This window comes from Myxine glutinosa, chromosome 6 (assembly GCF_964187855.1).
Source record: "Myxine glutinosa chromosome 6, kmMyxGlut1.1, whole genome shotgun sequence".
NCBI lineage: Eukaryota > Metazoa > Chordata > Myxini > Myxiniformes > Myxinidae > Myxine > Myxine glutinosa.
In genome coordinates this window covers 132,472,222-132,544,310 of record NC_136266.1, presented here as the reverse complement: position 1 = coordinate 132,544,310, position 72,089 = coordinate 132,472,222, and the positions used below count along the sequence as shown (strand labels likewise).

Sequence of the window (72,089 nt, the reverse complement as noted above, 5' to 3'; positions counted from 1 at the left end):
CTAAAATCGTCACTTTTTATCCGATTGACTTGGACTTTTCAAAGGATTTGCATATTTGGATATTGAACTCAACCATCAATTATTTTAAAGGTCAAATTAGGTTTATAGTGTAGCAGCATAGCAAACCTGTTGTGCATTTTGTGATACAAGCACCAAATTTGGCACAAATGTACATTAATATGTTGCGAACATTTTCAGATATTGGGCCACTTGAAATTCCGTAATTTTTTTTTTCAAATTTTTTCAAATTTCGTAATTTCAAATTTTTCGGGTGACACCGTCACAATTTCGGTCTTCGAGGCCGGCCGATATAGTGGGGCGGCTTAGCCCAAATATTCAAAAGAATTGTGCATTTTGTGATACAAGCACCAAATTTGGCACAAATGTACATTAATATGTTGCGAACATTGTGTGGTCAGCAATGAAGACGAGAGTCTGAATTACATGTATGCAAAAGACCTTGTGAACCAGTGAAGCAAATACATGGGTAAGCATGAATTAAATCTAGGGCATGATATAATTTCCATGATGTTTACCTCTACACTCAATGGTGGAAGGAGGTAATGTTTTGATCCCAGCTTGTCTGTATGTCTGTTTGTCTGTTAGTCCACAAAATTCCAGACAAAGCTTGTAGTAGTGGTAGTTGTAGTGGTAGCGGTGATAACAGAAATTGTTATATAGAACTGAACTTATATTATTATTATATGCAGAAAATAACTTCATTTCTATATGCCCTGCAGTGGACAGGTTAATTGGTTTATGCACTGAAGGGGTCACCCTGGTGTGCACTGCTGTGTTCTGCCTCACTGAGTTGTTCAGGTATGATGTACTCAGCACAAGCTTCCGGTCGGCCCGGAGGTGGGGGTGCGGGGCCTGTCACGGAACGTCAAAACAAACGGCCTGCCGGGGCCGCCCAAAAGTCGGGCGTGAGGGGCGCGTCCACTAATGGAACGCCTCTCGCTTCCCAGATCGAGGGCCACGTGGTCAGGAGAACCTCGTCCCTTCCGGTCACACTTTGCCTATCGGCCGGCCTCGAAGACCGAAATTGTGACGGTGTCACCCGAAAAATTTGAAATTACGAAATTTGAAAAAATTTGAAAAAAAAAATTACGGAATTTCAAGTGGCCCAATATCTGAAAATGTTCGCAACATATTAATGTACATTTGTGCCAAATTTGGTGCTTGTATCACAAAATGCACAATTCTTTTGAATATTTGGGCTAAGCCGCCCCACTATTATGGATGTCGCAAGTATCGTGCTCTGTACGACATGTTTATTTTTCTTTTTTTTTCTTGTGCATTATTTCAAGGTAGTTGCTCACCTTGGTGAAACTTGACATTGCCACCACCTCTTTTGTGAATGTTTTTTGGGATTTGGGTCTTGGGTATTGGATGTTTCGTTCTTTTTTCCTCTATTTACTACTTCCGCCATAGAAGGTTGGCAGACGTTATGTTTTCACCCCTGTCTGTCTGTTTGTTTGTGTTGTCTGTTTGTTACTTGCGAAATCGAAGATTTGCAAGTGCAGTGTATACAGTATATTGGTGCGGTTTGTTATTCTGTCAGTCTTGCCTGCTTGTTACTTGCAAAAATTTCAAATATATTGGTTGGTCTTGTTACTTGCGAAAATATTTTTCAAGTACATTTGTTGGTCATGTACGTTATTCTGTCTGTTTTTTCTGTTTGTCTGTCTGTCTGTTTGGCTGTATGTCAATCACCTACAGGTCACAATTTTTAAAACAATCTTCATGAAACTTCACCAAATGGTAGAGTTGGTCATAAAGAAGAAGCCTATTGATTTTACGTTCAAAAGGTCAACATAGGCGAAAGGCCATCAACTTCATCAAATTTCTAAAATCCTCAATTTTCATTGATTGACCTGGAATTTGAAGAGGATTTTCGGATCAGGTCAATGAATTCAACAACCAAATCGTTTTGAGGTTCACATAAGTCATAAGCCAAAAGGTTAACAAAGACCACATTTCTAAAACTGTCAATTTTTACCCGATTTGCTTGAAATTTGAAGAGGATTTTCATATATTTGATCACTGAATTCAACTACTAATTATTTTTGAGGTCAAAATAGGCCAAAAGGTCAAAGTAGGCCAAATGTCAACAACTTAGGTAGAATTTATAAAACCCTCAATTTTCATCAGATTGACTTAAAATTTGAAGAGGATTTGCATACTTGGTCAATTAATTCAACCACCAATTATTTTTGAAGTCAACTTTGGCCAAAAGGTAAACATTGGCCAAAGCTCAACAACTTAGGTGCAATTTCTAAAGTCTTCAATTTCATCCAATTAACTTGAAACTTGAAGAGGGTTTGCATATTTGGTCTTTGAATTCAACCGCCATTTATTTTAAAGTCATATTTGTTTCAGGGATTTTGCAAGTATCATGCAAGCACGATGTCTTTCTTGTTTGCCTGTTTGTTTGTTTATATATCAATCATCTACAGGTGACGTTTTCACTCTGATTTTCACGAAACTTCACCACCTGGTAGAGGTAGTGACAAGCTGGAAGCCTATTGTTTTTGAGGTCAATAGGTAAAAAGGTCAAAGGTCAAGGTCAATTTTCAACCAATTCACTTGATGTCTATGTATATACTGTATAAAGAACTGGAAAACACAGTTAGATGGTGAACCCTCATCCAGATGAAGTCTTGGTTGACCCCTGTGAGCATTTTTATTAATTATGTAACGTTTTAACGTGAGTTGGACCGTGTGTACGTCTATTAAGTACTTATAATTGGATCTTGACTTCGTCTATAAATTAGCTATATTATTTACGCACTATTGGAACACACCTTTTAGACATGTAGACTTTTAGAGCCCTTACACCTTTTGGACCATTTAGACCTTTTAGACCCCTTAACTCTTAAGATCCCAAAGATCCATAAGACCAAAGATCCCTTAGATATCCCTTTGACCCCTTAGACCATAAAGACCCTTTAGTGTTTGGACCCTTTATAACTCCAAGATCCTTAAGACTTCTCTGACCCTTAATACATGTTGGACCCTTAAGACCAGTAGGACCCTTTAGACCCTTCATAACCCTAACACCCCTTATTATATTGTAGACCCTATAGACAACATCTCTCCATATTATAAAAGAAAGTTTTTGTTTGTTTGTCTGCGCAAGCTAATCTCCTGAACGGTGAAAGATAGGAGGAAACCTCTAATACAAAAAATGTCGGGACGGGCCCCGGGAAGGTTTTAGGTTAGGTGGCGAGGCCGGTTGAGGCCGCTTCGGCCGGGCCCATTTCGCAATTAAAAGCTGAGCTGAATTATAGTTGTCAATCTTCTATGGCCGCGAGTAAAAGCTGAATTATGGTAGTAAATTCATTCAAAAAGAACCAAAAATGTCGGGACAGGCCCCGGGAAGGTAATAGGCTAGGTGGCGAGGCCGGTGGAGGCCCACCTCGGCCGAGCTGGGCTCATTTCACAATTAAAAGCTGAGCTGAATTATATTAGTCAATCGTCTACGGCCACGAGTTAAAGCTGAATTATAGTAGTAAATTCATTCAAAAATAACCCAGGCAACGCCGGGTGCTTTCAGCTAGTATATAATAATCAAAAGGCTACTCACATTGGTAAATCACAACAGTACCAAGCTTAAAATATGAATTTTTTTTACTTAATGTGGTCTTTCTTTTTTAAGGTTCTGCTCATCTTGGATAGTGGCATAGGGAAAAGTCCCACATGGCATAGAAAAGTCCCTTAATGGCATATAAAATCCCATGTGGCAAAATGAGAGGTCACCCATAACAAAAATAAAACGGTGTCCATGACAACAATTTCACCCAATTAAAATCAAATGGGATATTTTTTTGTGATTTTATCATTGCCAAATATCAGGAATCTTTCAAGATATCACATCGACTCTTACTCAGCTTATCTGTACGCATGTGTAGTCAGGTCAGGTCGGGTATGGGAGCATGCGCCAGAGCAGCGCGTCACCGCATCCACTTTCCGAAGGTACTCCAGGGGCCTCCGTCTGGCCAACCCCCAGGCTGATGCTTGGCCCATCCCTATCTCCTTGAGATGCCGATCAACCTGTTGCAACCACAAGGCACGCGGTGGCCCGTTGGCCTCCTCCAGTCACGATGCTCCCTTGCTGAGAGTATTTGGTGAGCTGGATCAGCAGCTCACCAAATGAGCTGGATCAAATGTTTATTAAGCTGGAGTGTGAGCTGGATCAAATGTTTATTTTAAAAAAATGTATGTGTAGTATATGTGTATAAAATCTGTTCAGAATTGGTCAAAGGTCAAGGTCAATGCCATCCAAATGAGCTGGATCAAATGTTTATTAAGCTGGAAAGTGAGCTGGATCAAATGTTTATTTTTTAAAAATGTATGTGTAGTATATGTGTATAAAATCTGTTCAGAATTGGTTAAAGGTCAAGGTCAATGCCATCCAAAACATGTAAAGCACCGATTAGTTGGCAATTAGAAAATGTGTTACGTATTACCTCCCGAAACCCGGTTGGGGTGCACCTCAGAGTCTCGAGAGGGAACGCGGCAGAAAGATTTGTTATTTTGAGTGTTCTAATAAACCATGCTAAAACCACACCAATGCAATTGCAGAACAAAACAAGTAATTGTATTAATAACTCTCACATACACAATAATAACACTATTAAAGAAAGTACCATGAAAATATCACTTGCATCAATGAACAATACATATCGTTATGGTTGAGAAATAAAAGAAACCCCCTCTGGTTAATTACATGACATGTAGCCTGCATTAGTCAGTTATTTCTTATTAAATGTAAAGATTAGCTTCCTTTCCATTGTGTAGTAATTAAAGGTGCATACAGTCATGTGAAAAAGGAAGTACACCCCATGTAAAGTTTTGACTTTTTCAACATATTTCAACATACAGCTATTTTATCTTCATTTCAACAATATTGATCGATAAAGGTGATATAATATAACAAATATCATAAAACATTTACATTTTGTAGTCCATTGTATAATTTAAATAAACATAAATGCAAAGTTCGCAAGTGGAAAAAGTAAGTACATCCCATGAAATGTTTAAAAAAAATCTTTTTAACATATGTGGACATATAATTAATAAATAATAATTCATTTATTTTGTATAGCGCTTTTCCAGAAGCCCAAAGGCGCTTTGACAGAGTGGAAAACATAATGCATAACAATACATGAAAACAACAATTGCAAAAAGACAAGAATCAATAGGGAAATATTTAAAGCAAAAGGAGGGAGAATGAGAAGAGATAGTCAGGGGTTAAATGCTGTGGGTTGAATGTTGAATGCAGTGTTGAACAGGTGGGTCTTTAGTGATGTTTTGAATGTGGTGAGTGAGGAGGAGTCTCTGATGGTGTGAGGTAGTGAGTTCCAGAGGGTGGGAGCAGCGATGGAGAAGGCCCTGTCCCCCCAGGATCTGAATTTGGTACGGATGGAGGGGGTCAGGAGGTTGGTACCAGCAGAGCGGAGGTTGCGGGTGGGAGTGTGTCTGGAGAGGAGGTCAGCCAGGTAGGATGGGGCCAGGTTATGGAGGGCTTTGTATGTCAAGAGGAGGATTTTGTACTGAATTCTCTGGGGGATGGGGAGCCAGTGAAGCTTGTAAAGGACGGGGGTGATGTGGTCACGGGTCCGGGAATGGGTGAGTAGACGGGCAGCGGAGTTCTGAATGTATTGGAGTTTATTGGTGATTTTTGAGGGTGAACCATAGAGGAGGCTATTGCAGTAGTCCAGACGGGAGGTGATGAAGGCGTGGATGAGGGTTTCTGCAGCCGTGGAGGAGAGGGATGAGCGGAGATGGGCAATGTTTTTCAGGTGAAAGAAGGCTGACTTTGTGATCTGTTTAGTGTATTTGTCGAAGGAAAGGGTTTGGTCAAAGATGACGCCAAGATTCCGGATGTGAGGGGAGGTGGATACTGGGATACCGTCGATGGATACCGTCGTATCAATATTTGATCTTCATTTAAAGAGTAGCTATAGATAAAGGTGATCTAATTGAACAAAAAACAATGAAAAATTGACTTTGCAATAATTTATTCAACAAAAAATTAACAGAGATGCCATTTCCTTCTGTGGAAAAAGTAAGTACACCCTTGGCTCTAATAGGTGGTATTGCCCCCTTTGGCAGAAACAACCTCAAGTAGGCGTTTCTTATAACTGTCTACCAGTCTCTGACATCGACTGGGATAAATTTTTGCCCACTCGTTCATGCAGAATTCTTTCAGCTGTGCGATGTTTGAGGGGTTTCTTGCATGCACAGCTCGTTTCAAATCCCCCCACAACATCTCGATGGGATTTAGATCCAGGCTTTGACTTGGCCATTCCAGAACCCTCCATTTCTTTCTTTTCAGCCATTCCTTGGTGGATTTACTGGTATGTTTAGGGTCATTGTGATGTTGCAAGGTCCACCTTGGGTTGAGCTTCAACTTCCGACAGATGGCCTCACATTATCCTCAAGCACCCTCTGGTACAATGAAGAATTCATAGTGGATTCTATGATGGTGAGCTGCCCAGGCCCTGATGCAGCAAAGCTGCCCCAAACCATAATATTTCCACCACCATGCTTTGCAGTTGGTATCAGGTTCTTGTGGTCAAATGCTGTCTTTGGTTTTCACAAAACATGTCTTCTGGTACTGTGGCCAAATAGCTTTACCTTTGCCTCATCTGTCCAGAGCACATTGTTCCAGAAGTGCTGGTCTTTGCCGAGGTGTTCAATGGCAAACTTTAGTCTTGCCCTGATGTTCTTACTGGATAGCAAAGGTTTCCTCTTGGCACACTTCCCATGCAGATCAAATTTGTGCAGCCTCTTTCTAATGGCAGACTCGTGCACTTTGACATCAACAGTGGCAAGAGCTACTTGTAGGTCCCGTGATGACATTCTGGGGTTCTTAGAGACTTCTTTCAGCATCTTGCGGTCTGCTCTCGGACTGAACTTGCTGGGGCGGCCTGGCCTGAACAAGTTGGCAGTTGTTTGGAATCTTCTCCACTTGTAGATGATCTTCCGCACAGTTGAATGACTGATTTCAAATTGTTTGGAGATCTTTTTAAATCCCTTCCCAGACTCGTAGGCATCTATAACCTTCTTTCTGAAGGTCTCAGAGAGCTCTTTTGATCTAGGCATGGTGACGCCGCACACTTCAACAACAAAGAGCAAACCAAACGAAATGTCTGACATGTAAATAAGACAGGTTCCTCCAAGATCCTCTCTAATGATGTTCTAATCATATGCACCTGAGCTGGTGCACCTGATTCTAATTTTAGGTATTTGAAGTAGTGATAAATGTAGGGGTGTACTTACTTTTTCCACATGCGAAATTTGCATTTATGTTTATTTAAATTATACAATGGACTACAAAATGTAAATGTTTCATATTTGTTATATTATATCACCTTTATCTATCAATATTGTTGAAATGAAGATCAAATAGCTGTATGTTGAAATATGTTGAAAAAATTCAAAACTTTACATGGGGTGTACTTACTTTTTCACGTGACTGTACATACATTTGTCATGGGTTTTATAAGCACCTGGTCGAACTTGGACAGTGTACAAGAGATTTATTAATAGAGAAGGATAACATGCATGGGAGATATGGGTGCTTAAGCAAGTAGCACAATTTCGGTTCTCACACAGCCAGCACAAACATAATCTCAAAGAATCACAACTTGTAATCCGCTTCATATATGTACTTTCTTCAAAGGACAAGTAACTCAAAACATTTCCCCAATTTCACAGATTGTAGCAAGGAGAAAGACTCGGCAGGCAGGGAGCTCATAAGGAGAGAATGTCAACGCAAGGTCGAACAAGGATTTTGTCAACAGCTTCGCAAAACCATACAGTCAGACGCGAGTGAGCCAAATGGGTCATACCTCTAGTCCTCTCTAGTCATAGTCAACGTGTGGCCCTGAATGGGTTTCTCTCATCTCCTCTTCCTGTTCAGGCTGGAGTTCCCCAAGGCAGTGTTCTGGGCCCTGTGCTTTTTCTGGTCTTCATCAATGATCTCTCTATGTACTGTGTTGGAGGGCGTGAATGGTGTTGGTGTCCTGTTTTCTGAGGAGTTTGTAGACAGTGTGGTGAGTGTGACGAGAGTGAGTGATAGGTTGATGATGGTGAAAATGATGATTGGAAAGCACTTGGTGAACGTCATCTCGGGATATGCTCCGCAGGTTGGTCGGAGCGATGAAGAGAAGGACAAGTTCTGGTGTGCGATGGAGAAGCTGATGGAAAACGTGAAAGATGAGCAAGTTGTTGTGGTAGGAGGAGACCTAAATGGACATGTGGGAAGGAGTATGGATGGTTTTGACGGAGTTCATGGGGGTTACGGATATGGTGTGAGAAATGGAGAAGGTGAAAGGATTTTGGAGTTTGCTGATGGAGCTGATTTGTTGATTTGTAATACTCAGTTCCAGAAAGAGGATAATAAGCTTGTTACATACACGTCAGGTGGGTCGACGACAACCGTTGACAACCTGATGGTGCGGAGGCGAGATAGGGGGCACCTCCGGGACACAAAGGTGATCCCGGGGGAGGAGGCTGTTTCACAGTACCACTTGGTTGTCTGCGACGTGGGTGAAAGGTGCGAGGAGAGCTCGGCGGATGAAGTACCAACCGAGAATGAAGGTGTGGAGGTTGAAAGAGGTGACAGTAAGGGAGGCATTAAAAGAGAGGCTGAGTAGGGTCGAGGATGATGTGGTTGAGCTTGAAAGTGGTTGGATGTCAATGAAAGCTAGTCTGTTGGGAGCCGTTGGTGAGGTATGTGGATGGCCAAAAGGAACACCGAGGCACTCGGAAACATGGTGGTGGGATGATGAAGTTGGAAAGAGGATTGACAAGAAGAGGAAGAAGTTCAAGGAGTGGCAGAAGGCGAAGGGTACGGGAGCAGAAACAGCAGAGCATGAAAGTTATAAGGCAGCCAGAAAGGCTGCAAAGAAAGAGGTAGCAAAGGCGCAGGAGGCATGTAAGAAAATGTTCGGAGAACGCTTGGATTCGGAAGAGGGTCAGAAAGCAGTATTCAGGATTGCAAAGCAGGTAGCGAAAGAGAGGTGTGATGTGATGGGGGTGAGTTGCTTGAATGATGAAGTGGGACAAATCGTTGTCGACCCAGATGGAATTAAAGGAAGATGGAAAAGATATATGGAAATGCTGTTGAATACAGAGAATGAATGGGGTGGCAACATAGAGAGTAACCCAGTTTTAGGACCGGCAGAGAAGATAACTGAGAAGGAAGTTGAGGAAGCGATAAAAGCAATGAAGGGTAGAAAAGCGGGAGGGCCGACGGGAGTTGTGGGAGATATGTTGAAGGCAGCAGGAAGTTGGGGTGTGAAGAGAATGACAGAGATCTGTAATCTGGTGGTGAAAGAAGGCCGCATTCCAGTGGATTGGGAACTGAGTACCCTCGTCCCTCTATACAAGGGGAAAGGTGACCCTCTGGAGTGTGGCTCGTACCGAGCGATAAAGTTATTGGAGCATGGAATTAAGGTATTGGAAAGGGTGTTGGAGAGGCGGATAAGGAAGAAAGTGAAGATCGACGAAATGCAGTTTGGATTCATGCCAGGAAGAGGAACGACAGACGCGCTTTTCATTGTGAGGCAGTTGCAGGAGAAGTACATGGAGAAGAGGAAGAAGTTGTTTCTTGGGTTTGTTGATCTGGAGAAAGCATTCGATCGGGTTCCACGCAAAGTATTGACATGGGCATTGAGGAAGTTAGGAGTGGAGGAATGGTTGATCAGAGTAGTGATGGCAATGCACAAAAGAGCACGCACAGCTGTAAGGACGAAGGACGGGAACAGTGGTGAGTTTGAGGTAAAGGTGGGAGTGCATCAGGGGTCGGTACTAAGTCCACTACTATTTGTGGCTGTGATGGAGGTGCTGGCTCAGAACGTAAAGTAGGGTTTTCCCGTGGGAGTTGTTGTATGCAGATGTTCTGGTGTTGATTGCGGAAAGTATGGATGGACTGAAGGAAAAGATGAACACGTGGAAGGAATGTATGGAGACAAAAGGTCTGAAGGTGAATATCGGAAAGACGAAGGTGATGGCAAGTGGTAAAGCATGTGGTGAGGTGGAAAGAACTGGGAAGTGACCCTGTGCTGTGTGTAGGAAGGGTGTCGGAGTGAACTCCATTCAGTGTACAATGTGCGCTGAGTGGGTTCATCAAAAATGTAGTGGTCTGAGAGGGTCATTAACCAGTGTGGCAGCTACATTCAAATGTAAGGTGTGCACAGAGGGAGCTGCAGATGGAGGAAATGTTGAGTTGGATCTTGGAGACGGCGTGAAGCTGGAAGGTGTGAAAACATTTTGCTACCTCGGAGACATGCTGAATGGAGAAGGTGGATCAGTCTCGGCAACGGTTGCTCGAGTGAGATGTGCATGGAAGAAGTTTCGGGAATTGAGTGGCGTGCTGATGATGAGGGGAGTGTCGTTGAAGCTGAAGGGAAAGGTATATGCTGCATGTGTGAGAAGTGTTATGATTTATGGGAGCGAGACATGGGTAATGAACGTAGAGCAGCAACGAAGGTTGGAAAGGGTGGAAATGCGAATGGTTCGACGGATGTGCGGAGTATCGTTGAGAGAGAGGAAGACAAATGATTAATTGCGAAAGATGATGGGAATAGAGCCTGTGATTGATGCTGTGAAGAGGAACAGGTTGAGATGGTTTGGACATGTGTTGAGGAAGGATGAAAGTGACTGGTTGAGAAGAGTGATGGAAATGAATGTAGAAGGAAGTAGAAGACGGGGAATACCGAGAAAGACTTGGCTAAAGATGGTGGAAGAAGAAATGCGGGCAAGGGGGTTAACAAGGAGAGATGCAGAAAATAGGGCAAAATGGAGAAGATTGTCATGGGGACCGCAAGGCTAACCCCCGCTCTAGCAGGGAAAATGGCCTTTAAAATGCATGTTGTTGTTGTTGTATCAATGATCTCTCTGACTCTCTTGAAAATCCTCTCTATCTCTTTGCTGATGACTCTACTCTCTGTCGCTCCATTCTTCATCCCTCAGATCGGCAGTCTGCAGCCTCCTCACTCTCTGCAGACCTGGACAAAATCACAGACTGGGCAAACAAGTGGAACATGTCTTTCAACCCTGACAAATCTCACACTCTTACGATGTCTCTCCGAAAAGACCGACTAGACAACCCTCCCATCCACTTTCTGAATAATCCTCTCCAAGAAGTTCTGTCACTCAAGCTTTTGGGTCTCACTATCTGCCATGATCTTTCCTGGGAAAACCACATTTCAAATCTGGCCTCCAAAGCCAGTCGCCGACTGGGCATCCTCCGTCGTGCGAAGTCCTTCCTTGGCACACCTGAGCTGCTCACCACATACAAGGCTTTCATCCGCAGCTCAATGGAATACTGCTCTCCCCTCTGGGCTGGTGCTCCTGCCTCACACCTAGCTCGTCTTCACGCTGTTGAAACCAAAGCATTCAGAATCATTGGAATCTCCCGCGATGAAGCTAATTTCAAGGGCGTCTCACTCACTCACCGCAGGCAGGTTGGTGGTCTTTCCGTCTTCTACCGACTCCTCTCTGGCCTTGTCCCCCCAGCTCTCTCTGGGCTGTGTCCCGCAAATATTCCTACAGGTCGCACAAGATCTGCCTGCAACCCTCTTATGGTTAAACTGCCAAAATCAAGACTCTCTGCTCACCTTCACTCCTTCATTCCTCTTTTCTCCCGCCTCTGGAACAAACTCCCTCACTCTCTTCAATCCCACTCCACCCTCCAGGTCTTTAAAACAGCTGTTCACCACCATCTCTTATCTTCCCCCATCCAAAACCTTGATCTTTTCTACCCCCGCTAATTTCACCCCAATTACACTTTTTTGAAATACCAACTTCTGTCCTGGAAGTCCTTGGTGTCCTTGTGTTTTATACTTCTCCCACTCCCCCCCCTTCCCACGCCTCCTCCCCCCAAGCCCTCTCCCTCGCACACATCTCCCTGCTCTCAAATGTTGTGTGCTCTCAAGTGTTTGTGTGCTTCCCCTTCTCTCCCCATCTTGTCTTCCGCTCCCTCTTTTTATATTTTTTGTTTGTCTGGTTGATTTGTTTGTGAAGTAAATGTCAGCTATTTCACGAGCCTCGATTCAGTAAAAAAAAAAAAAAAAAAAAAAAAATATATATACTGCCCCCCCCCCCCCCATTAGCTTGAGATTCGAATGAAATCCCTTATACATACATACATACATACATACATACATACAGACGGACAAACTGTTCTAGACGGCTCTGCCCGATGGGCTACACCGTAAAAATTAAATAATTATCATATCCGAATCCAAATTCAGATTCTCACCAAAATCGAATCGAATCGTCCTTGCCAGACACCCAACCGGTCCACCAAGTTTCGTCCAAATCCGTCCACAACTTTTTGAGATATCCTGCCATGTATCGTTTTTGGGCCTATCTCCCAATGGTGAAGAATCACTTGAAAGCATTCTAGTGTCCGGATCCGAATCCGGATCTTCACCAAAATCTAATCGAATCGTCCTTGTTAGACACCCAACCGGTCCACCAAGTTTCGTCCAAATCCGTCCACAACTTTTTGAGATATCCTGCTATGTATAGTTTTTGGGCCTATCGCCCAATGGTGAAGAATCACTTAAAAACATTCGTGTCCGGATCCGAATCCGGATCTTTACCAAAATCTAATCATGTCGTCATTGTCACATACTAGGGCATGCCCGTACTATATATAAGCTAGGACGTGCCCGTACGTGGGTGCCCGTTCCTTGCCAAAAAAAAAAAAAAAAAAAAATTTGTGTAAGGGTGTGTGTGTGTAAACATCCTAGGGCGTGCCCGTACGTGGGTGCAAAAAAACATGCGTGCAAACAACAACAACAAAAAAAAACTTTGAAACCACGTGGCAGTAACGACCACAGAACCCCCCCCCCCTCTATTTACATGAATGGTTTGGTCCATTCGCAACGACCACAGAACCCCCCCCCCTCTATTTACATGCAATGGTTTGGTCCATTCGCAACGTTAAAGTGAACGGCGAACGGCTAAATCGCCATAGCTCGGTAAGTACTTGTCCGATTAATTTCAAACCTTGAAAAGGCACATCCTCGGGTCCCCAGCAATATACCTGGCAAGTTTAAAGTATATCGGACCCGTGGTTGTTGAGAAACAGCGGTCACAGACAAACATACAAACACACATACACACATACACACATACACACATACACACATACACACATACACACATACACACAGAGATTAATGGAATTATAGATAGATGCTACATGTCTGACAAATTTCGCCAGAATCAGTGCACAACTTTTTCAGATATCTTGTTCACAAAACGGACAAACAGACAGTGGTGAAAACATAACCTCCATCCACCTTTTCTGGCGGAGGTAAAATTGGTAAATACTCAATATGCAACTGTAATTGTTACTAAAAGCGACCCCCTGTCATGTGACCAGATCCTCAGCTCTGATTGGTGGACGTTTGTGGGAGCATACGGACAGACAAGCGCAGTTCTGGATGGCATTGCCTTACGGGCTACACCATTGAAAAAAAAAGGAAATTTTTGAAAAAACAAAATTAGATTTTTAAAATCGCGACATCGTGCCAAAATCCTAGGTAATATTAAATGATCCCCGACCCCATTCATTAGTAGGTATATGGAAGTGTTTTAGGTCTATATATATATATATATATATATATATATATATATATATATATATATATATACATATATATATATATATATATATATATATATATATATATATATATATATATATATATATATATATACGTATATATATATATATATATATATATATATATATATATATATATATATATATATATATATATATATATATGTATATATATATATGTATGTATGTATATATATATATATATATATGTATGTATATATATATATGTATGTATGTATGTATGTATGTATGTATGTGTATGTATGTGTATGTATGTGTATGTATGTATGTATGTATGTATGTATGTGTATGTCTGTGTGTGTATGTATATATATATAAAATTTTATTCATATATTAAATGATAAAAAATAAAATAATTATATATATATATATCAGTCACTCTGCGATTTCATACCATCAGTGGTGAACCGCCATTAAGGTATCCCATCCAGCTATGCTGTACCTTAATGGGAGCGATAAGTGCCATCTGCCACATGGCACATTACCTCTGGTATCCACTCATTATATGGAATCCCCTGGATGCAGCCAGGAGCAAACCAATCCAAATATATACAAATATAATTAAGGTACAGCATAGCTGGATGGGATACCTTAATGGCGGTTCACCACTGATGGTATGAAATCGCATAGTGACTGGTATATAACCGAAAGGTTTTCAGAGTCATAAGTGTATGCAGTACTCACTGCGTTGCACTGATGAGCCCCAAAAGGGCGAAACCAGGTCGGTAACTGTGAGTTTTACATACACTTATGACAGTATCTGAACTAAGATCAAAATTCTGCTCTGTCAGAGGGTTCTCTTGAGAGCTTGACAGGCAGAGCGTATGTACATGGCAGTGACGTCATTACTTGCGCTCATTGAAAGCTGGAGAACTGCACATATCTTTGGATATATATATATTTATAGCCTTTTTCGCCCTCTTCATTTATTTTTCAAAGTCGCAATTGCTGGAGCACTGTAAGACAAATTCTGGTTCACTCATCCTCTCCCTCACGAAGCCAATATTTTACTACTCTCAGCTATTTAATTTTGATGGATAATAATAGATTAAACTTCTTATTTATAATGCATTTTAAAGCACGTCATTTATTTATGAGGCGTAATTGAATATAGAGATGATAAAATGCTTCTGGCGGGAAGACGGAGGAAGGCAACAAAGAACGAGGACGGAAGACGACGACATATGTGAAACGCTGTGTTATTAACTAACGAGAAGAAAATTAACGGATTTCACTTTATTTTCTGTGCTGCTCTGTTTATTTCACGTTGGGTGGTTTAAATTGTAAGAGTTAAATAACATATTTTACCGTTGGTCGTTTATAGGCTATATAGATCATAGTAGATCTGAAGTGTTTATAAAAATGCTTCTATTAGGATTAATTAATAAGTCGTGCTTCATATTTTCGTGCATTTCTCCTGCATGACTTGATCCACTTTTTATTTCGGAGATTTATCCCGTTTTTTTTCATTTTGGCGTTTAATTTTGCCCATTGCTTTGTTACGCGTAGCGGCCCTGTCAGTGTAGTTAGCAAACGTATATATAATGCGTCTTTCCATTTCGAGGATATTTTGTTCATTTGAATTTTCTATTTCATACCTTTAAATTATACCAACTATCCAAAATGTAGGTAATATAAAAGCAAAAACATAGAAGTAAACGATCGTTAAGAGGAAAAGATGATTGTTATTCCTTTTTCTTTACACTTTACAGGCACTGTCTGCGGACAGGCGCCAATGGGGTCCTGTTGGAGTTCAGAGTTTTTCCCCCATTGTCGAGTTTAAATTTCAATACAAACAAGCCACGGGAGATTTAAACAAGGGTTGGAACGAGGAGAAAATTATTACCGTTGTTATTGCTCGCTATGGCTGAGGAAAGCTGTGAAATACCCGAGGATGAAATAGTTGTGAATACGAATGTCGCCGAGGATATTGTTGCGAATCAGAATATCGCCTACGATGACATTGTTGTGAAAGTGCCCAAGGCTCCCAGCATCAAAGAATTTTCAGTGTTGAAGCCTGTGAGTCGTGGGGCCTTTGGCAAGGTGTACCTTGCTCGAAGGAGTGGAGACAATCGCCTCTACGCTGTCAAGGTGTGCTTCGATTCTCCTTTACCTTTTACAGGTCAAGTTAATATTGTGTTTTGTGCTTTGATGGTCGTCTTTGTTGCCTTCCTCTGAATCCCAGGGCAAGTTGTTTCTGGTGAGTATTGCTCTGTGGTAAATCCCATTTGGAGTGATCTTACCTGTATTGGCAGGTAGGTGCTCCATTACCAATCGGCTTGTAGAGTGCTCGCCAGGTGGCTTAAGCATAAGCTTGTAGGGCGCTCGCCAGGTGGCTTAAGCACTCCAGCGAGACGGTTGATAAGGAACGGCTTGCTTTGCAAGCGCGAGCAAGCTGATTGGCAATGGAACACACCCCAGGTGTGTTCAAACAGCTCTTACTTTGCAATCACTCCACAGGTGTAACAAGTATTTCAGCATTAGTTGAGCCATGTAGTTTCTTGTTCACTCACCTTTGCCAAGTTAACATAAAGTTTCTGATGTACTGGCTTCAGGTGAAAGTGTCGATGTTGAGCCGCACCCTGTCCCATCCCTCAGGTTATGAAGAAGGTGGAAATGGTTAACAAGAACATGATCCATCAGGTCCAGGCTGAGCGTAATGCGTTAGCGCTCAGCAAAAGTCCCTTCATTGTGCACCTGTATTACTCCCTCCAGACAACCAATAATATCTACCTGGTGAGCAACTGTTGTTTGAAGCACTGGCTCCTGCTTGTGACAGTGATTATTTTATTTCATTCTTTTAACTTTGCCATGATTATTTACCTTCGTTGTTTGCTCACCTGTCCAGATGTACGAGTGTGAGTCAAAAAGTATCCGCAATATATTTTTTATTGAAATAATGTTATGTCTGTAGGGTAGAGCAATATCTAGAGTCAGGTAGATATGAATAGGTAACATGCTTCATCTGTCACGATAGGGAATCTACCTTGTAATATGTGTTACGTGGTCCCCTCGGTGACTACCTGGTCTCGGTGACCCCCGGACCGTGAGAGGACCTTCGCCAGCAAGTAGTATTATATATATGCGCTTTCGCAACGCAATCCCTATGAATTCCACCCAAGAGAAACTGATGTGCAATGATATATTTCCAGGGTAAGGATATCATACGATTTCAATGATACAATCACGGATATTCCCCGAGCAATCAACAACAAACAACCATCAGCAATTCCCAATCCACAATCAATTCCCTATATGATTAAGATGGCCATCTTATATATGTGTGTCCACGTCTGTACTCACGACCCCCTTTTGGTCTCTGCCCCTCACAATGTCTCTGGGCCCCTCCTGACCAAGATGCTGGTCGGCGTCGCCGCACTCGGGCGGTTGAACGAACCCTGGGTGGACGTTTTTCCACCGGGCAGGTATCGTACCAGGCACCGCGGCTGCCGCCCCTCGTGGCCACGCGAAGCGGGTACGGTAAAGCAAGCCAAAAGCCCCACGCCGCTTGCAAGGCGTGTTAGGCCCCAACGTGCGACCCGTACGCGTCTGTTTAGACGGTGCCGCGAACGGTGCCAGACGCGGGGTCGATGCACGGCCCCCTCGTCAACTTGACGTCTCCACCGGGTAGGTACACGTCCCGGTAACTCCTCTCGCCAGAGGGGCTTCGGAACGCCGCTTTTCCACGCAGCGCAAGGTCGATCCCACCTTTCGTCGGAGCGGGGCGAGGAAGAATAATACTCGTCGCTTTTCTTTCTCGTGTCTTTTCTTCTTCCGTTTCCGGTCACTTCCGTTTCCGGACACTTTTTCAGAAGGGCTCCTGACCCTCCAACCACAACAACCCTTAATCTACTCCACATGGATAAGCAAAGACCTGAATGGTAATTCACATACATTCACATAAATATGTAACATATGTAATAAGTTCTGTGTGTGTAGTCCGGTTTGTCGGGTAAGAGTATACCTGTGAACATACCAGGATGTTCGGGTGTTAGATAGTGTAGGGATTAAGATAAACCCCTGTGTGTCACACCTGGTAATCAAATCTTTGTCCCTTATGGCAATGCATACCCATATAAACACTTAGACAGGCCCTGTAGTGCACACAGTAATTGGATTCCCTTCCTTGACAATGACTTTGGAAGAAAACGGACAGGAAACCAGGCCAGGACACCGCCGATGATGGCTGCCGCCGGTCGCATCACGAGCTTACATAGCAACATGCCCAGGAGGCCTGTGATTGGAGGGAAGGCGCTGGGAGGTTCGGTGGAAGGCGCTGGTTGGTGGCGCGCCAAGGCTGACGTAACCCAGGTTATATAAGGGCGCGCCAAACGAAATTTTCCCTCTTGCGCAGCTCTAGCCCTTGCGCTCTCTGGCTGTCTCGACGTGCTTGAAGCTCTTGCGCTTCTTGGTCTTGAGGTCCTGGTGGTCGTTGGCTCACCATCTGCGTGGTGCTTGGAGCGGTGCTCGGTGCTTGTGCTTAGAGTGGTGCACGGACCTCGTGGGCGGTCGACGAGGAGCCTGGAGTGGGCGTTGGCTCGGGCCTTCGCGGTGCTGTGGTGCTGGAGCGAGGGACCTCGTGGTGTGCTGCGGAGCTTGGAGCCGCATAGGGACAAGACTGCGGACAGATAAGACCGCACACCACTTACATACATAAACGAACGTTTTTCTTTTATTATTTCATTTTCCTGTGTGCTGTTTCTGAAGTGAGGTGTGTGGGATCCCAATTTAGGCCCATTATTTGTTTACCGTCGCGTTCCTTGTTATCGGGTGCCGTGAATAAATATTTATTTCTGTACATTCTAATTCGGTGTCGAGTACATTAATTTCCCTGCAGCTGCCGTTGGTTCGCTGAAGATAAGCGCTTTTGCCACAGCTTCCACTTCCCTTCTTCCTTCCGCGTTTTATAGCCGAATCCGTGTTTGGTCGTCGCCTCAAGTAAATCCGTTCTGGTCCATCCGGGGTCCCTGGTCTTAACCAGAAGGGTCCGCTCGACAATAATATAACTTCAATTGAGCATGAACAAGAGCATCATTTTTCCACATCCTCCCCCTCCCTTTCAATCCATGGATTTCTGCCCCTGGTACACCTTCAAGCCACGAAAATCATATCCCTACATGCTTCTCTTCCTTGGTGCAAACAGACAGCGGAGCGGTCATGTTAACTCTTTTACAACGACACAACTACTGACCGCTCAAGGTTGAAATTGCTACACAACGGCGCAGACAGTTGGTGCTTGTACCTGCAAGTGCAATGAGCAACGTAGTGCACACAACACATTTTAAAATAAATCATTGCGGATACTTTTTGACTAGCCCCCATACCTTGTTTGCAATTGCACTAAGAATTTATAGGGTCCTCGTATCTCACATCAACCGATTTTTGGTCCATTGCCGGATAAGGGCTTCAGATGCATGTTGGGAAGTGTTTTGGGTGCAAATTAGTAATTTGGTCAGGGTGCTGGTGATAACGTGCCTGCACTTGGAAATATATCTTTGTCCGCCAACGAGCAGTGGATGCTCAGACCAGACAATAGTAATATGTATTCTTATATACTTGTACTTGCATACGATACGTATTTATACTAACGTCTAATGCATTGCACTCATTGTAATTGCATGCGGAATGTCAGGATTCCTCTTTTATTACCTCCGCCACCTAAGGTGGATGGAGGTTATGTTTTCACCCCTGTCTGTTTGTTTGTCTGTCTGTGCACAAGATATCTCAAAGTTGTGGACGGATTCAAACAACATTTGACAGAGAAGTAATGTATGTGACACTGGCGAAATGATTAGATTTTGGTGAAGATCTGGATTGGGATCCGGGTAATATAATTTTTTAAATGATTCTTCACCATTGGAAGATAGGGCCAAAAACGATATATAGCAGGATATCTCAAAAAGTTGTGGACGGATTTGGCAGCAACTTGCTGAACAGGTTGGGTGTGTGACGAGGACGAATCGATTCGATTTTGGTGAAGATCTGAATATGGATTCGGATAAGATATTTATTTAATTTTTCAAGTGATTCTCCACCATCGAGTGATGGGGCTAAAATCGATACATAGCACGATATTTCAAAAAGTTATGGACGGATTTGGCAGCAACTTGCTGAACAGGTTGGGTGTGTGACGAGGACGAATCGATTCGATTTTGGTGAAGATCTGAATATGGATTCGGATAAGATATTTATTTAATTTTTCAAGTGATTCTCCACCATCGAGTGATGGGGCTAAAATCGATACATAGCACGATATTTCAAAAAGTTATGGACGGATTTGGACGAAACTTGGCAGAAAGGTAGTGTATGTGACAAGGAGGAAATTATTAGATTTTGGTGAAGATCCGGATTACTAATCCGGCTCGTATAAATTTTTAAGTTATTCTTCACCATTTGTAGGTCAGGGCCAAAAACGATACACAGCAGGATATCTCAAAAGGTTGTGGACGGATTTGGACGAAACTTGGTGGACTGGTTGGGTGTTTGACAAGGACGAATCGGTTCGATGTTGGTGAAGATCTGAATGTGGATTCAGATGTGATAATTATTTAATTTTTAAGTGATTCTTCACCATTGAGAGATCGGGCGAAAAATGATATGTGACATGATATTTAATAAAGTTATGGACAAGTTATCATTAAACTTGGTGGACGAGTTGGTTAGGTGACAAGAACAAGCTGATTGGGTTTTGGTTCAAGTCTGAACCCAGATCCAGCCTATGAGTGGGATAGAAACCATAAACTGTTCAGCCTGGTGGAGGTATGTGCCCTACCGAGAGCCCTTGTAGTTTAAAGTAATTAATAGACATTATTAATGTGTCACTGAGTTGGGACGTTCTCACGTTATTTTGTGGACGTAATCAGGACATCTTAACCTATATAAGCACTTGCATTGCCGGTGTCACTGACGACAAAATGTTGAAGCTGTGCAAGATACCATTTGCAAAACGATCCAACATGAAATGGCAGTGTACTTGCCAATTTTAATCACTAACGATAGTTCTTCTGAGAAGATCACCGTTGTGTATAAGGTAAACGTGTACCATGTGTCACAGTCCACATCACTTTACGTTGAATTCCCGTTTCTACCAATACACGCTCCAATAAATTGTTTATTTGAGATGAAACCTCTGCGAGCCGGGTGCCCTGCCCGTGATATTTATAGCTGGGCTAAGGTTCCAACCCAGGCGAGTGTGCGTACCTCTCATCCATCTTGCCAGCTTGGTTCTGGTATACTTTGTTAATTTTGGAGTGTGTGATCGTATAATCTAGTGATAGGTTGTAGTTTGCTGCTGCTTTCTTTAACTACAGGTGATGGAGTATCTTGTTGGAGGGGATTTAAAGTCATTGCTTCATGTGTATGGCTACTTTGACGAGGAAATGGCCATGAAGTATATTGCAGAAGTAGCGTTGGCGCTGGATTACCTGCACAGGCATGGCATAACACACAGGTATGAACAACATGACATTCGAGACTGGACCACACTCTTGCTTTGCTCATGTTTTGCTGGCTTGTCTGCTGCATGTCATTGTGTTTTTTTATGATTTGCGGAATGAACGATTTGCAAATACATCGGTTGATCTAGTTTGTTTTTTCTGTCTGTCTTGTTTGTATTTCAATTGCCTACAGGTCACATGTTTATTCCGATCTTCACAAAACTCCTGGTAGAGATAGTGACAAGCTGGAAGCCTGTTGTTTTTGAAGTCAATAGGTCAAAGGTCAAGTTCAAATAAATCTTAAATTTTCAACCGATTCACTTTATCGATCTACATTCTGCATATAAAACTGAAAAACATGGGTGGACGGTGAACCCTCGGAAAGGTGAAGTCTTTGTTGACCCCTGTGATTGTCTATTAATTACGGACTATTGGAACATTGGAACATTGGAACATACATTTTAGACATGGAGACCTTTAGAGCCCTTTACACATTTTAGACCTTTTAGACCACTTCAGACCATTTTAAATATTTTATACCCTTTGGACCTTTTAAGCCCCTTAATAACCTTCAAACCATTACGCCCTTTAGAACCCTAAGACCCCGCCCGAAGAACCTTAGGGTCGTTTATAACCCTAAGTCTCTAACTACTTAAAGTGAGCCCTTACCAATTGAAGATTCAACCCCCCGCCCCCAAATCTCTCCCTCTCTCTTCTTAATACTACTCAACAAAACTTGAGATTCGAAGGATTTAGATGCATCTCTAGCAGCCATTACGAGGGTTTTTGTCATACTCCCCTCACCTGCCCATATGTGGAGCTCAAAGTTTTGATCACTGGATTTGAAAACCTTCAAATCGGGTTATCTTTTTCTCGGTTGAAAAAAAAAACATCTAAAAACATTGAAAATTGAGAGATCTCGCAGAATTGCTCATTTTAACCGATATAAGTATACACCCTATTCCGTGCAAATCCAGTCAACAGGAGGGTGCACCAGGGGGGCTCGATACACTTCAAGTAGTTAACACCCCCAAAAACTCTCAGACCGGTAAGACCCTTTATGACCCTTTGGGACCCTATATACCCCATGAGAACCTTTAGTCCCATAAGACCCGATGGACCCCGTTAGACCTTCTGTCTAAGGGCTTTCTGCAATAACATTTGAGGGTCACCAGTTCCAATAAAATGGCCCCCCTTTGGTAAACAACCTCAGGACCAATCTAAGAGGGCACAAAATATGATTAATAAAATTTCTTTCTTTTTTTCAGGTTCTGCTCATCTTGGTTAGTGGCAGAGGGGGAGAGAACGGCCCATGCAGCATAAAGAAAATGGTGTCAATGACAACAATTTTGCCCCATTATAATCAAATGGGATATTTTTGTGATTTTATTATTACGAAACCTCAGGAATTTTTGACGATATCAGATTGAAACTTACACAGCGTATTTGTATGCATGTGTAGTATATGTTTATATGAAACTGGAAGGTGTGAAAACATTTTGCTACCTCGGAGACATGCTGAATGGAGAAGGTGGATCAGACTCGGCAACGGTTGCTGGAGTGAGATGTGCATGGAAGAAGTTTCGGGAACTGAGTGGCGTGCTGATGAGGAGGGGAGTGTTGTTGAAGCTGAAGGGAAAGGTGTATGCTGCATGTGTGAGAAGTGTTATGATTTATGGGAGTGAGACATGGGTAATGAATGTAGAGCAGCAACGAAGGTTGGAAAGGGTGGAAATGCGAATGGTTCGACGGATGTGCGGAGTATCGTTGAGAGAGAGGAAGACAAATGATGAATTGCGAAAGATGATGGGAATAGAGCCTGTGATTGATGCTGTGAAGAGGAACAGGTTGAGATGGTTTGGTCATGTGTTGAGGAAGGATGAAAGTGACTGGTTGAGAAGAGTGATGGAAATGAATGTAGAAGGAAGTAGAGGACGGGGAAGACCGAGAAAGACTTGGCTAAAGATGGTGGAAGAAGAAATGCGGGCAACGGGGTTAACAAGGAGAGATCCAGAAAATAGGGCAAAATGGAGAAGATTGTCATGGGGACCGCAAGGCTAACCCCCGCTCTAGCAGGGAAAATGGCCTTTAAAATGCATGTTGTTGTTGTTGTTGTTGTTGTTGTTGTTGTTGTTGTTGTTGTTGTATATGTTTATATAAAATCTGGTCAAGATTAGTCAAAGGTCAAGGCCAATGCCATGCAAAACATGTAAAACACCTATGAGGCCACAATTAGAAAATGTATCGACCAAATTGTTGATTGCACAATTGCACAACATTCAATCATGTGAAACACCTGATTGGTCAAATTTTCCAAATTACAAAATTTGCTGTTTCTATGGAAACTATTTTTGTCCCCCGTCGCACTGCGGAGCGAAAGGGGGACTATGGTTTGTGTGTGTGTGTGTGTGTGTGTGTGTGTGTGTGTGTGTGTGTGTGTGTGTGTGTGTGTGTGTGTGTGTGTGTGTGTGTGTGTGTGTGTGTGTGTGTGTGTGTGTGTGTGTGTGTGTGTGTGTGTGTGCGTGCGGGTGCGGGCTTGTGCGTGCGTAAGCGAAGGACCGAATTCTAATTTGGTGTGTGGGTGTATGTAAGCATAAGGAAGAACGCTATGGGAAATTGGGTCGCCACGTCAAAATCCAAGACGGCCGCCACCATATATATGTCTGAACCTTGTCAGCGAAATATCTTGAAAAATAAACGAACTACTAACTTCTAATCTGGTGTGTGGGTATATATACGCATAAGGAAGAACGCTATTGAAAATTGGGTCGCCATGTCAAAATACAAGATGGCCACCGTCATGTATGTCTGAACCTTGTGAGTGGAATATCTTGAAAAATAAGCGAAGTACCAACTTCTCATCTGGTGTGTGGGTGTACCTAGGCATAAGGAAGAAGGCTACTGAAAATTGGGTCGCCACGTCAAAATCCAAGATGACCGCCCCCATATATATTTCTGAACCTTGTGAGCGAAATATCTTGAAAAATAAACGAACTACTAACTTCTAATCTGGTGTGGGTGTATCTATGCATAAGGAAGAATGCTATTGAAAATTGGGTCGCCACGTCAAAGTCCAAGATGGCCGCCTTGCGTCTCCCACTTTGTCAACTCATCACTTCACCGACGGGGGACCTAGGCGTAACGCTTGTTTATTTGAATTTCGCAAATATCGTGCTAGCACGACATCTTGTTTATTCATCTATATATAATTCCAGTAGTGTGTGTGTGTGTGTGTGTGTGTGTGTGTGTGTGTGTGTGTGTGTGTGTGTGTGTGTGTGTGTGTGTGTGTGTGTGTGTGTGTGTGTGTGTGTGTGTGTGTGTGTGTGTGTGTGTGTGTGTGTGTGTGTGTGTGTGTGTGTGTGTGTGTGTGTGTGTGTGTGTGTGTGTGTGTGTGTGTGTGTGTGTGTGTGTGTGTGTGTGTGTGTGTGTGTGTGTGTGTGTGTGTGTGTGTGTGTGTGTGTGTGTGTGTGTGTGTGTGTGTGTGTGTGTGTGTGTGTGTGTGTGTGTGTGTGTGTGTGTGTGTGTGTGTGTGTGTGTGTGTGTGTGTGTGTGTGTGTGTGTGTGTGTGTGTGTGTTTTTGTTTTTTTTGTCTGTGACCGCTGTTTCTCGACAACCACGGGTCCGATATACTTGAAACTTGCCAGGTATATTGCTGGGGACCTGAGGATGTGCCTTTTCAAGTGCCTTTTCAAGGTTTCATATTAATCGGAGAAGTAGTTACCGAGCTATGGCGATTTATTTACCAAACTCCGCAAGCCGTTCGCTTTGGCTTTGCGAATGGACCAAACCATTTCATGTAAATAGAGGGGGGGGGGGGGGGGGGGGAGGATTCACCGTACTCGCAAGCCGTTCGCTTTGGCTTTGCGAATGGACCAAACCATTTCATGTAAATAGAGGGGGGGGATTGTCACCGTACTCGCAAGCCGTTCGCTTTGGCTTTGCGAATGGACCAAACCATTTCATGTAAATAGAGGGGGGGGATATAATTTTAGATATATATATATAGTACGGGCATGCCCTAGTTTATTTAATTGCAGTATTCTCCATAGTAGCTGTTGGTTTACGTATACCTGCTGAACAACGCACCACCAGCTCATAGATTGTGAAGATAACTCGTAGATATTAGTGAAAATGAATGGGAAGTTCGGTATACACCGTTTATTTGCTGTCTTATGTACCATCGTACTAAAATATCCAATTTTGTGCCTGTCTATTTTTGACCATGATACATTCAGTCATTATCCAATCTCAACCAAACTTGACAGGAGAACTAGACATGAGTCAAACGATGGAGGTCGGGGCGACTTAAATTTACTCCCCAAGGGGGTTTCCACCTTCCGCGAAATCCGTATTAAGGTGTATGTCTGTGTTAAATTAGCTAATCATGGCGTTTTTCCAAGGCTGCTTCTACTAACAATGTAATAACAACAATAATGATAATAGCATAGTATTAATGTTATTACAAAACAATGTTGATACTAATAATATCCCCTCACACCCTTCCTTCCAACCCTCCCCAAAGGGGTTTTACTCCTTGGAACAAATGCCGTGTTAGGGTAAATAGCTTATCATGGCATTTTTTCCAAGGCTGCTTCTAATACCAAAATTCATAATAACAATCTATCTATAATTCCAGTAATCTCTGTACGTTTGTACGTCTGTTTGTCTGTGACCGCTGTTTCTCGACAACCACGGGTCCGATATACTTTTAACTTGCCAGGTATATTGCTGGGGACCCGAGGATGTGCCTTTTCAAGGTTTCATATTAATCGGACAATTACTTACCGAGCTATGTCCAAAAAACGATTCAACCAATCAGAGAGCAGCGAACGATCGCGTGTGCCGAACGTGGAGGACACACTCTGCCTCGGATGGCACATTTGAGAGCGTATTCATTTATTTCACGTTTGCAAACTATGTTGGCGTTAAACTATGTTTTAAAACTAATAAAACCGAATTTGCGATTCATTCGCTTTCCTGCGCGTTTGTGCACGCGATGGCGATTTCTTTACCAAACTCCGGAAGCCGTTCGCTTTGGACCAAACCATTGCATGTAAATAGAGGGGGGGGATTGTCACCGTACTCGCAAGCCGTTCGCTTTGGACCAAACCATTTCATGTAAATAGAGGGGGGGGATATAATTTTAGATATAGATATAGTACGGGCAATGCCCTAGTAATGATAATGCCATTATTATTAACTAGGGCATGCCCGTACTATATATATATCTAAAATTATATCCCCCCCCCTATTTACATGAAATGGTTTGGTCCAAAGCGAACGGCTTGCGAGTGGTGACAATCCCCCCCCTCTATTTACATGCAATGGTTCGGTCCAAAGCGAACGGCTTCCGGAGTTTGGTAAAGAAATCGCCATCGCGTACACAAACGCGCAGGAAAGCGAATGAATCGCAAATTCGTTTTTATTAGTTGTAAAACATAATGCCCAATTATTCAATTATCGCCAACGTATTTTGGCTTTTTGCAATTTAATCGCAAGGAAAAGTAGAAAGAGAAGAGGGAAAAAAAGAAAAGCCTTGCCTTGCTGCAAACAGCTGCTGCAAACAGCTGCTGCAAACAACAACAACATGGAAGGCTGCACTGTCCGGAAGTTGGCATATCGCAGTTACGATTATTTTAGTGTTAATGGCCAATTATTCAATTAGCGCCAACGTATTTTGGCTGTTTGCAATTTAATCGCAAGGAAAAGTAGAAAGAGAAGAGGGAAAAAAAGAAAAGCCTTGCATTAACGCATTAACGCTTGCATTGCATTAACGGTTCGGCACACGTGATAGCTCGCTGCTCTCTGATTGGTTGAAGCGTTTTTTGGACATAGCTCGGTAGGTACTTGTCCGATTAATTACAAACCTTGAAAAGGCACATCCTCGGGTCCCCAGCAATATACCTGGCAAGTTTCAAGTATATCGGACCCGTGGTTGTCGAGAAACAGCGGTCACAGACAAACACACAGACACACAGACACACAGACACACAGACACACAGACACACAGACACACAGACATTACTGGAATTATAGATAGATGATGATAATAGTATTAACACTCTGCTGTCCATATGTCACATGAAGAAGAAGCAGGGCATCAAGAATTTCATCTTTGGAGGAATATTTCCGTTGAAAATTGTGCATCGGCAATAACAATAATAGCATCCCTAATAAAATTCATGGAACGGTGTTTGTTTATTTGTCACACTACTCCTCCTACAGTTCTGGCCCAATTCTCCAGACTTGCTACATAGGATAAACATGATCCCGATTAGTGTATAGGGGTGTTTTTATCTTTGCCGGTGGTCTTGGAGAGGGCATGGGAGGGCATGGGAGGGCATGGGAGGGCAGGGGGAGCTGGGTGGAGAAACGCAAATTCTCTATGTGAATGTGTATTGTGTAGCACCGCCTTCAGGTGGGAGAGGGTATTACAAGTCCCCACCCTTTACCGTCCAGTATTCCTTTCCCCACGTTTTTCAGGGCAGTGAGGTGTTTTGAATTATAAGCAGTAGGCATGTTTTTCTTCTTACACGTAGCCTGGGATTTTTGTTTTTTTTGACAGCGATTGAGAGAGCAGTCAGTTGCCTATACACTGCCCAAATAAAGGTATGTGTCAGAAGAATGTGTTGCATGCTGGAACAAGATCGCCCGTAGGGGTGGGTACTCTGCTCGTAATAATAATATCACTGTTGTTACAAAATAATAATAACATTAATTATAATATCAACTATAATAAACCCCCAGCCGAGTCAAAAGCATCATTTAATCAACTAAACCTTTATTAAAACCTCTTTACAACTCGGTACTTGTGTATGTGGCAGATTAAGATTTCTGCTGCTGTTGAACTGATTCATATACAAATGGGTCGTGTTTTTGTATACATTATCGAGGATCATGGAAAAGCTAGAGCAGAATGGAAAGGAACGGGATGAAAGGGGGGAACAGGAGAGTTTCACTTCTACTTCAACAGGAGAGTAGAAGTGAAAGTGAGATCGAGGGATGGGGGAGAAGGACACATGGGGGAACCCAAGTTGCGCTCAAGCTGAATGAAACACTAATAAGAGGAAGGGGAAAGGGTGGATGAAACAAAACGAACAAACCAACCAAACCACGAACGAAAAGAGGTGAGGGAGAGCGGGAAACCACAATAACCTGGAAAAATAGAGTACTTGGGAATGGGGTCATTTGGGTATAAGAGATAATGAGTATGGATGGGAGATGGCATGAGGGAGTGATGAGCAGCTTTCTTGAAGCCATGGTGCGAAGAATGGGACTTAACACACTGTGCAGGTTAGTTCTACGGGTGAGAGAAGAGGAACAATTGAGTGGAGGTGAGCAGTGAGCCTGGATTTTGGGAGTTCAAGAAGAAGAGGGTTACTTACTGACAGACCGTGTGTGCCATGTTGGGCCTGGCGGTTGGCGAACTATCCTCCCAGCCCTTAGCATGATTACACCTCATGTAATCTTCCAATTTGAAAGTTGAAACTAACCATGCTCATGTTAGACCAACTTCTCCGATGCCTAAGAGGAATTCCAATTACCCCAAGCACAAATTTCTCCAGCGTGAGTTGAAAGTGTCGCTGCCCTTTGTATGCAACAACAATCGCTACTACTGATTCGTGTGCTGATTAATGCATTTGACTCTTGTGTCGTGGCTGCCTCAGTTTCTGTAAAAACCTGTCAGATTAACAAAGCAGGACTCTTCAATGTGGTGAGAACCTCCGGTTCAGGGTTTTTCGCACATGCACGGTGAAATCTGAGCTGCTCGTTTCCACCTGACTAAAGCTGAGTTTTCCCAACCGGAATCGTCGTGTTTTATGTTGTCATCCGTCTCTAAGTGTTGCTGTTCTATCCCATGCAATATTTCATGTTACTTTGTTCGTTGTGTTGTGCTATTCGTTTCGTATTGTCAAGGCCTAAACGGCCTTCTCTCGGATAGAAATTGTATCTTGCTTTTATCTTGGATATGTTCCCAGTTATCTTTCTTCAATTTCCTCAACACAATCCTATTTCTTTTCCTCGCAAAAAATCTAAACAAAACAAACAAAAAAAGCTTTATACCTAAACTACGTATGCAAAAAAAGAAAAAAAGTCCACGCTCTGACCACTTTGAAGAGTCCTGCTTTGATGCATCTGGTGAAATCACCAGACCTGAGGTTGACACTCTTCTGACTGTTTCGTTTTCCACAACACCTTATAAAAGGTCAATATTGTAAAGAGGTTTTGTTTTCATAAAAGTGACATTGTGCTCACGTATGCAATTTGCACTGTGATCCTGTGGAATAGTGTAGTTGGCTGTGGCATCAGGCATGCAGTGTATAGTTCAGTGTATCGGTCCCCATGTGTTTTATACCTCTCCCCCCCCCCCCCCCCCCCCCTCCCCTTCCCACGCCTCCTGCCCCCAAGCCCTCTCCCTCCCACACTTCTCCCTGCTCTCAAATGTTGTGGTTGTGTGCTTCCCCTTCTCTCCCCATCTTGTCTTCCGCTCCCTCTTTTTGTATATTTTGTTTGTCTGGTTGATTTGTTTGTGAAATAAATGTTAGCTCTTTCACGAGCCTCGATTCAGTATACAAAAAAAAGAAAGAAAAAAAAAGAGCGTAAAGTGGGAAGGCTTAATGGCTTATACAGTGCAGTTTGAAAAGGGGTTTAATAAACTATGTGCTGTATCCAAAAGTTTTGTGTGCTTTATATGCTTTACCACATCCCTGTTTCCACCTTCGCACTTTGTCCTTATTGCACGCGAGTCATGTGGGTTTTACAACATTTGGTAGGCCGATGCCTGACAGGATGCCTGGAAGTGTCAAAACAACAAGTTTTAATGCTTTGTGAGCAGTGAAGGTTTGATTTCGGGAGCCCCAATACGGCCGCTATGTGGTCACATTTTGGACGTAATCGGATACCCGTCCGGTATTCAGCTTTGTGTAGACCAGTGCATTATGCTTATTTTTATGCCTCCGCCGACAAAGTCACTGGACGCATTATGTTTTCAGGTTGTCCATCCGGCTGTCCGTTCGTCTGTCTCTGTCTGTCCGTCCGTGATAGGTTTTCGTTACCGCTATAACTTGAAGGGCTGAAGGGATCTCACGTGCATGGTGAAAGGAGTCTGCAAAGAGTGCCAGGTGTGGTGTGCCCTGTGGTTTTCTTCACCGCGATAACTTAAAGGACTGAAGGGATCTTAGTCAAACTTGGTGCAGGTATGTATAATGTGGTTAAGATGAACTGATTAGATTTTGGAGTCAAGAGGTTAAATGTTAAAGTTCAGAGGTCATGCCAGGTAAAAATATGATAACTTGAGAACAGCTTAAGGGATTTAAATCAAACTTGGTACAAGTATGTATAATGATGTAAACATGAACTGATTACATTTTGGGGTCAAAGGTCAGATGTCATTTAAGTTAAAAAAAATTATGTTGCCGTGCCAACTTGTGAACCAGTGATGGGATTTTGAACAAACTTGGTGCAAGTATATATGATGCAAAGGTGAGAGGTCATGACAGGTAATATGTGATAACTTGAGAACAGCTGAATGGATTCAAATCAAAATTGGTACAGGCATGTATAATAATGTAATAATTTGGGCGGAGGCATATCGGGTGACGTCGAAGAGTCGTTCTAGTTTGTTTATTTGATCTCAGCCAAACACACAATGGTAAGTATCAATCTATTTTCTTTCTTTCTTTCTTTCTTCCTTCAAATGGCTGTTTCTTGTAATCTCATGACAAATGGCATAAGCAATTTTCAAGTAGTTTTGCTAATTTGTTGTGCCTCGGTGAAACTATTACTGGCTTATTTAAACTGACATCTGTATTAAAAACGTTTTACCTTTTCACATAAAAATCGATAAATATACTGTATATCACTGCCATGTACACCTACCCTCTTTTACCAATGTACAGGTACTTTGCTAAGTGTGGGGAGAACTGTGCTTTATATTCGATTTTATAACTTGCTTTCCCACACTTCTGCATCCTTTCAGGGACCTGAAACCAGACAATATGCTCATTTCGAACAGTGGTCACGTCAAACTCACTGACTTTGGCTTGTCCAAAGTGTGCCTTAATCGTGGTAAGAAGCTACACCTGTACCAATCTGATGAATAATCCTGCATCCAAGTTCATTCAGTTTCGGAAGAAGAATATACCTTTTCAAGATTTTTTTTGATGATTGACACTGCATGTTTGTTCAATCAGAAATCAACATGGCAGACATCATGCACACACCATCTATGCATGGAAGGAAGAATATCCCTTCTCGCACTCCTGGCCAGATATTGTCACTTGTTAGCTCCTTTGCTTTCGTAAGTACTGATTCTGTCAGGATTTGTATGAGCTGCATTCATGTCGCAGTGACTCCCGGGCTGGAAATAAGATGAGGATATCTGTGTTTGTATCTGTGTTTTGAAATTGACAATACCTATTTAATAGAGGTTCATTGCTGTGACATTCCAAAAAGTGTTTGATTTTCAAAGTTGCATTTTCAAAGCCGTGAAGCTTTATATACACCATGCGCTCAGACATAACTGCAGTGAACGAAGGAGCCTTGATCAATGTAATCCATAATACTACATGGATTTCCCGCTGTCTTTTAAAATCTCAGAACCACTTTACAGAGTTGGGAATGTTTCTGGTTCAAATTGGTGAAAATATGTGGCAGATCCGACACGCCAATCCTCACCTCTTTAATACTGTTACGTTTGTGGGGGTAGGGATACTTTAGACCAGGTAGATTTGTGTAGGTAGCATGCTCCGACTGACGTGAAGAAGAAGAAGAAGAACCACCACCTTGTAATAAGTGGAGGACCTGTTTAGCCCGAATGTCAGATGAAGTTGTGTATTTGTCCCTGTCACAAGGGGGCAGGGCATGTTATTTAGCTCAGGGATTAGGTCAAGTAATTCCCTGTTCGTCGTTCCCTATGCGATTTATCCTTTATCTATTTTAGCACCGTGGGGGTAGGGATACTTTAGACCAGGTAGATTTGTGTAGGTAGCATGCTCCGACTGACATGAAGAAGAAGAAGAAGAACCACCACCTTGTAATAAGTGGAGGACCTGTTTAGCCCGAATGTCAGATGAAGTTGTGTATTTGTCCCTGTCACAAGGGGGCAGGGCATGTTATTTAGCTCAGGGATTAGGTCAAGTTATTCCCTGTTCGTCGTTCCCTATGCGATTTATCCTTTATCTATTTTAGCACCGCACCATAGACAGCAGCGCAGGAAATGCCCATTAACTACACTAAATAACAATAAAACCAACCGGAAGCCAGTTCTGAGCACTGCCGATAGGACACCACCATCTACATCACCACGAAGGTCAAGCAGGCCGAAGACACGCCCAGAAGGACAGTGATTGGGCGGGAGTTGACCAAACAGGAAGGCCAGGGTAAGAAGGGACACGCTGATTGGTAGAGGGAAGGGCGAGTAGGACTGCATTATGAGAGCGGAGTGCATGTTGATTGGAGGAGAGCTGAACATGCAGCGGGGGCCTGCTGGAATTGGTAAAGAAGCACCGATGATGTCACAACCGGACGAATAAAAGGACTCAGACCGACATTTTAGCTCTTGCCTTTTGCCCTTCACGCCTTCATCTTGCCCTCGACGACCTCTTGCCCTTCCTCGCCTCTCGCACCTTCCTCAGTGCATCGACGTTCCTGCCTCTCGCTCACCCCTGGTCCTCGACACTCTTGCTGACACCATCCTTTGATGTGCAAGGAGAACGGAGGCCGACGCAGCTGGGGAGGCAAGCTGCGCATCTGCCGTCCAAGACGGACCGTGCAGTGAGACCTGGCTTTGTGCTCGCGCGCCAAAAGACGTGCGGGTTTTCCCGCCAACGGCCGGAGACGATTCCTGAGGAGAAATACCCCAGCCAATTGAGTTAAGTCCTCCAAATTAAATACCCCAGCCGATTGAGTCAAGTCTGTGAAGAAACATGTCTGAAGAAATTGAGTGTCTTTGAAGAGAAACAGGTTGAGATGGTTTGGTCATGTGTTGAGGAAGGATGAAAGTAACTGGTTGAGAAGAGTGATGGAAATGAATGTAGAAGGAAGTCGAGGACGGGGAAAACCGAGAAAGACTTGGCTGAAGATGGTGGAAGAAGAAATGCGGGCAAGGGGGGGGGTTAACAAGGGGAGATGCAGAAAATAGGGCAAAATGGAGAAGATTGTCATGGGGCCCGCAAGGCTAACCCCCGCTCTAGCAGGGAAAATGGCCTTAAAATGCCTGTTGTTCTTGTTGTTGAGTTAAGTCCTCCAAATCATTAAGGTAAGCTGGTATTTCTCTTCTAAGGGGTGTGTTTATTATTTATCCAAACACCCAGTTTTCATTCATACACTCCTTTCGAGTTCCCTCAGTATGCCTGCAAGTTTCGGGCGATTAGGTTTCATAGTTTTTGAGTTATGGAGGAGACACACTGACACGCATTGCCTTTTATTGTTATTATTATCTTCTTGTGTGACTTGATGGCAGGGTCAGAAGTCTTGTGAGAAGTCTTGCGAGCATCGTGCTGCACAGGGAATGCAGTTGTCTGCAGAGAGTGGTTCTTTGCAGTTCTTGGTTACGAATATAGAGAACATCAGCTCCTTGCAAGGTCCCATCTCTCTGCAAATGAGCCCTTTGGATGGTTGCTGCTCCTCTGTCATGGATATTTCTACATTGGCATCCAACACCTGTGGCACATCCATGATGGAGATGTCGGTTCAAAACCCAAGTCCCTGCTCCATGTCATCTCCAAATGCATTGCAGGCTTCCATCCCTGTACTGGTTCAGCCATTGCCCTGCTCCACCCCTGAAAATCAACCACCTGGCAGAATGCAGGAAGAACACAGGGTGGCCATGCTGCATTGCGGAACTCCACTACCCAAAATAGTTTCTTCATTAGGTAAGCAAGCCTGGTAGAATCTGTTCCCCCAAAATCTTAAATTTATTTGATGCTTCATCTATGCTATGAAAGGGCTGTGTGTCTATGTGTATGTCACCATTTTTCTCAGAGATGACTGAACGGATCTCTGTCAAACTTTGAGTTCATCAGTGAGTGCCAGGGAGTGTTTTAGGCAAAATAAATAATTTACTCAAAATATATATTTTAAAATGAAGTAATTTAATCCTCCAAACATTTTGTGGAGGGGTGAGGCACCTTTCTTACCAATAGCTCCCCCATAAGCCAGGCAGGGGTAGTCAATTAATTTTTAGCAAGGTCCAATTTTTTTTTTTTTTACTTGAAACGGATGTACAGTGCCAGCTGAGCTATGTCGGTAATGTCACAGGAGATTCGTCCATGGCCAGTGAAACTTCCCTTTAAACATTCTCTCTTTTCATTTTCTCACACAACTGCTCAATCGTCCCGTGCCATTATTTCTGAGCGCCATATGCCATATAGCCGTTGTCTGAAAGCGGAACTTGTTTTGAAGGCATCGACAACTTATTTGTTGTCAGGAAAAAAATTTCTGCTGTAGTTATCATGCACTGCATACGGTCACTGGCATCTGTAAACGGCTTCCTGTGTTTTTCTATTTCCAACACACACCTCTGTGATGCTTCAGCTGCGGTTTCTTGGGTGGTAGACATCCACGAAAGTAGGCTTGTGATCCGAATATATCCTTCTTTTCATGCTGCAATTTTCTCCTACCTTATGTGGCTGCGGAATTTATATTTTTGGATTTCTGGTGGAAGTCTCCATATTTGGTTTGTCGTGTCTTTTGATGTTGCCACTTTTAACGATAGCTACAGTCTTTGCACAAATGATACACAATGGTCGCGCATTGGTCCTCTATGGGAAAACAAAACAATATGCATCGGTCCACTCTTCTTTAAAGGAGCGATTTTTCTGTGTCAACCTTTCTTTTCTTTGTCGCTGCCATGCTTAAACTTCACGGTTTTCCGTGAAACATCGAAAACGCGTCGGGGAGGAAGTACGTCATCACACCATTACCAGGCGGAAATGCTATTTAGCAGGCGGAAATGCTATTTACGTGCAATGGACAATTTACTCTATGGTAAATATATAATGTGTGATGTATGGCGTCTTTGCGTCTTTTTAGCGACCTCTCTTGCTATATGATGTTGCGCGTTTTCTGTCTTTTAAAAATGCTGTTCTGACCACCTTTTTATTTTCCTGCAGCCACGATATTAAATTGATTTTCACAAGGCCATCTAGGTGTATATTTATATCTAATCGGATTACATTGAAAATTACGTTTTATTTTTGCAAAAATTTTAAACATTCTCTCGGTCCATTCAACAATATCCGGCGGTCCACCTATTGACGACCACAGCCGTAAGCCATGTTTATGACACAATTATGGTTTCTGCCACTATTTCATTGTGCGTGTGCGTGCAGGCGTGCGTGCAGCTAACCACACTGCTCGGGCATCTCCTGCCCCCGTGCTCAGCCTGACTCCACAGCTGTTGGAGGCACGAGCAGTGACAGGTGGATCTTCAGAAAGCAGTGGCTCTGTTTTCCTACACTCAAGTGAAGAGCATTCTCGTCACCATGGTCTTTCATGCGGCAATAATGAATCCAACGGACCCAAAGTATTTTTATTTTTCTCTTTTCATCTGTAGCCATCACATCCTTTTGTGATATTGGGAAACAATTGCGTTTGGTAACACCGACTTCTATGGTATCCTGCAGCCGACAGTGCAGAAAAAGGAACGCAACCTGAAAGTCAGAAATAACCCTAGATTGATTACTTCAATATAGTTTACTGCATTGCATAGTGTAGCGTGATTCGGTACCCTGCCTTTTCTTCCTGTGCTCTGCCTTTCTCTGATTAATAATTCCTTCTCTGATTTAATGGGTAATTTTCTCCGATGCTGTTTGCCCTTTGATTTTGATAACACGTTTTGCTGACACACTACATGTACAACTAGAACGGCACTCGGTAGGGCGCATACCTCCACCAGGCTGAACAGTCAATGTTTTGTATCCCACTGATAGGCCGGATCTGGATTCGGACCTGAACCAAAATCTAATCGGCTTGTTCTCGTCACCTAACCAACTTGTCCACCAAGTTTAGTCATAACTCGTCCATAACTTTTTTCAATATCATGTTATTAATGATAACATCATGTTATCATGTTATATCGGTTTTCATCTGATCTCTCAATGGTGAAGCATCACTTAGTAGTTAAAGAATTCTCATATCCATATTCAGATCTTCATCAAAATAGAATCGATTCGTCCTTGTCACACACCCAACCTCTCCACCAAGTTTAATCCAAATCCGTCCATAATCCAAATCGGTTTTTTTTTTTTTCGTATACAAGATCGAGGCTCGTGGAAGAGCTAACATTAATCGCACAAAAAGTCAGACCGACACAAACCGACACAAAATAAGGGGAGCGGTAGACAAGATGGGGAGAGAGGGGGAAGGACACAAACACAACATTTGAGAGCAGGGAGGTGGGAGAGGTATAAAACATATGGACACTGCAAGGACTTCCAGGAAAGAAGTTGGAATTTCGAAAAAGTGTATCTGGGGTGAATTAGCGGGGGTAGAAAAGATCAAGGTTTTGGATGGGGGGAAGATAAGAGATGGTGGTGAACAGCTGTTTTAAAGACCTGGAGGGAGGAGTGGGATTGAAGGGAGTGGGGGAGTTTGTTCCAGAGGCGGGAGAAAAGGTGAATGAAAGAGTGAAGGTGAGCAGAGAGCCTAGATTTTGGCAGTTTCACCATAAGAGGGTTGCTGGCAGATCTTGTGCGACCTGTAGGAATATTTGGGGGACAGAGCCCAGAGAGAGTTGGAGGAGCAAGGCCGGAGAGGAGACGGTAGAAGACAGAAAGATCACCAACCTGCCTGCGGTGAGTGAGTGAAAGGCCCTCGGAGTTAGCTTCATCGCAGGAGATTCCAATGATTCTGAAAGCTTTGGCTTCAACAGTGTGAAGCCGAGCTAAGTGTGAGGCAGGCGCACCGGCCCAGAGGGGGGAACAGTATTCCATTGAGCTGCGGATGAAAGCCTTGTACGTGGTGAGGAGCTCAGGTGTGCCAGGGAAGGACTTCGCATGACGGAGGATGCCCAGTCGGCGACTGGCTTTGAGGCCAGCTTGGAAATGTGGTTTTCCCAAGAAAGATCATGGCAGATAGTGAGACCCAAAAGCTTGAGCGACAGAACTTCTTGGAGAGGATTGTTGAGAAAGTAGATGGGAGGGTTTTCCAGTCGGTCTTTTCGGAGAGACGTAGTAAGAGTGTGAGATTTGTCAGGATTGAAAGACATGTTCCACTTGTTTGACCAGTCTGTGATTTTGTCCAGGTCTGCAGAGAGTGAGGAGGCTGCAGGCTGCCGATCTGAGGGATGAGGAATGGAGCGGCAGAGAGTGGAGTCATCAGCAAAGAGATAGAGAGGATTTTCCAGAGAGTCGGAGAGATCGTTGATGAAGACCAGAAAAGCACAGGGCCCAGAACACTACCTTGGGGAACTCCAGCCAGAACAGGAAGGGGCGATGAGAGAAATCCATTCAGGGCCACACGTTGACTATGACCAGAGAGGAAGTCCGCAAGCCAAGCGTGGAGATTTCCATGGATACCATAGAAGGGGAGTTTGGTGAGCAGAGCTGTGTGCCAGACCGTATCGAAGGCATGCGATATGTCAAGAGAGACAGTTCTGATTTCCTGTTTGGCATTGAGGACCTCCATACATTGTTGAGACAGCAGAAGCTCGTCTGAAGTCCAGAGTAGAATGACCTCGTCTGAATCCAAATTGATGATCGGAGATCAAGCCATTGGAGAAGAGGAAGGATTTGATATCCGAAGCAATGATGGATTCCATGACTTTGCTGATAATTGGGAGCAGGCTGATTGGTTTGTAGTTGCAAGGATCTGTTTTTGCACCTTTTTTGTGTAAAGCGGTAATGTTTGCTGATTTCCAAGTTGCTTACAGATGACCTTGAGCAAAAGAGAGGGTGAAAAGATCAGAGAGAGGGTGAGATAGAGTGGCAGAGCAGGATTTTAGGACCCGTGGGCTGATGCTATCTGGTCCAGTTGCAGAATCAGAGTCGAGGTTTGACAAAAACTTCTCCACCTTGTCAGGAGAGAAGGACACCTAACCCTAACCCTAACAACCCCCCCCCCCCTCACCCCCCCCCCCCCATTTAAATATGTAAGCATTTAAACAGATATTTACCCTTTTATTTATTTTGCCATTTGCATTCAGACGAGACATCGGAGGCTACTTCATCGTGATGGTTGGTGTTTTTACCAATTACTGTCAAGCCCAAGGTTTATCGTGTACTTAAATATTTTATTGATCATGTAAGTGGTTGGATTAGTAAATGAAGAACAGCCATAATGGCCGCCTGAGCACTTGCCTCATGGCATGCTCATTCAAATCTCATGTGCGACTGATTAGTTCTCATGTGCGACAAACATCCACCTGTTATGCATCGTACAAATTTACAAACTCTTCTCTGAGGCTTCGTCATTAGAGCAAACATGATCTCATTATCGAGCCATAATGCTTGACTTTTGCCAATTTCATTAAATATCCTTTTTAGTTTAATATCGCTGGTGTTGGGCTAGCGGCTAGGGTGCCGGCTTAGGATCCTAGGATCCTGGGTTCGAATCCCGGTCGATCGCTGAATTAACGCCAGGGGGGTTGACTCAGCCTGTCATCCTTCCGAGGTCGGCTAATTGAGTACCAGTTCACTGGTAATTCCCTGTTTGTCGTTAAAGGCGGAAAAAAGGGTTGGCGTCAGGAAGGGCATCCGGCCGTAAAACATTGCTTCAAAAAGGGGACCAAAAAACATCAACCACGGTTCCCGAAAAAGGCCAACCCCCGCTTTGCGGGGAAAAATGGCCTCTAAAGGTGTTTTTTTAAATTTATATCGCTGCATGTTCGATATTGTGTGCGGGAGGGGGAAGGGAAGAAATTTGTTTGAAAGTTGGTTGACTGCAGCTGCATGATGTTTTGTTTTCCAGGAAAAGGCCAAGAAGACCTTGCCAAGCTGGAAATATTCAAAGAGTTTTCGTGTCTATGTTAGACCAGATGACTTCAGCAACCAAATTATCCCTACATCACCCGATCAAGGAATTGCTTCTTTCAGCACCTTTGAAATAAACCACAAAACAAGTCTTGAGCCAGCAAATACAAAAGTAAATGGTTTGAAAACATTCACAGACGTTTGGCAAGAAGAGCAACAGCATAGCAATGCATATGCTTACACATGCCTTGAAACAATGGAAGAAAACAAAGAAAACCTGTTCATTCCAAAGGTGAGAAAAACATGCCTGACACCGGAGAATTTGAGATCTACCAGGAGCTTCAACAACATCAAGCGCAAATTTGACCAACTGCTGAGTCCTGATGATGAATATCGCTCGAACAAAAAGCGAGTCTGCAAGTTTGCCAGGGAAAACATTAGCACTGGCATAACCAGCATTGTTAAAACTCTGACAATTGGGGCAGATCCTGTTGCAGAAAAGCCAGTAACCACGACTCCTCCACATCAGGCAAGTCGAGCATTCAAAGGTGGCACGAGTAGTTCAGATCAGCCTGGCGTGGCCAAGAATCTGCTCTTGGAAATTCAGAGTCAAGCAAAGCGTGGCCTAAATGTGGTCACCATCAGTCCGAAAATGGCTCAGGCAGGAAAATGTAGCCCCGACGTCTCGTCTGAAAGTTCGCTTATCGAGCTCTTTATACCAGAATTTGACAACAGTGGGCACGACATGTCTTTTGAAAATGAGATGGAATGCAAGCGAGATAGGACTGAAGAGAAATTGCAACCAGAGAGCATAATTTTAAAATCCCATCCCTCCTGCGATGTGATTCAAGCCCTTTTGAAGCTTGAAGTTCCCAGCAAGTGCTTGCCACCCCACTCTAAGCGCCGCTCATCCATCGTTTTTATGAGTCTGGATAACCACGTGAACAGCCCGAGGGTTAGTCCCTCTTTGTCAACCTTGCATTCTTGTTTCTCCCTGGCTGCACTGCATACTTCACCGATGCCCAGCACTTCTGGGTTGGAGGACAACCGTCTTTCTGTAAGGATCACTTTGTTGCGCTGTGTTGCTCGGCATGCTTTTGCTTTTCAACTTCAGTTTAAAATTGCTGTCCTATTCCATGGATTTTATTAAAGGGTAGCCCAAACGCTTAGACCACCTCAATGCTAATCTATTCCTTGATGCCCCACAAAATATATATGGTCTTTTTCTGGATTGCGATTTATAAAGTCGGTAATTTTGTGATTAAAAGTCGAAATCATCTTCACGATTAGCCATGATGTTACATAGTGAAAGCAACCGCCACTTCCATGTTGTCCACACATAACATCAAGGAATGATTTAACTCAACTGGCGAATAGTTTTCGAATTTCTACGAATATGCCTCGTCAAAGCACGTGGTTGTACTAATACAAATTGAGATGGTTTCATGCCACACCAATGGCGGAAAGATCCGAGGGTTGCCAGAAATTGGATAAGGCTTGTCTGAAATACCCCAGTGTGGATCCGGCCTACAAAATATTCACTTTTATGTTCCGAACATTTTACAGAGCACTGCAACAAAAAAACGAAAACAGAAATGGCTAGATCTTGTGGTTTTCCACCATGATTAAGAGAGATGCTGTTTGATCTATTTTCCCCCACGATTAAGTGAAAAACAACCATCGCATGAATCTGTAACATCTCTGCCGAGCTACCAACACAGGCGATTTAAGTGGTGAATCGAACTCGTGTTGGCCTGCCTGTGACCGATCTCACCTCGATAGATGTGCTGGCTAACATTGGCACCACCGTGCCCTGTGCATCTGAACAACTCATAAACCCTAGCTGACAATACCCACGACCACCCATCCCCCCTCTTCCCCACCCCACACCGCTCTCCACAATCCCCCATCGACCATCACCCCCACAATACCCATCACCATCCCCACACAATCCCCCATCAACCGCCACCCTAGCTAACAATACCCACGACCACCCACACCCCACCACCCTCTACCACCCCACACCCCACCAACCTCTGCCACCCCCAAACAATTCCTTATCAACCACCATCCCACAAAAACATCCGGACAAACTTTATCTTTAAATTGATTTTCATTCTGATGGAGAGGAGATGGAATGTAATGCTGTTCCTGTTCCATGTTTTATGAGTATACGTATAGATGTATGTATATATATATATATATATATATATATATATATATATATATATATATATATATATATATATATCTATATATATATATATATATATATATATATATATATATATATATATATATATATATATATATATATATTGTTGCGAATATGGAATTTGGCCTCCATATCCGCTTGTAAATATTCCCCTATTTTCTCCAATACTCCCCAACTTTCCCCAATCCCCCATTCCCTAGTCCCATTGCATGTAAATAACAATCAGTAGAGCCGACCTTCCCCTTATTCCCCCATTAAATGTCGTGCCCAGGTCCACCGCACCACACGTAGACAACTTTCGGACATCTTCCTAGTTATTCTTATTCTATGTCAGTTAAGGCCTCGTCTCCATTAATTATGACTCTTCGTTGCACCAGAATGTGATTATATGGCATCAGTAGTGAGTTTAGGACCTTTCCCATACCTCCTTCCATCTTCTTCCCCAACAATTACAACAACAACAGAGGAGATGGCGGCGGAGCGGGGGAGGATGCGTCCTCACACCGGCTCGATTAGCGCCATTGACCACGCGCTCCACGGGGTTACCACGGAGGGGCTGGCTGTCAGCTCCTCCTCAAGGGCGGAGCCTGGTAACCCCCCGCACCCAATCAGAAGGGCGGACCGATTCCATCTGGGGCGGCGCTAGCGAGCCGAGGGCGTGTCACTCCCCGCCGGATATACGCGGCCACGCGCCGGATGTGACGTCAGATGCGCCCCCAGCTGGAGAAAGAACGTTGCCTGCGATCGCAGAGAGGAAGAGAACCCGCCTGTGAAAGAACGTTACCTCCGAGCGCTGAAACCTCCCGCATCTCTGGACCGGACCGGGTCGATTCTAACCTTTGAGCACAGGTGCACCTGGAGCCATCGACAACCGCTTTCCTGCCATCAACCCCCGTGTGAGTCAGCTTTGTCCCGTTTATCTGTCGTCTGTTGGGAATAATATAAGATTGTGTCTAAGTGCCTGTCTTCCTATGATGTACCTCTCGTCCCTGTAATCTAACCTTTCCGTACGAATATAATCTCCTCCGGAGGTCTTGAGAATTGAAACATTGGTGTCGTATTGTGTTATTGTAATCCAGCCGGGTGTCTTCTTTTCCTTATTGAGCCAGCATCGCGCGACTAGTCAACGTTCGGGTATAATATCGAGCATAATCTTGTGCAGACGTGGTCATCCCAAAACCGCTCGGTGAATAACATCCAAGCCACGTCTGTAACAATTGGTTGTCAGGAGTTGGATTCGAACCTGGGACTAAATTTATTTAGCCCAAATTTTGGAACACCAATTGTACTATTAGAGTAACAATTGGTGTCGAGGAGTGAGATTCGGACCCGGGACTAAATTAGTTAGGCCCAAATTTTGGGAGGGAAAATCGAGCCGGAGCGCGTACGGCGCTCGACCAAATCGATCCGGAGCGCGGTCCCGCGGTTACTGCGCTCGACGAAATTATAACAGCAAAATTTGTAATTGTTTTACGAAACTCGAATTTTGCAAGTCGCGCTATGGCGGATCAAGACGGCTGGGGTCCGGTAGGGGAGAGTGAGGCAGGGTCGGTCCAGGACCAAATTGAGGGACATGAGGGACATGAGGAGAGCGAAACAGCGGGGGTAGCAGGTGCACAAAATGGCGCTCTCGCGCACGATGCTTCAGGCGCGCAAAAAGGCGCCTCGCTGGTCACCGTGCCCGTGACCGAAGTAGCGCCGCTGGGAAGATTGGAACTTTTTTTTATACAAATGACGGCCCTTATGGAAAAGAATAGTGAGCGATTGGAAAACCAAATGGGGGTAATGAGGGACGAAGCGAGGGGTACCGGTGAGAAGTTAGACAATAATTTTGAGGAGTTAGACAAGAAAATTGGGAAGTTAGACAATAATTTTGAGGAGTTAGACAAGAAAATTGGGAAGTTAGACAATAATTTTGAGGAGTTAGACAAGAAAATTGGGAAGTTAGACAATAATTTTGAGGAGTTAGACAAGAAAATTGGGAAGTTAGACAATAATTTTGAGGGGTTAGACAACGGGATAAAAGAGGTGAGAAATGGGTTAGAGGGGTTAGAAAACAGGATGGAAGGCAAATTGAGGGACATGAGGGACCAAGCGGAAAGGGAAGTTAACCAAATGGGGCAGCAGATAGAGGGGGTCAGAATGGGGGTAGAAACCAAACTGGATGCTCACAGGGAGGAAATGGAGCAGATGAGGGTGGCATCTGGGCAGGAGATGCAAGTGATGGGAGAGCAGATCAGAAGAGGAGTGAGTGAGGAGGTCGGAGGAGTGCGCGAGGAGGTGAGGCACTGTAAGGAGCACATGGAGAAGGAGGTGAGAAAGGGGACTGTAAAGTTACAAGGGGGCATAGAGGACCTGACGCAGGAGGTGGAGCAGCTGACGGTGGGACAGACGGAGTTAGTGGAGCAGGTTCAAAGGAACACTGCGGTATTAGGAGGTTTAAAGGCGACACAAAAAGAAATTAAAAACGACTTGATAGCGACACAGAGGCAATGTCAGATGGTACGTGAGGGACTGACAACGAGGTTGGACGAGGTGATAGAGGTAATGGAGACGAAGGACCGGCAGGTGAGGACGCACCTGGAAACGGTCAAGGTAGCCTTAGAGGATGAGCTTGAGGAGACGTACCGGGGAATAAAAGAGGTGAAGCACAAATTAGAAGAAGTGGAAGAAGGGATGAGCGAAATTAAGAAGCGACGGAGAGGGGATAAGAAAGAGATAAAAGAGGAGATAAAAGAATTGGTCCAAAGTCTGTGTTTGGATCGTGATGATGTGCTCATTAACCGGATGAGGGATTCGCAGGTGATGGAGGAGAAGCGAAGAGGAAGAGGACCCGGTGTAAGTGGTGACCAATATGGTCGTGCGTATGATGCGCCAGGTGATTTAAGAGGCTTGGGGGTCGAGATAGACCCGGGTGTTCGTGAGAGGCCGTTGGTGAAGTGTGCGACAGGTCTGGTGTGCGAAAATGGAGGTGTGCAAGAAAGTCCGACTCTGGGGTGTGTGAGGAAAAAGTGCGTGCCAAGGAGTGAGTGTGCTGGCGAGAGTGAGTCGGTCGTAGCGTGTGTGCGAGGGAGCACATGGAAGCGCGGGGTGGTGAGTGTTACAGAGGGTGTGACGGGAGAGTGTGCGCGAGAAAGGTGTGTGACGGACAGGTGCATGAGGAAAGAGTGCGCTGTCAGAAGTAAGGAAGAGTGTCCACCTGTGGTGAGTGTTACAGAGGGTGTAACGGGAGAGTGTGCGCGAGAAAGGTGTGTGACGGACAGGTGCATGAGGAAAGAGTGCGCTGTCAGAAGTAAGGAAGAGTGTCCACCTGTGGTGAGTGTTACAGAGGGTGTAACGGGAGAGTGTGCGCGAGAAAGGTGTGTGACGGGCAGGTGCACGAGGAAAGAGTGCGCTGTCAAGAGTAAGGGTGAGTGCGCTGTCAAGAATGGAGGTGAGAGTAGTGAGAGTGACAAGGAGAGTGAGTTAGTGGTGACAGGTGAGCGAGGATGTACACCTGGGATGGAAGGATGCACACCTGGAATGGTAGAGCGTGAGTGGGAATGCACGCTGGAGTTGGTGGTGAGGCACATGGTTGGGTGTGCGAATGAGGGCACACCTGTGATTGTCACAGAGGAGGTGACAGAGGAGGGGGCGCGAAGAGGTGTGTTAGTGAGGTGTGCGAGCAACGAATGTGTGCCAAAGTGTTCGGTGGTCAGGTGTGTGACCAAGGCGGTGAGTGGAGTGAGGGTACCTGGGTGTGTAAGGAAGGGTACGAGGAGCATGGGCACAGCTGGATGTGTGAGCAAGGAACGGGCTGCGGGGTGTAAGCATGCAGGTGAAGCATCGACATTAAACGGGTTAGAGGTTAGGTCGACTTTTAGCCGAATCGGGCCCTCGGTGCGTGCTGGGCCTCGCTTTGAACGGCCGCGTCCGTGCTCCACTAGGCGGAGCGGGCGACCCGATAGAAAGGGTCGTCATGGCGACCACTTTTTGTTGAGGCATTCCGGCAGGTCGAGATCGGGACATTGGATGGCTCCACGCCGAGGTGATGCGTGGGATCTCGGCCCGGGTAAGCCCCCGTCCCTGCACCGAATGCCGGACGCATCCAGCCGCTGGCACAAAACAACCAGCATCCATTGCTTGGCTTTACGAAGCCGGGCTTTGGACAGGGATTGGCGCACCGAGAGGTATTAGTGAGTCGACTGGGTGATGAGGTTAGTGTTTTGGACCCAAAATTAGAGAAAAACAAAATTTGATGATTGGCAAGGGATTGGCAGTAGTGATTGGCAGATGATGGGTAGTGATTGGCAAATTTTTAATTTGTTGAAATTTGATGTGCAAAATTGGTAGTGAGAGACCCCCGATGTGGTGGGATGGCAAATCCACCATCCCTCACAGGTGGGGCAAAGGAGCAATAGTTTATGGGGTGTATGGCAGTGAAAACTAGCCCGGGTGGGTTAGGTTATATTGTAGGGATCTAGCGAAGATGACATTAGGTGACGTTAAGTTTAGTTAGTGACTGATACCTGTAGTAGGGACGCAGGTAGTTTAGTGTGGATGATAATGACGAGGGAGCGCAATAGTTTAAAGGGACGACTGGGAAGCGCAAGTTTCAGAGGGGAGTAGTTAGCTGAGATGATGCCGTGTGTGTGAAGATTGAACAGGTGAGAATTGAACAAGTGTGATTGCACAGGTGTGCAACTGGACAGGTGTGTGGAGCAGTGTGTGAGTAGTGAGTGTGTGGATCAGCGCGAATGCGCTTGGGGAGAGAAGGGTGCAGGTGGCACCAGGTGTGAGAGCACAGGTGTGCAGGTACAGGTGTGTGGAGAGAGTGGGAGTAAGTGGTACGGAGTGGTGTGCATGGTGCGAAGGTGTGAATGGGGGAAGAGTGGACCCCATCACGGATACCCGGGGCGGGTAGTGTAAGTGTTAGGTAGAGGGTACAGGTAAATTGTGGTTGGATATTGGCATCTGTGGTGCGGTTGCAGAATGGTGTTGTGAATGGGTGCATTAGTGTTGTGGAAATGGCTGGGCGTGTAGCCTGTTAGTGTGTGTAGTTGGTTGGGCACTCCACCACTGTGAGGATGTCGGCCAGGTGAGGCCGCAGGTGGGCTCTGGGAGCCGGTAGAGTTGTGGATGGGGCCCGAGGATCCGGAGGATGGACCCGGGTAGCCCAGTGCCAGAGAGGGCACCGAGTGGGGAGAGTGCCAGAGGGCCTTCCCCTGGTAGTTAGGTTAGGGTAAGGAGCAGGTAAGCTCGGAGGCAACTGCAGTGGTGGAGGTGTGCAGGTGGGTAGACCCACTGGGAGAGGTACACGCCGCAGCCCAGAAATTGTGCGAGGGCACCGGGAGATGAATCGGGGGAGTGAGACCCCAAATTGAAGAGCACCACAGTTTGGCCAATGGGAATTGGGTTTTTAGAACCCATAGTGTAAGAGGGCCAATGGGTTGGCCGGAGAAAGACCCCGGGTAGTGTAAAGTTGTTAAAGTCATTTAGGAAATAGTTAGGATTGAAGAACCTGTCGCACCATACGCAGCCACTTACCTGTGATGATGATGACTCCACACCTGTGTTTTCTTTGTTTTGTTGCAGGAGATGAATTGCTGTGTGGATTTGTGAGACGCATCACGACGTGGATGAGACATTGGGGTGATTCCATCTCTCCCTCCCTAGGAGGGACTGATGATGAATTGGTAATGGCAAATTTTGATGTTCAGTTGGAGATGGCAAATTTTGATGAGAGTTGAAAATGGCAAATTTGATTGGTTAGGAGGGAGAGAAGACGAATTTGGTTTATGGGAGGAACGGGGAAGACAGTAGGGATGTTTGTTGATTTGTAAAGTAGATGTTTATGGGTAGTGTTGTGTTGTGTGGATACAGTAAGGGGTAAGGGAGGGGCCATGTAGGTTACCTGGTGGGGGGGGGGGGGGGCGTACGATAGGAACGTACCTGTCTCACCTGGTTCCCATGTGCCCCCAGTGTGCATCACCTTACATTGCGTGCACTTTTGCGCCCTTACCACCTTACTCACTTGTCTGCTTCTTTTGTCTCCCACCTCCGAGGATCTGGCTTTGGGGTAGAGAGAGAGGAGAGAGAGGTGCTGGCTGCGCAGTTGTGGGCCTGCACTTTCGCTGTTTACTGCCGGGATCGATACACCATATGGACCGCAATGTTTGTGGCCACCCACAATGGACCGCAGTTCGTTTGCGGCCAAGCACCACCCGGGGATGGACCTATGGGTCAACGTGGCACCTATGCCATAAAGGTGAACCACTGTTAATTAACACCACTGAAGGCCACACGAAGAGCAAGAGACACCTGCAGGGTTAGGGGTTGTCGCATTTATTTTTAATCATTGAACAATGGTGACTGCACCGATTGGTGGTGGGGTGGTGCTTTTGATGCTGGGATGGGGTGCTCTGCACGTTATTAAAGGCTGTCGGCCACAGAGCACTCGTGGGTTGGTGTATCGATGCTGGCAAGCGCGCTCTCTCTATGCATAACATCTGCATGTGTTCCTCCAAAGACAGGTCCTGGATCGTAGTGTAGATATCAGCGTAATCTTGTAAATAATGCTCCCTACCGGCTGTATGTTTAGTTTGAGAATTCTTTCCGGATTCGGTTATCCTGTGGGTGTGTTTCTGTGAGGAGAAGGGTGCAACGTCGCAGGGGGACATATTTACTCATTTGTGAATATCTGTAAAACTGTCGCACTCAGGGTAGAGTTAATAGTAGAGGGAACTACATTGCGTGCCACACTAAAGTAGGTAAAAATTTATCGGGTCGGGACGCCCCGAGGGTAGAGAAGGGTGCAATGTTGCGAATATGGAATTTGGCCTCCATATCCGCTTGTAAATATTCCCCTATTTTCTCCAATACTCCCCAACTTTCCCCAATCCCCCATTCCCTAGTCCCATTGCATGTAAATAACAATCAGTAGAGCCGACCTTCCCCTTATTCCCCCATTAAATGTCGTGCCCAGGTCCACCGCACCACACGTAGACAACTTTCGGACATCTTCCTAGTTATTCTTATTCTATGTCAGTTAAGGCCTCGTCTCCATTAATTATGACTCTTCGTTGCACCAGAATGTGATTATATGGCATCAGTAGTGAGTTTAGGACCTTTCCCATACCTCCTTCCATCTTCTTCCCCAACAATTACAACAACAACAGAGGAGATGGCGGCGGAGCGGGGGAGGATGCGTCCTCACACCGGCTCGATTAGCGCCATTGACCACGCGCTCCACGGGGTTACCACGGAGGGGCTGGCTGTCAGCTCCTCCTCAAGGGCGGAGCTGGTAACCCCCCGCACCCAATCAGAAGGGCGGACCGATTCCATCTGGGGCGGCGCTAGCGAACCGAGGGCGTGTCACTCCCCGCCGGATATACGCGGCCACGCGCCGGATGTGACGTCAGATGCGCCCCCAGCTGGAGAAAGAACGTTGCCTGCGATCGCGGAGAGGAAGAGAACCCGCCTGTGAAAGAACGTTACCTCCGAGCGCTGAAACCTCCCGCATCTCTGGACCGGACCGGGTCGATTCTAACCTTTGAGCACAGGTGCACCTGGAGCCATCGACAACCGCTTTCCTGCCATCAACCCCCGTGTGAGTCAGCTTTGTCCCGTTTATCTGTCGTCTGTTGGGAATAATATAAGATTGTGTCTAAGTGCCTGTCTTCCTATGATGTACCTCTCGTCCCTGTAATCTAACCTTTCCGTACGAATATAATCTCCTCCGGAGGTCTTGAGAATTGAAACATTGGTGTCGTATTGTGTTATTGTAATCCAGCCGGGTGTCTTCTTTTCCTTATTGAGCCAGCATCGCGCGACTAGTCAACGTTCGGGTATAATATCGAGCATAATCTTGTGCAGACGTGGTCATCCCAAAACCGCTCGGTGAATAACATCCAAGCCACGTCTGTAACAATATATATATATATATATATATATATATATATATATATATATATATATATATATATATATATGTATATTTATATGTGTATGTATATATATATATATATATATATATATATATATATATATATATATATATATATATATATATATATATAATATATATAATATATATAATATATATATATATATATATATATTGTTGCGGATATGAAGATTGCATTTTTTTTGATTGTGTGTATTGTGGTGGTAAATTGTTGTGTAACATTGGTTGAATATGGCCCCTCCTGCCTCCAGAGTTGTGTAAAGGTAAAAAGGTCGTCCCGGTAGTTATTCCATGAAACACCACATTGTAGACCCGATAAAACCCTTGTTCAGTAGCTTAAATCTTATTATGTGTTTTAGAGTAAGGCCTTGTCTTCCATTAGAATAATACTCCATTGCACCGAATCAATTAAGAATAGCTCCCCTTCAATACTTCCATTTCCCAGCCAAACTCTCCATTTGCGGGTAAAGCAGTTCACAAGCGTGGGGTGCACGCCCTCTCATTTCGCTGCTATTTTGAATATGTGCTCCGTGCTCTGTTTGAACAGGAGGGGCGGGGTCCGCCGGGAGAGGCAAGCCCAGGGCGCGCCGCGAAGGGCGGGGCTGTTCAGCCCCATGCCCAAATAAGGAAACAAGCCCGTGGCTCGCCACGAGGTGCGTGCCGTCGGCGCCATCCCCAAATAAGGAGACAAGCCCGTGGGATTACCATACAAGGTCACGAAACAGAGCACGGGGGAGGAGGGCGGGTACCGAAACCGAGGAGGGCGTGTCAGACCCGCGCTGAAGGTTTGGGAGAGAAGGGTGCGACGATCGCTGGGACAAGCGACACCAGATATACGGCAGAGGAGTCCAGGTGCGTAAGAGGGTTGGCAGTCCACCGGGAGAGAGTTCAGAGTAGCACCGGAGTTGCGTGAGAGATACGAAAAGCCTTTGACAAAGAGCCGCTTCAACCAGCCACGTGAAGCCCTGACGGGGGCAGCGAGTGACCCTGCCGGCGTGCGCTGTAAAGCCGAATACAAGGAGCTGCCGGCGTGCGCTGTAAAGCCGAATACAAGGAGCTGCCGGCGTGCGCTGTAAAGCCGAATACAAGGAGCTGCCGGCTCCTCGCCTCCCGCCCGGAGTGGACCTGCTCGCTGTGCCCTGTGATCCCACCTGCTCATCCCTCCAAACGATTCCTACCCTTCCATCCATTTGCGTACGTGAGTTTGTTTTGTTCGTGCTGTCCTGGGTAGTAACTAAGTCTGTATAAGCTAGTAATTTTCACTGTCACCTGCGTTTTCATGTCCACTGTAAATACCCGTGACTGCTCTTTTTGCTTATGTGTGTGTAAATAATAATAAACCCCGTTACTCTTCTGTACTCTTCTTCTTCTTCCTCTTTGCATTCGTCGTCTTAGTCTTTTCCACATTGAGTATCTGTGGCGCGATACGGCCAACGTTTGGGTGAATCGGGTTTAGTCCGGGAACAACTGTTCGGTCGCGGAGCCTCCGCTCGGCAAATATAACATCCTTAACCGCGTACCGTAACAATATATATACATATATACATATATATATATATATATATATATATATATATATATATATATATATATATATATATATATATATATATATATATATATATATATATATATATACACAAAGAATTAAGTTAAGCACCCCCCCCCCGTTTTTTTACAACCTCGCACATTACAAGTTTGTTGTCGTCAAAACAGTGTAATATACCCATGTTATTGCTATATTTTCTGGAGAAGGGATATTATGGTCACATAAAAACATAACAATCATGCCGTTTTCAATATTTTATTCTGAATAATTTAAGGTGAAATTTTTTGGGAATTTTAGGCATATTTTCACCTCAATTTAAGTATGGAGCTATAGGTCCATCACGGACAGTGTGGATGACGTTTATGTTTTCTAACGTACAGTCATTGTTCTGAGAAGACCTCTAGCGATCTTTGCGTCAATAACGTGTGTAGGACCCACGTGATCGGATCACTGACTCAACCCTACGTCTCATAGACCCTGTAAGCCGTCGTATGCGTTGCTGTGGCAGGTTGTTCCATTCCCGATGTAATGCACGTTCCAATTCATCCAGATTGGCTATTGGAGGGACCATCTTCGCAATTTGTCGTCCCAACATGTCCCGAACTGCATTACATCGGGAATGGAACAACCTGCCACAGCAACGCATACGACGGCTTACAGGGTCTATGAGACGTAGGGTTGAGTCAGTGATCCGATCACGTGGGTCCTACACACGTTATTGACGCAAAGATCGCTAGAGGTCTTCTCAGAACAATGACTGTACGTTAGAAAACATAAACGTCATCCACACTGTCCGTGATGGACCTATAGCTCCATACTTAAATTGAGGTGAAACTATGCCTAAAATTCCCAAAAGATTTCACCTTAAATTATTCAGAATAAAATATTGAAAACGGCATGATTGTTATGTTTTTATGTGACCATAATATCACTTCTCCAGAAAATATAGCAATAACATGGGTATATTACACTGTTTTGACGACAACAAACTTGTAATGTGCGAGGTTGTAAAAAAACGGGGGGGGTGCTTAACTTAATTCTTTGTGTATATATATTGTTGCGGATCTCAGACGTCAGCTCTCCCCTTATCAAGAGGGGGTTAATCCCCTTGTCTTTTATCTGGCCGACGCAACCCTGGGGGTTATAACGTTCCTTCCGGTCGGTGGTAAATAGGGTTGTTGATCGAGTTTTAGTCCTATTACCTAAGTACTACCACCGACCGTGAAGTAAGGGAATAACTCCCGCTCGAATCACGGATATCATGTGGAAACGCCGAGCGGATAGCGATCCGCGATCCGAGCTGTTAACAATGGCTAGTCCCGATTGTAGCGGTTCCTAATCGTGCCGCGTTTACCCAATGGAGAAAAGACTAGGACGATCGGATTGAGAGGAAAATAGGAAGAACAGATTGATTTATTAATTATGTACAAAGAAGAAGAGGAAACGAAAGAATGTACAAGAAAGAAAGAGGAAGGAAAAGTACGCAGGGCAGCCTTAGACAGTCTTACTCTATTCCCTGGACACGGGCCCGATCGCTCAGATTCGGTCTCAGACTTCAGACTCACACGGGGATGCAGATGGTAGGATGGAAGGTCCGGCGATGGTGTCCAGGCTCCAATCCGGCTCCGGTCCAGCAGACGAAACCCTGCAGGCAGCTCTCCACGTAGTGTAACGCGAGCGGACAATTATAATGACGGGGGAAGGTAAACTTTGGCTATCGGCGTACGTAATTCGTGTACCGGCGCTTTTGTACTGGCGCTACTGGTCTTACTCGCCCCAAGCGCCCCCTCCCCAATGTCCTGCACGCTGCGGTTCTTGGCAATGCGTGCCGCGCGCTCGCCCTTAGTACAGCGGGTTGCCACAGCGCTTCCTTTGCAATACCAATGCTTGGCTTCAGTCTTCGGTAATGAGCGCTGCTCCGTAAGTTCTTATCACAAGCCAACCTCCCATCACGTCCTTCCAACCACGATAAGTCTTCTGTGCACAGTCCTGTTCAACGAGCGCCGCTGCATAAGTCCTTTTACCAAGCGCGATTCCTTGCAGTCCTCTCCGCACAGTCCTATTCAAGGGCTTTGCGTGCGCGCTTTTATAACCAAGCCAGCGAACGCTCTGGAAGCCCCAAACCACGCCTGTCAGGCGATGCCACTCCAGCCCTGGTTGGCTGGTTATGGCTTACTGGCCCCGCCTTGATGGCTGGTTGACGTGGCCTTCATCCTGGCGCTCCGCCCCCTTTTCGGGCCTTACCTCGTGGGTTTCTGGGCTGGTTTGAGCGGAAGCCCAGCGAGGTTGCGAACGCTGCTGACAAAGGCGTGTAACAAATTGGGAAGGGCCATGGGGCACAGACTGGAGCGAGCTTAATGGCGTCGCTTGGAAGGGAGGCTGCCAAAATGAACGGAAGGGCCTACTCTTATTTGATTGACACAACGCAGATGCAACTATTGGAAAATGGCCTTATCTAAACACAGACTATGAAATAACTGACGTCCTAAGGTGACCTACGTGTTGCTTGTGGCCTACCTATGGGGTGCTACCTTTAACCTTTAATGATGTTATATTTATTTACATTTGTGGGTTCTCAAAACCGCAACACTGCACCCCTCCTTTTGCCAGGCTCGGCCCGAGCCGAAACCTGGGTGAGGACTACTTTTACAACTACATGTGACACTTAGGTGTGGTTTCCCTCTACATTTAACCTCACCCTGAGTGCGACAATTTTAACACTAGATATGTCCCACCTGCTGCGTTGTTCTACCTAACTGACTCACGCCCACAATTAACCGAATTAAGGAATGGTTTTCAAACTATACATAAAGCCGGTGGGGAGCATGTTATTTTCAAGACTACTATTAATTATTTACAACTACAACCTGTCTTTTGTGAGGAAAAGAAGAGAGATTTTGATAAGAGGAAATACCAATTGCACTGCACTGCACTGATACACCATACACCCATATGTACCACAAATGCACCATAATAAACAAAATGCACGAAAAGCACCATCAATGAAAATGCACAAAAACAAACATTTTAAAATAATCAAGGATGATGTCTTGTACTTGTCTTGACCGCTGGGCCGATGGATCTTGGCTTGATATTCTTACTTGATGGATTAATTAATAAAAAGGGCACAAACCGCGTCCGCTTTTTTATTTATGGCCAGCCGGGCCAGCATAGGTGGTCCGCCTGCATGGCATGTGCGCCACTTAAAACACAGTGGTCCACAAGCAAGATGCTGCTGGCAGCAAAGGTGCCCCGCCACAGAACGTGTGGTCCATATGGTGTATCAGTGCAGGCAGGCAGGCAGGCAGCAGGGTGCAGGCAGCAAGAGTGCGGCCGCACAATTCAGGGCACCTGCACACTCCCCTCGCACAAAGGACCATGGTCCATGAGTGGGAAAGGAAGACAAAGCAGAGGTTAGCGGGGCGCAAGGGTACACATCATAACCAGGCAATGCGACATGAAGGGCGCGGGAGAGCGAGCTGAGAAAGCTCGTCCCTACTCGTACGTCACCCCCCATGTCAGCCTACACTACCCTTGCCCTTCCCCGTATTTACACAATTTACAAATTTGTCGCTACATTTTGTCTTTCCCATCCCCTCTAATTCCAAATTCGTTCCCAATCCCTCCCAAGAAGGAAGGGATGGAATATTACATACAATGTCTCACCCACGTCAAGATGTGTCTTACATTCCCAAATCATTTGCCAAAACCTGGTGTGGAGTCCTATCACCTCGGTGAGTGGATGCAGATGGTGCGAAGAGATTTTCTCCTAACTGTACTCTAATTGACATTAACTCTTTACTCTACCCGGGGTCTCGCCCTGCCAATCCATTGGCCATCTTACACTATGTGGTTCTAAAAACCAATTCCCATTGCCCATACTGTGGTGCTCTCCCAATTTGGGGTCTCACTCCCCCATTTTTTCTATCTGTGCCCTCGCACAATTTCGGGGCTGGGTCGTGTGGCTCTCCCAGCAGGTCTACTTACCTGCGCACCTCCGCCACTGAAGTCGCCACCCGAGCTTGCCTAGCTCCTCACTACTCTAACCTGGGGAAGGCCCTCCCTGGCATTTACCCCCTCTATGCCCCCTCTGGCATTGGGCTACCCGGGTCCTCCTTCTCAGATCCTCGGGCCCCGCTGAACACTACTGAACTCTACCTGGCTCCCAGAGCCTACCTGCGGCCTCACCTGGCCGACAGACTACCAGTGGCGGAGTGCTCATTTAACCACATGCACGAACAGGCTCACACGCCCAGCCATTCCACTTCACTTATGCACCCCTCTCAGCACTTCATTGCTACTACACGCATCACAGATGTCAATATCCAACAAATTTACCTACTCCCTCTACCTAACTTTAAACTACCTGCCCCGGGTACTCGTGAAGGGGTCCATCTTCCCCCATCCACTCGTTCGCACCATGCACTCCACACCACTCATTCCACACACCATCTACTCCACACCATTAATTCCATACCACTCATTGGTCTCACTTGCACACCATGCAAGCCATCACTCAATACACTTACACTTGTCCACAATACTCTTCTCTTACACACACACACACACACACACACACACACACACACACACACACACACACACACGCACACGCACACGCACACGCACACGCACTCACACACGCACACACTTTTCACAAGCATTGCCTCTCAATTCCTCATTTGCTCACCAGCACCACCAAGGCTCTCATACCCAATGCCTCATTTCAAGCCCATGCACACAGTGGTTCCCACAATTACATACACACATCATTCACGAGCATTGCCTCATTTCATCACCAGCACTACCAAGACTCTCATTCCAATGCCTCATTTGCGCATAAAGCGCATCCTCCAGCTCATACACACAGCATCATTTAATCTACCTATTTCCCCTAATATTAGTGCTTCCCTGTCATCCCTTATACTAAGCACATCCCTCGTCATTATCATCCACTTAATCTCTCTACGTCCCCACTACTTGTACAATGTCACTACTTAAATCTCGGTCTCCTAAAGTCTTTTCTAAATCTCTACCAATTATCCTAACCCGCCCTCGGCGAGCTTTCACTGCCAAACCCCATAAACTATAGCTCCTTTGCCCCCAATGAGTAATGTGAATGGTAAAACTACCATCCATCACTACTGCTAGCTGTCCATTATACTCGAGCCTCTCGTGCGGTAATACATTTTTACTGCTCGGCTTCGAAAAGCCGGCAATGCATACTGGTGGTCTGTCTCCTGTTGGTTAGGTCCATCCGGCACTTTCGATTCTGGGGAGGAGGCATACTCGGGCCGAGGTTCTAGGCGCCATCCTGGCGCGGAGCCTTGCGGTCTCCGGCCCGATGACCCAACCTCACCCGGTCGGAACACCGCGCCCGCCAGGGGGCGAAGGTCTGACCTGGCCTTTCTCCCTCTGAATCGTGCCGATCGCCTTGCCCTTGAAGGCGCGGCACCGACCATACAGGGCGGGACCCGGCCCGAATCGTGCACGGCGCTCCTTGCAAGAGCGCCGCAGAAACGATCCCCGCAGGCCCCAGCAGCACACAAAGGACACCACGCCCCGAGAGCTCGCGTCGGCTATACGTCGGCCTAACCGCTGCCCCGGTCAGCGTCGATGCTCGAGTCGCATTCTCACATCCACACCTCGTGACCCATTCTATACTCGCACATCGAGGCGTCTCCATACACTCCCTGCACTCTATTACCGCACGCTCTTGTGCACACTCCTTTCTTACTCACGCACATTCTGGCGCACTCACTACTCGCGCACTCCGTCATCACACACTCCTCCGTTACAACCATGGGTGTGCACTCTTGCACATACCCAATCACCGCACACCCTCGCGCACATTCTTGCGCACACTCCTCTGTTACGTACTCCATAACACTCATGGGTGTGCACTCTTGCACACACCCAATCGCCCTCTCCGGTGTGCACCCCCGCACACGCTCCTCATCCATCTCCGGTGTGCATCCTCGCACACTCTCTCCATCCATCTCAATCTCTGTATCACACTCACTCTCACACATACACTCCATTGTGCATTCTCCCTCGCTCTCACACTCTGTTGTTACACACCCATGCTTTGGTGCACACTTTTTTCTCACACGCGCGCCATTCACCTTCACACAGTGCACCACGGACCTTCCACCAGCGCCCGGGTGACGCCGGGATCCCAAGCTCGCGAAAAATCCTTTCGCACCAAACCTTTTCGCGCCATATACAGCCCGGCTTACCTTCGGGATCCTTTTCTCCACACGCAGCTGCAAACTTTCATTTTGGTTAGGAAGTACGGCATCATGATGCGAACACAGACTTTGTACAGTTTCCATCTCTTCTTCCCGCGATTGCTCTTCTAAGTCCGCCGTCTTCTTAACCCCAATTTCCACTATAATTAATTCATTTTCTTTTTCCTCGACGACCGCTGGCGCTAATAAAATTTTCCCTTCTACTTCGGCGGGCGTCGGCTTTCCCATACCCCGTGTAGCGATTTCTATCCCGGTCCACCCGGCTCTGCTTTGCTCAAACTGGCTTTCCCCGCGTTCCTCAAGCCGCGCTACCCCGTCGCATACCATTGTACCTTTCCCGCTCGACCTGCGGTCTATGTCCTTCCCCAATGCTTTTATTTGGCTACCTATTCTGGTTCCAAACCCCGTTAACCCGTCCTTCGTTCCTTTCATTAGATTCTCTCGGGTGGCCATCCTGTTTTCCAACCCCGTTAACCCCTCGTTTATTTCTCTGGCTTGGCCACCCACGTTCTTCAATCGACCTCCCAATTTGTTTTCTAATTCCCCCAATTTGCTTTCTAACCCCCCAATTTGACTTCCCAATTGCTCCCCCATTCTATTTTCCAAATTACTTAACCTGTCTTTCAATCCTTTCAATCCTTAACCTTTCAATGATTTGGTTTTCCAATCATTTCTCAATTCCCCAATTTGGTTTCCCATATCATTTTTCAATCCCCCAATTTGCTCCTGCGTTCTGTCCAACCACATTTGTACGGCTGCCTGTATCTGCGCCATGAAGTCCTGCATATCCATCCCTCCCATTTGCGCAGCGGGCGCGGCCCTCGTCGCCATGTGCGAGGCGCCGCCATCTTGTTTGCCTGCCACCCCTACTGCTGCATCCTCATTAATTTCCTCCTCCATCTCTCCCAATTGTCCCACTTCTTCCTTGGGGTCCTGGGTTGATTATAACCCTTCCTCTACCCCCTCATTTCCCCCCCACCGGCATCCGATCGCCTTGGCTATTCATGGCACGATTTAATTTAGAGGTTAGTGCTAAATTTGGGTCGCTCGTAATTTTGACCACATTTTTCCAAAATAAAAAATTTGGTTCGGGTTCAAATCCCACTCCTGACACCAATTGTTGCGGATCTCAGACGTCAGCTCTCCCCTTATCAAGAGGGGGTTAATCCCCCTGCCTTTTATCTGGCCGACGCGACCCTGGGGGTTATAACGTTCCTTCCGGTCGGTGGTAAATAGGGTTGTTGGTCGAGTTTTAGTCCTATTACCTAAGTACTACCACCGACCGTGAAGTAAGGGAATAACTCCCGCTCGAATCATGGCTATCAGGTGGAAACGCCGAGCGGATAGCGATCCGCGATCCGAGCTGTTAACAATGGCTGGACCCGATTGTAGTGGTTCCTAATCGTGCCACGTTTACCCAATGGAGAAAAGACTAGGACGATCGCATTGAGAGGAAACCAGGAAAATAGGAAGAACAGATTGATTTATTAATTATGTACAAAGAAGAAGAGGAAACGAAAGAATGTACAAGAAAGAAAGAGGAAGGAAAAGTACACAGGGCAGCCTTAGACAGTCTTACTCTATTCCCTGGACACGGGCCCGATCGCTCTCAGATTCGGTCTCAGCTCCAGACACACGGGGATGCAGATGGTAGGGGGGAAGGTCCGGCGATGGTGTCCAGGCTCCAGTCCAGCTCCGGTCCAGCAGACGAAACCCGGCAGGCAGCTCCCCACGTAGTGTAACGTGAGCGGACAATTATAATGACGGGGGAAGGTAAACTTTGGCTATCGGCGTACGTAATTCGTGTACCGGCGCTTTTGTACTGGCGCTACCGGTCTTACTCGCCCCAAGAGCCCCTCCCCAATGTCCTGCATGCTGCGGTTCTTGGCAATGCGTGCCGCGCGCTCGCCCTTAGTACAGCGGGTTGCCACAGCGCATCCTTTGCGATACCAATGCTTGGCTTCAGTCTTCGGTAATGAGCGCTGCTCCGTAAGTTCTTATCACAAGCCAACCTCCCAACAAGTTGAAATTCTATTTTTTCCTTCGTCAATCTACACTCAATACCCCATAATGACGAAGAGAAAACAGGATTTTAGAAAGTTTTGCAAATTTATTAAAAAGAAAAAACTGAAATATAACATTGACATAAGTATTCATACCCTTTGCTATGACACGTGAAATTTAGCCCAGGTGCCTCCCATTTCTCTTGATCGTCTTTGAGATGTTTCTGCACCTTGATTGGAGTCCACCTGTGGTAAATTCAATTTGTCTTTATGACCACTCTGCCATAAAGCCCATATCAGTGGAGTTTTACAGTGATGGTTGTCCTTCTGGAAGTTTCTCCCATCTCCACACAGGATCTCTGGAGCTCAGCCAGAGTGACCATCGGGTTCTTGGTCACCTCTCTTACCAAGGCCCTTCTCCCCCGATTACTCAGTTTGGCCGGGCGCCCAGCTCTAGGAAGAGTCCTGGTTGTTCTAAACTTCTTCCATTTAAGAATTATGGAGGCCACTGTGCTCTTGGGATCCTTCAATGCAGCAGAATTTTTTTTGTACGCTTCCCCAGATCTGTGCCTCGACACAATCCTGTCTCTGAGCTCTGCAGGCAGTTCCTTCGACCTCATGGCTTGGTTTTTGCTCTGATATGCATTGTCAGCTGTGAGACCTTATATAGACAGGTGTGTGCCTTTCCAAATCATGTCCAATCAATTGAATTTACCACAGATGGACTCCAATCAAGGTGTAGAACCATCTCAAAGACGATCAAGAGAAATGGGAGGCACCTGAGCTAAATTCCAAGTGTCATAGCAAAGGGTATGAATACTTATGTCAATGTGATATTTCAGTTTTTTCTTTTTAATGAATTTGCAAAACTTTCGAAAATCCTGTTTTCTCTTTGTCATTATGGGGTATTGAGTGTCGATTGATGAGGGAAAAAATGAATTTCAACGATTTCAGCATCAGGCTGCAACATAACGAAATGTGAAAAAGTGAAGGGGTCTGAATACTTTCTGAATGCACTGCAGTATGAATATAATTGTAATAACCCAAACTTTTGCACATTACTGTATACTGCATCTTTTGTAACGTCAGATGAAAGAGTTGCATGTTTTTTGCCAATTCCAACTGAGCTGTGGATGCTGGAGACCAATCACAATTTTCTTCATGTTTCAGATGACCTGCCCCACCACTGTACAGACACCATTTCGCACACCCAAAACTGTGCGCCGTGGCGTTGCTATTCATGACAAAAGTGTTCATATCTTTGGGACTCCAGACTACCTTGCACCTGAACTGCTCCTCGGAATTCTTCACGGTAAAGGCATTTTCGAACAGACGTGCTTTCCCAATTAGATTCCATGGAATCGTTTATGAAGAACTCCAAACTTTTTGACATGATCAATAGATAGTTTGCAAATTCAAAGAAATGGGAAATTGTTTTGGGAGGAACAAATAAACTCACTCATCCTCACAGGGGGGTTAATTTCCTCAGGATGTCAAACGGGTTAATCCATCTCCATCCCCTGGGATTACAGAACGGTTAATTCTTCCCCACCGGAGGGTTACATATCTGGTGTTCATTCTCGCTTGCTATAGTTATTGTTCTCATTCTTGTTCTTCGCTCTCTCTCTGTCTCGCCCTCATTCTCTCTCTCTCTCAGTCTGTTGTGCGTGCTCTCTCTCTCCGTCTGTTGCACGTTCTCTCTCTCTCTCTCTCTCCCTCTCTCCTCTCTCCTCTGTCTCCCTCTCTCCTCTCTCCTCTGTCTCCTCTCTCCTCTCTCCTCTCTCCTCTCTCCTCTTTCTCTCTCCGTCTGTCGCGCGTGCTCTCTCTCTCTCCGTCTGTCGCGCATGCTCTCTCTCTCTCTCTCTCTCTCTCTCTCTCTCTCTCTCTCTCTCTCTCTCTCCCCCGTCTGTCGCGCGTGCTCTCTCTCTCTCTCCGTCTGTCGTGCGTGCTCTCTCTCTCTCTCCGTCTGTCTCGCGTGCTCTCTCTCTCTTCGGCTGTCGCACGTGCTCTCTCTCTCCCTCTCTCCCCGGCTGTCGCGTGTGCTCTCTCTCCGGCTGTCGTGCGTGCTCTCTCTCTCTCTCAGTCTGTCGCGCGTGCTCTCTCTCTCTCCGTCTGTCGTGCGTGCTCTCTCTCTCTCTCTCCTTCTGTCGCGCGTGCTCTCTCTCTCTCCTGCCATGCGTGCTCTCTCTCTCTCTCTCCTTCTGTCACGTGTGCTCTCTCCATCTCTCGCGCGTGCTCTCTCTCTCTCTCTCTCTCCTGCCACGCGTGCTCTCTCTCTCTCTCCTTCTGTCACGTGTGCTCTCTCTCTCCGTCTGTCGCGCGTGTGCTCTCTCTCCGCCTGTCGCGCGCGCGCTCTCTCTCTCCGCCTGTCGCGCGTGCGCTCTCTCTCTCCGCCTGTCGCGCGTGCGCTCTCTCTCTCCGCCTGTCGCGCGTGCGCTCTCTCTCTCCGCCTGTCGCGCGTGCGCTCTCTCTCTCCGCCTGTCGCGCGTGCGCTCTCTCTCTCCGCCTGTCGCGCGTGCGCTCTCTCTCTCCGCCTGTCGCGCGTGCGCTCTCTCTCTCCGCCTGTCGCGCGTGCGCTCTCTCTCTCTCCGCCTGTCGCACGTGCGCTCTCTCTCTCTCCGTCTGTCGCGCATGCTCTCTCTCTCTCCGCCTGTCCCGCGTGCGCTCTCTCTCTCTCCGTCTGTCGCGCATTCTCTCTCTTTCTCTCTCTCTTTCTCTTTCTCTTTCTCTTTGTCTTTCTCTTTCTCTTTCTCTTTCTCTTTCTCTTTGTCTTTCTCTTTCTCTTTCTCTTTCTCTTTCTCTTTCTCTTACTCTTTCTCTTTCTTTCTCTCTCTCTCTCTCTCTCTCTCTCTCTCTCTCTCTCTCTCTTTCTCTCTCTCCTGTCTCTCTCTCTCCTGTCTCTGTCTCTCTCGCCCCCTGCTGGCTGTCGGTGTGTTTGGGCGTGGCAAGATGGTGGCTGTGCATGTGTGGTGCGGTACGAGCTGCTCTGCTGTTCTACTCTTTTCTCCCTTTCCGCGTCGTATTTCACCTTTTCCTTCGCCCTGTTCGTTTATCTTCACATCCTTACTCTGCATTTGTGCCCCAACCCCTCCCCTTTGATCAGACCCCACACTTCGGGGCTTCGGCCTCCCCCTCCCCTCCCGCCTCCCTTTTCCCTCCTCGGTTTCTTTTTCTTATATCGTTTTTATTTCTATTCACTCCTTCCTGTCCTTTGTTTCCTTTCATTTTCTGAGAGAGAGAAAGAGAGCCCACAGCTGTTTGTGGATAACTTTTACATTAATCGGCGGCCATCCTGTCCTCCGGCTGATCGTTTTTTTTTCTCCACCAGCTGTTTGTTTTCGCCTGTGAAAATCTGCCTCGGCTCGTAATTAATTAATCACTGTTCGAGAGTGATATTCAACCTCCTCCCATCCCTCCCTCGTCCCTTCCCCCCCCCCTGTCCTCGTCCCTTCTCCCCTCCCCCCTGCCCTCGTCCCTTTACCCCCCCCCCCTCGTCCCTTGTCCATTCCTCCCCCCATCCTCGTGCCTCGTCCCTTGTCCCTTCTCCCCCCCCCCCTCGTCCCTTGTAAATTATGACTTCGTTTTCGCGTTATGCGGCATATGAAGCGTTAACGCGTAGACATGGCGTCGTTTGTGTCCCGCCGAACGATGTCAGCGTCGAGGACCTCGTTATTGCTGTCGGCAACATAATCGGTATTGACAAAGTTCGTGCAGCCTCGCGAATGAACAAACGTGTCGTTATTTTCGTATCCGAGGCTGAACTGGTTCACGAGATTGTATCTACAGGACTATCGACAGATGATGGACATTTCGTACTAGTGTCCCCTCTCGACACTCCAGCCGTTAAGGTCATCATCTCGAACTGTCCTCCATTCCTGAAGAATGAGAGACTGGTCTCCGAACTATCTCGTTATGGTACTGTGGTTTCGCAAGTCACAATGTTACCTTTACGTTGCCAGGACGACCGGGCTAAACATGTGATGTCTTTCAGGAGACAAGCCTATCTTGTACTTCCTCCTTCTAACGTCGAAAGAACGCTGAACATTGTTTTAAAATTCAAAATTGATAATCATGCTTACCAATTATACGTAACCACTGACACCTTGAAATGTTTTGAATGTGGTAAATTCGGACACCTGAAACGCTCTTGCCCAAAAGCAGTTTCGTCGAACGATGGGACAAACCGTGTAAACAACAAGGATTCCTCTTCTTCATCTTTAGCTTCGGCTGTTAAGGGAACATTTTCCATGTCCGGTAATGACGCTCAGCCTTCCCATCCCGATGATCCAAACGGCACAACGAACGTCGGGGATGGTTTCACCATTGTTCCGTCAAGGAAGAGAAAGACCTTTCCCGAGGGTCATTTAACTCAGAAAAGGTAGCATTTAACAATAAACAACCTGTCGGAACACCGCCCCCCCCCCCCCCCCTAGTCGTAACCGATGCCACTCTACAAGGCTTACCTGGGACAAACCCTGTACCCACAGCCAACAAGTTCGGCCCCCTTTCATGTGAGGACATAGACGTTCCACCTGCAGGGACTGTTTTACCTGTTAACAAATCAAATGGAATCGTCTCACCTGTTATGGACTCGGCTATTGGAAAGTCCTCTGAAGATTTTGCTGAGACCACTGATGATGAACCTGCCGAGACCACTGGTGATGAACCTGCCGAGACCACTGGTGATGAACCTGCCGAGACCACTGGTGATGAACCTGCCGAGACCACTGGTGATGAACCTGCCGAGACCACTGGTGATGAACCTGCCGAGACCACTGGTGATGAACCTGCCGAGACCACTGGTGATGAACCTGCCGAGACCACTGGTGATGAACCTGCCGAGACCACTGGTGATGAACCTGCCGAGACCACTGCCGAGACCACTGGTGATGAACCTGCCGAGACCACTGGTGATGAACCTGCCGAGACCACTGGTGATGAACCTGCCGTCACTTTGGAAAATGTTAATCCTAAACATGATGATGCTGAATTTCTTTCAGCAGAAAATAGCGAAACTGTCTCAGTTACTGCTCTCAGTTCATCACCTGGTGAAGCTGGAATCGCAGGAATCAATGTTTTGCAAGAGACTCCTATTGTGCTAGATACCGCCACACCATCAGAGGTTGTTGCAGTCGGGGGAAGCAACATCGCTGCATCTGCTGATGCTGTTTCTGTTTCACCAAATCCACAGATTATTGCTGTTATTCCACAAAGCAATGTTCCCACTGTGGGAGGGCACGCAGATGTTACAACTAGTGCAGATCTGTGTGCCAATATTGATGACAATATTGACATGCACGACTATACAAGCTTGTGTGATTCGGAAATTAAAACTGACTGACGAATCTGACCTGGAGGAAGCAAACAGCCAGGTGGAAGCAATGGAGAAGCTTACCAGTCAAGGTCCTACTTCCCCTGAACAAATAAGGCTTTTCTTGCAAAATACGTACAGGAAACGCATGGCAAACCTAACAGAATACTTTCCAGATTTCCCGTCCTTCCTTGAGTGTGCTCAGGCTATTGTACGCAGGCCTGACTCATTCAACTTTCGTCAGACACATTGTCACCGTTTAAGAAAATTGATCGCCAAGGCGAAAAAGACTCGAAGTTAACTCATGGTGAGTTTCAAGATTGGAACAGTAAATGTCAATGGTGGTGGAAGTTCACTCCGCCAGATCCAGACCAAGCAGCTGATAGACGCTAATGGTCTCGACATAGCTTTGTTGCAGGAGACCCATGCCGTCAGATCTGTTCAGGCCCAGTGGCGACTCATTATGGATAAGGAGTGTTTCTTTAGTAACAGCTCCTCGTCTAAGGCAGGAATCATGTTTTCTTAGGGAAACATTTCCAACCATCCTCGCTTCAATTTGCGAATATAATTGATGGCCATCTTGCCTCTGTGACCTTCTATCTCAATCAGGTCAAGTTTACAATCCTTAATGTGTATGCTTCAAGCAAAAATGCTGAGCGGATCTCCTTCTTCGCTGAACTGAGAAAGTTCCTCCAAACACTGGATTTGCAGACTTGTCTAATTATTGGTGGCGACTTTAACTGTACTGGTAATGCCTCATGTGACCGAAACGGGCCAGAACCTCAACCATGTACCGCAAAACCTTTTGCGAATATCATTGCAAAATATAATCTCCCTGATGTCTGGCGCTTGCAGCACCCTTCTGAACAATCCTACACATGGTGTCATTGTTCCAATAACCACATATCACTTGCGAGGCGTCGTTGTTCCAACAACCACATCTCACTTGCGAGGCTTGATCGCATTTATGTAAATTCTCACCTGTTACATGGAGTTTGCAAATCTGATATCGTGCCTTCCGGTTTCTCCGATCACTCCCTAGCTCGAGCATTCGTTCAACTCTCTAAACCGTGTCCAGGGAGTTCTCACTGGAAATTCAACAATAGTTTAATAGAAGACTTCAATTTTATTCAGACTTTTGAATCTTTCTGGACAGATGTCTTGGAACAGAAGTTAAGCTGTTCTGTTAACCCACTGGTGTGGTGGGATTTAGTAAAAACCCAAATCAAAGGTTTCTGCCAACAATACCAGAGCTTCTCAAAAAGGGCTGATTATGAAGCGAGGAAATTATTGCAATCGGAGATTTTACATCTTCAGAGGGTCACAGGACAAAATAATAATGTGTAAAGAGCCTCAACCAAATAACAGTCTTTATTGAAAGAAATAACTGAGAGGAATGCATGTGGTGCCTTAGTTCGGATGAGGGTGCAGCACCTTAACGAGACAGACATACCAACTAAGTATTTTTTTTCTTTCTTTAGAGAAGCGCCTTCCGAACAAACAGCTCTCTCAACTGCGTTTGGCAGACTCATCCATCACTTTCAACCAATCAGTTATCAAACTTTCCACAAAGGATAATTTCTCTAAAATATATTTGATGGAGCAAATAAATCCTGTCAGTGTCACCTCTATCTCCGTAGGCCTGCCAGTGTTGCGTGAAGGTGGACGGTCCCACCTGGAGGGTCCCATTACCTTGGACGAACTTGGTGCCGCTCTGCACAGCCTTGCTGTTGGGAAAGCGCCTGGATTGGACGGACTTACAACTGAATTTTATAAGAAATTCTGGCATCTATTGGGTCCCGAACTCCTCAACACCTTGAACGCAAGCTGCCAGCTTGGAGAGCTCCCTCAGAGTTGCCGACGGGCTATTCTCACCCTCATTCCAAAGAAAGGAGACTTGCTCTATATTCAAAACTGGTGCCCAATCTCTTTGTTATGCACAAACTATAAGTTATTCTCGAAAGCCCTGGCATCGCGACTTACTCCTCATCTCTCCTCATTGTTGAAAGAAGACCAATGCTATTGTGTACCCCTTCGCTCCATCTATGACAACATCTCCCTCGTAAGAGACATGATTGAACTGTGCAAAGAAAACCACACAGATTTGGGACTTCTTCTCCTTTATCAGGAGAAGGCCTTTGACCGCGTCGATCATCGGTAACTCTTCAAAGTGCTTGAACGGTTTGGACTTGGTCCGACCTTCATTTCTTATATTAAGATACTGTACAACAATATTTCTAGTGTGCTTAAGATAAACAATGAACTTGTTACACCCTTGCCTGTTAACAGTGGAATTCGACAAGGTTGCCCCCGCTCTGGCTTGCTCTATGCTCTCTCCATCGAACCCTTACTGGTTTATTTGCGTGCTCGACTCACCAGAGTTGGGTTTTCTCATCTTGAATGGCCCATTAAGGTGCTGGCATATGCCGATGATGTGTGTGTCTTTGTGCGGAACCTCAATGACATTAACGTTGTCTGTTATTGTCTATCCGTGTTTGAAAAGGCTTCTTCAGCCAAAGTGAATTGGGACAAAACGAGCGGCTTTTGGCTTGGTCCGTCATGTCACTTGGCACCAAGACTTCCTGCTCCTCTTGCATGGGCCACTGATGGCGTGAAATACCTTGGAGTGTTCTTGGGTAATGACGCCACAGTAGCAAAGAATTCGGCTGGTCTGTTGGATTTTGTTGAAGGAAAACTGCAAAAATGGAGAAATCTGATCACACAACTGTCTTATCGTGGAAGGGTCTTTGTGATCAACAGTTTGGTGGCCTCGACCCTATGGCACAGGTTCTTTGTGCTGCACCCTCCGGTAGTGCTGCTTCAACAGCTCCAGAAGTGCTTTGTGTCTTTCCTCTGGGATGGAAAGCACTGGTTGCGACCCGAGGTCCTCAGTTTGCCATTGACCGATGGAGGCCAAGGCCTGTTTGACATAAAGAGCCAGTTAATGGCCTTTAGACTCTCGGTTGATCTACGCATGCTGTACATGCACCCCTCTCCACCTTGGGTTAACGTTGCTCGTCACCTTTTGCAGCAGGCGGGGAGACTAGGCTATGACCACGCTCTATTCTTAATGGATTTTTCGCATCTTGATATGTCTCCCCTCTCTCGGGTTTATCAGAGTGTACTAAACGCATGGCGAGCCCTAATGACAACAAGAGCCACGCATTCGTACACAAAGCAAATGTTCCTGAAAGAGCCTTTGTTTTACAATTCAATTTTCCACGATATGCCTGTTGATAGGTGTCTCGTTCAATGCTTTGTCGCGAAGAACAAAATCGGTCGCCGATCTTTTAAGCCCAAATGGGAGTTGAATTGGAGCTGATGCACTGGCAAGCCTGGTTGGCGTGCGATCCTCCAGAGTTGTGGAACGATTGTTACGCTGTCCTTCATACCTATGCACAGCTTGCACCTAATTGGGAGCAAGACCAAGCAGACATTGAACAAGGTGCTTCTCCTGCTACCTTTCCTGAACTTATTTGCAAGTTTTTTCTTGCCAACTCTCCTCCTTGTCCCTCTTTTGGCATGGGATTCAATGGTTTTCCAAAACAAAAAGACCTCTATTTGGGTTGCGTAAGTTTTCTTTTGCAAGGGCAAATGACACAGCGGAGGGTTCGATGGAGAGACCTCTTACCTTGTTCCCCCCCTCCCCCATATTTTCCTAATTGGAAAGGATTCTTTCATCCTCCTGTGCCGCCACGACATGGCGACCTCCAGTGGAGACTTGCACACTGGATCCTCCCTTCTAACCACTTGCTGCACCGCTTCTCAAATCTCCTGGCAGATGAATGTCCTTTTTGTAAAAGGCCTGAAAACCTCTTTCATATTTATGTTGAATGTCAACGGTTGGCTCCTTTATTTATTTTTCTTCAGAATTGTTTTGTCAGGATTGGTTTGGTTTTCAACACTTGTGTTTTCATTTATGGTTTAGACATTTCACACAAGAAGTTGAATGATGTGTTCGGTAATTTCCTGCTTGCACAGGCAAAAATGGCAGTGTATAAATCAAGAAAAAGAAAAGTTGATGATCTTGGAGCTGATGAGGAAAATGCCTTGTTCTTGTTTAAAAATCTTGTGAGGAGCCGTGTAAAGTTGGACTTGGCTTTTTTTTTCAATAACAGGAAGGCTGCCACAGTTTGAGGCCAAATGGTGTGTGAAAGAAGTCATTTGTAAAATCCTGGAGAAATGTTTTTTGTTTTGTGAAATGTTTTGTACATAATTTTACTGTATTAATTTTTTTGTCTCTGTTTTTCTCCTTGAAATGAGAAAGTGACCCCTATTTGGGGGTTTTCTTTTCTATTTTTATAATAAAAAGATACAAAAGTCTCTCTCTGTGTGTGTGTGTGTGTGTGTGTGTGTGTGTGTGTGTGTGTGTGTGTGTGTGTGTGTGTGTGTGTGTGTGTGTGTGTGTGTGTGTGTGTGTGTCTGTCTGTCTGTCGCGCGTGCTCTCCCTCTCCGTCTGTCGCGCATGCTCTCCCTCTCCGTCTGTCGCGCATGCTCTCCCTCTCCGTCTGTCGCACATGCTCTCTCTCCCTCTCCCTCTCTCGCTCTCCCTCTCTCGCTCTCCCGCTCTCCCTCTCTCACTCTCCCTCTCTCCTTCTCTCCCTCTCTCTCTCTCTCTCTCTCTCTGCCTGTCGCCTGTGCTCTCCCTCTCTCCCTTCCTCTCTCTCTCCGTCTGTCACACGTGCTCTCTCTCTCTCTCCCTCTCCCTCTCTCTCTCTCTCTCTCTGTCTGTCATGTGTGCGCTCTCTCTCTCTATCTCTCTATCTGATTGGATTGGATTGGAACCTACACTGAATAGTTTAGACTAAATATAAATTGAAAAAAAATCTAGTTTGTGAGTGCAATGCAATGTAAGTGTATAAACAAAATATACGACTGTGTTTTTCATGATTTTAGGCACTGCTGTGGACTGGTGGGCTCTGGGTGTTTGTTTGTTTGAGTTCCTGACTGGAGTACCACCATTCAGCGATGAAACACCACAGCAGGTTTTTCAGAACATCCTTCAAAGGGGTAATCCTTTCCTTTTGGGCTGTCGGATTATATTGCCATCACTTTTCGTTCTTTCTCTCATGGCATTAACAAGATATAATGACATGAAATATAATGTTGAAATGGAAATCGTAGATCAGTTGATGAGATGTGTCGTACGTACTACATGGTAAATTTTCTCAGATCACACCAATGATGTTTTGTCTTATTTGCTCTGTAGATATTCCATGGCCTGTTGACGGGGAGGCTTTGTCGTATGATGCACATGATGCAATATCGAGGCTTCTGGAGATAGATCACACAAAACGTGAAGGGTTTAACAGTAAGAATTTCGGAAATTTATTTTTGTCAACCATTCAGTAGATGTTTCTCTTGAACTCGCAACACTAGCCAATGTGGTACTGCCTATCTTCTTAATGGTGGCCTCTTCACCAACCAGTGCTGCAGGAACATCCGCTGTTTGCAAAGCTTGTGTGGGACCGACTGCTCGAGCAACCCATGCAGTTCGTGCCACAGCCCGACGATGAAACGGACACGACATACTTCCAGGCCAGGAACGAGGCACAGCATCTGAAGGTGTCACAGTTCAGTTTTTGATGCTGGAGAGAATAGCCGAGCATGACAGGGTATGGTGAGACCGCATTATCCGTGAAACCGCTATGCATTCTGTTGGCCCATGGAGTCGTGGTCTCGTTTTGCTTTTTGAAATCCTTTAATTTATTCTTTCCAATCATCTTTTTCCACCCCCATGTCCAGATGAAATTACTTTCGTTTTGCATTGGAAATAAAACTACTTGTAGACACTCACAGAAGGTTTAATAGTGCTGTGTACGCTTGTGAACTATTTGTTGGTTATTATTTTCTTTATCGTCAAGCCTTCCTTGGTCATGCTTAATTGCCTCCCTTGTGTCTTTCTCTTTTCAAACTCGTGGTTATTGTATATTATATAATTATATGTGGGACAGGTCTACTGCCACTGGAACGCATTCTTTCTGCCTTTGTCATTCTCGTCGTGTATTTTCTGTAAAAACCAAATACCAATTTGCACCAACATAAAAATGTTTTGAGAATGAATGATTTGTTCGTTTAATTCCTGCAAACTTTGAAAACGTTGGAGGTGTATTTTGAATAATTGTGAATATTTTTGACTTCCCTTCACTTATTTTAATGTAATGCTCTCAGAAATAAACGTGTATATGGTATTTGTGTTTGTTGTGTTTTTGTTTGTTTAATCTCCGTGTCATTGTCATATTTGTCATGTCACGATAAAAAATCAAAAACTTCAATTATGCCAGCTTATTGAAAGGCTCAGCTATTGTAAATAGCATCTGGTAGGAAAATCGTATAAACACTGAAGTTTTTATATGGTGTTAATGAGATGGTTGATTGTAAAACTTTTGTGTGCTTGTCACTCAGAATTAATTCATTAAAATAGATGACCATCGATCTCTGGTCAGTTGGGGTACCCCAGCAGGATTGAGTGTGACATGGCACAGGTTGCTATGAATTGCGAAAAGACTGTTCCTTGCAATTTGAACAGTATTTGTGACTTTCGTGGTGCTGCTCCACCTCTTGTGGCCCTTTGTACCTCCATCATACAGATACCATCATGTTCCTCTGCTCGGCTTTCGTGGTGTGTGATTTCAGAGGTCAAGCTCGGAAAACGTTTCATTTCGTTTGTTAAAATTATCTTGTGCTCAGAACTGCAAAATGAAAGATTCATGTGACTGGTGCAAGTTAAAAGCCAGAAAACGACTCCATATTGCATTCAATGAATACAGTAATTGTAAAAACCATTGAAGCAACAACAACAACATGCATTTTAAGGTCATTTTCCCTGCTAGAGTGGGGGTTAGCCTTGCGGTCCCCATGACAATCTTCTCCATTTTGCCCTATTTTCTGCATCTCCCCTTGTTAACCCCCTTGCCCGCATTTCTTCTTCGACCATCTTTAGCCAAGTTTTTCTCGGTCTTCCCCGTCCTCTACTTCCTTCTACATTCATTTCCATCACCCTTCTCAACCAGTCACTTTCATCCTTCCTCAACACATGACCAAACCATCTCAAACTGTTTCTCTTCACAGCATCCATCACAGGCTCTATTCCCATCATCTTTCGCAATTCATCATTTGTCTTCCTCTCTCTCAACGATACTCCGCACATCCACCGAACCATTCGCATTCCCACCCTTTCCAGCCTTCGTTGCTGCTCTACGTTCATTACCCATGTCTCGCTCACATAAATCATAACACTTCTCACACATGCAGCATACACCTTTCCCTTCAGCTTCAACGACACTCCCCTCCTCATCAGCACGCCACTCAATTCCCGAAACTTCTTCCATGCACTTCTCACTCTTGCAACCGTTGCCGAGTCTGATCCACCTTCTCCATTCAGCATGTCTCCGATGTAGCAAAATGTTTTCACACCTTCCAGCTTCACGCCGTCTCCAAGATCCAACTCAACATTTCCTCCATCTGCAGCTCCCTCTGTGCACACCTTACATTTGAATGTAGCTGCCACACTGGTTAATGACCCTCTCAGACCACTACATTTTTGATGAACCCACTCAGCGCACATTGTACATTGAATGGAGTTCACTCCGACACCCTTCCTGCACACAGCACATGGCCACTTCCCAGTTCTTTCCACCTCACCACATGCTTTACCACTTGCCATCACCTTCGTTTTTCCGATATTCACCTTCAGACCGTTTGTCTCCATACATTCCTTCCACTTGTTCATCTTTTCCTTCAGTCCATCCATACTTTCTGCAATCAACACCAGTTCATCTGCATACAA

At 45.5% G+C, this 72,089-nt stretch overlaps 1 protein-coding gene across 1 annotated transcript; it reads left to right on the top strand.

The window, feature by feature from the left end:
* Positions 1-15,379: 15,379 nt before the first annotated feature.
* MASTL (microtubule associated serine/threonine kinase like) lies at positions 15,380-70,491 on the top strand. The gene is made up of 12 exons (XM_068121097.2): positions 15,380-15,769; positions 16,277-16,414; positions 20,989-21,128; positions 31,094-31,182; positions 31,308-31,414; positions 33,578-33,989; positions 35,448-35,641; positions 39,025-40,083; positions 60,160-60,301; positions 69,197-69,310; positions 69,510-69,611; positions 69,729-70,491. Exons 1-12 carry the CDS (start codon positions 15,542-15,544, stop codon positions 69,884-69,886), a joined length of 2,883 nt encoding a protein of 960 aa, XP_067977198.2. The 5' UTR covers positions 15,380-15,541; the 3' UTR covers positions 69,887-70,491.
* The last annotated feature ends 1,598 nt before the right edge of the window (positions 70,492-72,089 follow it).

Coding starts and splice junctions, on each gene's coding strand:
- MASTL (XM_068121097.2), top strand. CDS start 15,542: ATGGCTGAGGAAAGCTGTGAAATACCCGAGGATGAAATAGTTGTGAAT. Junction 15,770..16,276: donor ATCGCCTCTACGCTGTCAAG/GTGTGCTTCGAT, acceptor CCCATCCCTCAG/GTTATGAAGAAGGTGGAAAT. Junction 60,302..69,196: donor GCTCCTCGGAATTCTTCACG/GTAAAGGCATTT, acceptor TCATGATTTTAG/GCACTGCTGTGGACTGGTGG.